Genomic DNA, 72,089 nt, shown 5'->3' with positions numbered 1-72,089 from the left:
GCCTTGCTCCAAGTTCAGGAACTTTTACTACTTCGCGTACTTCACGTTGGAAGAAAAGAACTTAGCATAGAAGTTCTCCTTGAACTACTCCCAGGTTATCTTGCTGACATCTCCACCCAGCATTCTCTCTGCAGTCTCCCACCACACGGTGCCTCTATCCTTCAGGAAGAAAACTGCGCACTGAACCTTCTGGTCATCAGGGCATTTCATGTACCTGAAGATATTCTCTATAGAGATCAACCACATTTGAGCCTTGGTGGGGTTGTCCATGGATCCGTCAAACGTTTTAGGATTGTACTTCCTAAAGCCTCTCAGATGTTTGGCCTCTACTGACAGTTGAACCGGTGCAAGCTAAACTTTCACAGGGACTGGAGGTTGGGTGGTCTGGGTCTGTTGGGCAGCATGAAAAGGTGTTGAAGCAGCCTGTAGCATGTCCTGGTATCGCTACTCCATCGCGGTGAGATCCGCTTGGGTGATAGGTGTGGTAGGGTTGGCTGCCTGCACAGCAGGTTGCTCCTTCAGCTGAGTACATCCAGCTCCTCTGCCTCCCCTACCACCCCCTCGACGTGCACCTTTACCCGGCGACATTTTTCCTAAATTTCACAAGTAGAAAATTTTCACCACAATAATCAAAACATTCATACTATCTATTTTTATTCAGGCAAGGTTATAATCATAACATTAGCAAAGTTTCAAACATATCTGGCGAGTGACGAAGGACTGTATAGCCATAGGGGTAAAACGAAACAAAACAAAGACTTACATTGTAAGTCAGTCTGCAGAACCTAAAACATAGGCTCTGATACCAACTGTAAGACCCAACTCCTTATACTAAGTCAAAGTCATTGCCAATTTAAAAGATAAATAAAATTTGTAAAATTCAAAATAAAAATAAAACAAAACCTCAAAAATTTCATTTAAAAGCATAAACAATTGTGATTGGAGATAAGTGTGAAAATAAAATCCTAACACGAGCTCTATTTAATTTTTTTAAAAAATAAAATAACAATTAAAGAATAAAATAAAGTGCAAACATTCAAACTCAAATTATGACAATAAGCGGAAACAACGGATCCCTATGGCTCGCCACGGTCACTTCTGGTCATTCGCCAACTTTCCTTTGCTCTTACCTCTGCCTCTGCCTGAAAACATAGAAATGGAAAGAGTGCGTACAAAATACTTAGTAAGGGACCCACTACTAGTCCCACAAGGTGTATGTTAACTTCCTATTAGAGTTCTGAAAAAAATTGTACCCAAGAACTGGCACGTTCGTGAACACGTGCAACATGTGATCCCGGAGGAACATAACTGGTCTTCGATGATCCTAAAGGAACGCCTAGAACAAACTGGTCTGTAGTGTACCCGAAGGAAACACTAAGACGATCGAGCTGCGAGTGATCCCGTCGGATCACTCGAATCATTTCAATCAATGCCAGACTGGCGGTCCCGTCGGACTACGCAATCCTAAAAAGATGGTGATCCCGAAGGACACCCATGCAGGTACGACTCTAATAAGACAAGTTAACATACACCCTAACCATAGCATGCACGTAACATTTCATCATCACGTCAACAAGTCATATCATGTCATCGTGTCATATCACAACATCATATCATATCATCATGTCATATCATCATGTCATATCATATCCTCATTAATTACCATGTCGTTATGCAATCTAGTTATCAATATGCATAACTCAAGAATAAATGCGATCTCTTATTTCCACTCGTAGGTCTAGTAGTAGAATCTCTTACTTGGAGATTTGCTCAAACGAATTCTAACAATAAAGCACGCTTTCCAAGCAGCGAAGTCCTAAATAGTTAGAAAATATCATTTTACATAACTTAACTATCAAACGACCAAGGACCCAAGAATTCAGTCAAAATAACTTACCCTAGGTCGAGGTTGCCACGAATAAGCCCTTAACTGGAGAAATCCCACGCTCCAAAAATCAATTGGTTCAAGATGTCCCTTAAGAGAAATAATTTAATTTAACCCCGAAATTAAATTATTTAAGATCCAAAAATTTTAAATCTTAGTTGGGTATAACAAAACCCAATCAAACTTAGCAAAACAGGTGAAAAGGACCAAAAACAGACTGGCGGCTCAAAGACAGGTGAAGCTGCTAGACGGCTCAACTAGAAAGCAAAAGGCAGCTCGGACAGGCGACTCGCGCATGTAGGATGGTTCGAGCAGGCGGCTCACGCGTGCAGGGTGGCTCGGCTACAGTGCAGGCACGAGCGTGCGGGTCGGGTCGGCTTCACGCGACTTTGGAGGCGCGGGCGTGCGGGTTGCTGGCAGCGGACGCGACTCTGGTTTCTGGGTTTGGGTATGAGGGACGGTTGAAGCGGCTGGGGCTTGACGGCGACCTACGTGGTCGACGGCTTTTCTTGCGGCGGTGAGCAACGGGCTGTGACGGAAAGCAGCCAATCGGCGACGGCTTCCAGACGGAGGAGATCGAACGGAGATGGCTCGGGTTGCAGAGGACGGTGCGCGACTTGCGATCCACTTCAAGCGGCACCGAACGAGCACGATGGTCGCGACGGAGTGGTGGCAGCGGCGGTTGCAAGGAGGCTAGGGTTTGGGTTCAAGAAAATTAGGGTTTTTCTTTTCTTTCTCAATGAAGAAGATGATGGTTTAATGGTGCATGGATCCCAATGACCTTTTTTTAAACACAAATAAATAACCAATATTATTTTTCTCTTTCCTTTTGCTTATTTTAAACCAACAAATCCAATCTTCTCTCTCTTCAATTAAAACCCACCAAATCTCTTTTTAAATTCAAAATCAACCAATCACATTAATCTTTTTCCCAAATAAAATGTCACCATTATCTTTAACCAAATAATTCAATTTTCTCTCTCCTCAACCCAATTATCTTTATCTTCAACAAATATCTCTACCAATTTTGTTATCCAAATAAAATAACTATATTATCCTCAAAACTTAATTAATTACACAACCAAAATATAATTAATCAAGTTTCCTCAAATACATCCAATTAACACAACTCCCAAGCACCACCACCATTAGATATTTTCTTAACGTCTAATAAAAATAAAATATTCATAAGTCAAATAATTCAAAAACATACGAAGTTTCAATAATTACACTTAAGATAATTGAAACTAAAACATCCCAAATTTTTGGGGTGTTACATAGATGATGATCTAAATCTATCACTGTTTATCAATACATTTGCTACTTTTTCACTAATAATCTAATATCATTTTACTTGTAGTTCTATGACACCACTAGACTCCTTAACAGAAGAAGAGTCTCAAACAATTTTGAAATATTTCAAAGATATTGAGAAGCAAGAAAGAAAAGTAATGGTAGAGCAAGAGAAAAAAAGAGAAAAAAATGGAAAAAAAAAACATAGAAACAAACGAAATGCTAAATGAAATAAGAGAAATCAGAAAAAAAACAAGAAAAAATAGAAGCATAACAAATATTATTAAGACAAGAAAGAAAAGAAATAAAAAGCATGTTAACAATGGTTATGAGAAGCTTGAATGTTTCACCACCATCAGCCAAACTTCAACAATAATACAATGAGAAAGAAAGTGCATATACAAAAGTCATAGAGAAAAATAGACCACCTACTTGTAGCCTTGACCTTCTTGATGAAGATGAAGAAGTTAATACAATGATGAAGTATTCAACAACACATTGCTCTACGATTAGTGCCTTATTCATTATATACTCCTTTGTTTTGTTTAATGTTGCTTAATTTCCAAATAAAAGACAATTGTGTTGTTTCTTTCTCTATACAGGAAACTGTCGTTTTGGAAACACGAAATAGTTGGGAAACAATAGCAACTATAGATTTAGAAACACCCAAAACACAAATATTGACGCAGGTTTAATTCTTTTCCAAACAATAAATATAATTTATATCGTATAGACAAAGATCGGAATCTATCTCTATGTAGATGTGATAGTAAGAGATAGTTTCCTTCATGATATCTTCTGAACATTCATACTTATTGCCCTTGCAGATAGATGAAGAAGAAGAAGAAAACATTGAAATTATAAATTTAGAAACACCAAAAACACAAGTGACACAGGTTTTAGGTCACGTGGTTTGAGTTATAAAATTACTGTATTATGGCATGAGGCGACTATGTGTAGAGTTTTAGAATTTGTGGGTAAAAATGGTCAAAAAGCGTTTATCAATAATCAATTCGCATTTATTAACCTGTCAGCAAGTACAACGTAAAAAGACGCTTCATTTTTCATCCCTTCATCTTCATTTTCCTTTACAATAGCACAATCGTTTAAAGCCATATGAAAAGCATGGAAATAGTTTGCGTATTGTAAATAATCAATTAAGATCATTTGACATACACAATCGTTTAGGGTTTCTAATGTTATCCTCTCGAACATTTACAGTCATATGATCAGGTAGGCTTAGCAACAAGATCGTTTACAGTGAAATCTAGATTATTGCATGAGGTTGATCGATCGTTTACCCGTATCGTGTAGTTAGTGAGAGAGATTTCAGTTATAAATTAAAGGAATTAAGGCCACGTGGCGTATATGTTTGGAGTTTAGGGTTTGTGGGTGAAAAAGGTAAATATGTATTTATTAACCCGTCAGCGAGTACAACGCAAAAAAAATCTCTTCCTTTTCCGTCTCTTCATTTTCCTTTAAAACCCCTTCTCACAAACCATTATATTTTAGGGTTTCCAAACTTTTCGTCAAAATTTTCCTCTTAAACTTTTAATCTCAAAATTTTCATCGTTCCCACAAAATGAAGTTCAAAATGTTGAGATTCAAGGTGCTGCTTTTTGGATAAAGAACAACAAGGTCCAAAAGAAAAAGGAAAAAACGTGCAAGTTATAAACCTCAATAAAAGACTATGCTATGTTCTTATTAACTTCCTTCAGGAGAGAATCTGCTTCTCTTTTATCTTTAGTTGTCTAGAAACCGTGATGGTGATTCCGAAGATATTTTCATTAAAAATCTGGCAAGCTCTTACATGTCAAGTTTAGCCGACTCCGGAGCTTTCGTACAAAGAAGATAACATTTACATGTAAAGCATGTATAATTTTACATGTTCCATAACATTAGCTTCATTTTCTTCACCCAAACTGTGATGGTGATTTCGAAATTGTCTTGAAAAGACTATGGTAAGCTCTTATATATTTCCTATATTCTGAAACTTCCAGATCCTGCTAGGAGAAATGGAAAGTTGGCTTCACAACAAATCTCGGTTTTGATTTGCAAAGGTCATTTCAAAACTTGTAGATAAGAGCTCCACAAACTCCGGTGTTTTTGAATAAATTGGTTGGACGATTTTAGCATGGTCAAGATTCATTGGAGAACTGGTAGACAAGAGGTCCAAAACTCCAGTGTTCTTTAATCAAATAGTTGTATGATTTTTGGATGGTGGAAATTATAAACACATTTTGATTGAACATTTACATTTTATGAATGTTCATTTTACATGTTCTGTAACATTTACATATAATGGAAAGTTGGTTCGAGGAAGGCAGATAACATTTACATGTAATAACATTTACAATTAATGTATAAGAACTTTTCAAAACTTCTTTGGTTTATACTTCATAAAATTTTACAATTAATCGTTTTGGATTCACTACGAGATCGTTTAAATTGTATATTATCATCACTGAGATGTTGTAGAATGATCGTTTAATATAATTGACGTTATCGATTAGATATTGTCGAACTATCGTTTGAAATAATTAACATTATCGCTTGAATGTTGAAAACGATCGTTTAAAATAATTAACTTTATCATTTATATCTTTGAAAAACATTCTGTAAACAGAAACTTTCGTTTATATAGCTTTACAAGATCGTTTATATATAACAGCCTCATCGTTTATAGATTGAAGATCGTTTGGGTTTATTTTCAAATATTTTGGTCACATAAACGATTGTTTATTAAGTACTACATGATCGTTTATCATTAAAAACATAATCTTTTATAGTTTATGTACAATAACAAGATCATTTAGAAGTACTCAATAACATTTCTAAGAACACGATCGTATAACACATACAACCATCACATAAAATGATCGTTTAGGATTTAAGATCTAATGTTTATCTTTATTTGGTTTGTGAAATTATTCGGTTTACGTAATTAATGATTGTTTAACATTTTGTGAAAAGGGTAAATATGTGTGTTTATGGGCGAAAAAGGATAATTATCCGTATTGTAGTATTACGTAATTGCACGATCATTTAATATGAATGAAAGTGATTTACGATGTGAAAAGTTTAGGGTTTGTGAAAAGGGCAAATATGCGTGTTGTACGATTACGTAACTGCACGATCATATAACATTGATTACAATCATGTAAAGCGTTTAACTGGATCGTTTACCTCTATCAGAACGATCATGTAGGTATTTCAACACGATTGTGTAGGTATTTCTACTAGAGATTAGTGCCATGTGGCTAGCATCTTTGAGTTAAGGCTTTGTGGCTGATAATGGTCAATAAGCGTGTTGAAGACAATCAATTTGCATTTATTATCACAAAATAACTCTTCCTTTTTCATCCTTTCATCTTCCTTTAAAATTCTTGTCACATACCATTACATTTAGGGTTTCTAAAACTTTTTATCTCAAACGTTTTTCTCTCAAATTTCTCTTCATTATGAGAAAATAAGTGTGTAAATGTATAAGAACTTTTCAGAACTTCTCTGGTTTATACTTCTTAAACTTTTACATTTAATTGTTTTGGATCACTACGAGATCGTTTAAATTGTATAATATCATTGCTAAGATGTTGTAAAACGATTGTTTAATATAATTGACGTTATTGATTAGATATTGTCGAAAGATTGTTTGAAATAATTAACATTATCACTTGAATGTTGGGAACGATTGTTTAAAATAATTAACTTTATCGCTTTTATGTTATTTAACGATTGTTTAGATCAAATTACCAGATCGTCCACCTAGATGAACAACGATCATTTACCATAATTTCAAAATCGTTTATTGCTTAGACTTAAGTAAACAAGCATTTATTATTATATTAAACAATGAGTGTAAACTGTCATTTGGGTGAAAAAGGTCAATATGGCTTTTGCAAAAAATAAATTTTCATTTATTAACCTTTCAGCTAATATAACGTAAAAAAAACTTTTCCTTTTCTGTTTGATCGTATATCTTATATTTTTCTCAAATACATGATTGTTTATGAAGTACTACAAGATCATTTATCATTAATAACAAGATCGTTTAGACGTACCCAATAACATTTCTAAGTACAGGATCGTATAAAACACACAACCATCAAGTAAAACGTATAACTATACCGTTTAGATTTACTAGACGATCGTGTAGGTTTATCAAAATTATCGTTTACATTTATTATTGCATGATTTAACCGATTTTTTACACTCATTGTGTAATTAATGAATGTGATTTCAGTTATAAAATTAAGGTATTATGTCCATGCGCCAAGCATGTGTGAGTTTAGGGTTTGTGGGTGAAAATGGTCAATATGCGTGTTGTAGGTAATAATGTTAGCATTTATTAACCTTTCAATGAGTATAAAGCAAGAAAACGCTTCCTTTTCCATTATAACCTTTTCACAAACAATTAGATTTATCAACTTTTCAATTCAATCTCTTCCTCTAGAACTTTTCCTCCTTCTATCAAAATAAGGTTGTAAATGCTGAGATTTAAGATGCTGTTATTTGGACAAAAGAACGATGAGATCAAGAAGAAAAAAAGAAACGACGTGCAAGGTGCTTCAGAAAAAGCATGTAAAAGACTACGGTATGGTCTTAAAAACTTCCTAGATTCCGAAGACTCTTTTGGCATGATCTGGAAGAATATGGGATTCACAAGGGAAGATGACATCGATGTTTGGTGCACGATTCTGGTGAAGTTGTCCAAGAGCTTGGTGAAGTGGACAACCCATGGAAGCTATGCAGGCATTACCAAACATCGACGAAGACCTTCTTTTTATCTTCAACCACTTATGAAGCAGGTGGTTGAGGATAAAGTAATTCGTTGCAAAACTGGTAGACAGGAATGGAATAAATACGTAAATGTTTATTGCAATTAATGTAAGCTTATGAAGCTTTGTGAAAATAATGTATAACATTATCGCTTACGTGTTGTAAAACGATCATTTAAAAGAATTAATATTATCGCTTATATGTTTTAAACAATGCTTTAAAGTAATAAACATTATCCATTGGATGTTATTAAATGAACGTTTACATCTAATTACCACATCGTGCACCTTAATAAACATCAATCGTTTACGAAAGGACAACACCATTTACTATTAGGGGTCTAATGTTAATCTTTTACATGTATTCAAACAATGTTTTGACTTCAATAAACAATCGTGTAGATTAATCAGTATGATCGTTTTGATATTATTGGAAGATCTTACTTAACGATTATTTTGTTTGTATTGTTTACATAGAACAATGGGATCATTAACATCTCTTAAAAGATCGATTTAATTTAATTACACGATTGTTTATATATATTAAATAATAAATGTAGATGATCATTTACATATATCGTTTAAACATACGCATTGACATGTTAACGAATGGAAGTCGACATTTTAAAAAACATGCGAATTTACAATATTGACCCTTTGGTAAAAACCAACAATATACGTACCACATTCTTCCTTTTTGATCACTTCATTTCGAACGCACTGATCACTTAGCTTCAAGTCTGAAACATTTTCTATTCCCTGACTCCTTTCCTCTCAAACGTCCATTTTTCTCTTCAACGTCAAAAGGTATGTTTCAGTATAACTCTAAATTTTTGTTGCCGAACTATGTTATCATTGTTGTACTATAATGCTACATTTCGTATTCTTCATATTTCAAAGGTTTCCACTTTTGTCTTGAAGGATAGTTCTGTTGTTAAATTTTTACTCTCAAATATTTTCGATTAGGTTAAACTTTTATTCTCGAGATTGTTAAATGTTTCAATTTATCATTACTGATCGATTAATTGTATTACGAATGTCTTTCTATTTGGATTAAACGATATGTTACGTCAAGTACACGATACTTTAACCTAGACTAGATGATCGTGTATATTGAACTGAACGATATAGTATATAAACTAAATGAAATTTAGTGCTTACATATTAATTTTAGCGTTTAGGGTTTAGTGCTTTATAAACTAATGAAAATATATCATGATCATTATTTTTAGGATGAATGTACTTTGCGAAAAATACTTTCTTGTCACTGTCTCATGCCAAGTGCACAAGATTAGCACTCTTATTAAGGAAAAACTGACTAAGGAACAACTGCAAATGTTCCATAAAACAATTTTTGGTCCATTACTAAATGTCAATATGGTCTTCAACGACTAGTTGATCCATCATTTCTTGCTAAGGTAGATACCTGAAAAAGTCAACGGAAATGGAATCTGTTTTTTTGTTTTGGGGAAAAATGTCCGTTTCACCTAAAACGAAATCAACATCATAATTGGTTTGTGGCCAACCAACGTAACATTGGATAAAAATTACGACAATAAGCGCCTATAAAGCCTCCTATTTGGATCACAAAACAAGAAGATAATAACGTGATTGGAAGTTGAGGAACTTTTCAAAAAAATTTACTTTACGAATGATGATGATACTGTGAAGGTTGTCTTGGCCATTTTTATTGAAACTGTTATGGTTGGGAAGGATAAAAAAACGTAGTTTGATATGAATGTTTTGGGAAGACTTGATGATGAAGAAGTTTTTAAGAACTTTGATTGGTCAACTTTCTTTTACACTTGTTTGCTCAACAGTTTGATGACAATTCTACAAGGAAAAAAAGAAGCATATGAGTTAAAAAAGGAAAGAAGTCCAAAAGCAGTGACATACTACAACATCAAAGGCTATGTACTCGCTTTTCAGGTGATTTTTATTTGTTTATACACTTTAATTAAATACAAACTAAACATTAAAGTTTAACATATTTGTTTAAATGTTTTAGGTGTGAGAGCTTATGAAACACTCTCAACTGCAAGTAAGCACCTAGCCATAAAAAACAGTAAGGGATCAATCCCTAAAATATTAAGATGGAATTGTACACAAGCTCCATCTTACAAAATGTTGCAGAAGAACATATTCGACAACAAAAATGTAAGTAAACTTGTCAGCGATTGTTTAAAACAATTGCATGATCATTTACGTTTGAATAGATGAATCTTGTATCATTTTATATACGACCGTTTAGCTTAATGCAATATTGTTTATATTGAAAACCATATCGAGTATCATATTATTTTATAAACGATCATTTAATAGCTTAGTTTGACATACAACATATTAACAATTCTTTGATTATAACATTGCAGACTGTTGTTCAACCTAAACTAAATCTATCAACCCAAGAGAAAGCTTTTATAAAGAGTCAAATTCAAGGGGATGATAACATGGAAATGGAGGACGATGAATCCATGCCAGATATTAACAACAGTGATACCAATACTTCTGCGGATACAATGAATAATCAATCATCGGATCACACTGACTTGAATAACTTGCGATCAACCTCATCTCCACTGCTTCAGTATAATGAAAATGTTGGGGGCTTAATTCTGCAGTGCAATTGTCACCACGAAGAAAATAAAGACAAACAGTGGTTGACCAGTCTGAAATGCATCAAATAACAAACAAGAAATGTTCCAAATCCAATGACAAACCACAACGAAGTCATTTGAAATTGTACAAAAAAAATAAAAAATGATATCAACGAATTTCGTAAGGATTTATGCACATTAAGTGTCACACCCCCTCTTGGACTACTGCTAGCTTAGAGCAAAAGATGGCGTGAAGCCAACGAACAACGCTTTTCTTTACCTGTATCTGTCGACTCTGATTACAACTTTAATGTGATGAACTTTCCAATCTAGTATATAAACTATTATACATGCAACAAAACACAGCGGATCCTAGGCTAGTCAAACACATACATGAAGTGTACCTTGAAATTAACTGATCACGAGTAAACCTAAAGATACCTTAATCAAAATATAACCAACAAAAATTTACACAACTGCAGCACCTAAAGCTTATACAAACTGTGGAGTATCTATAACATACAAGGGTGTATATACATGTAACGACCCAAACTTTCCGGACTAAGCTGAGGTCACTACATACTACTAAGACATGACAGTGAAACACACAAACTCATAAAAGACCTATTACGATTCATTAAAAACATTCAGAATATCACAAAAAAAAAAAAAAAAAAACAGTTTCGAGCCTGATTTTTGATCACTTTCTCAAAAATTCCAAAATATGGTTCACAAAGTCATCAAAATAAAATGGTAAAACCGATGTTCTAACCATGACTCCATCTGACAAATGAAAAAGAAAAAGTAACAAAATACATCAGCGGAAGCATAAAGAAAACCAGACGCGTCCATATGGCCATCACGCATCCTTCTTGCCCCTCGCCGGTCTGCCCCTCGCCATACCCTTACCTGAAAAGTTAAAGAGAAAAAGGGTGAGTATAAAAAATACCCAGTAAGGGACCCACTATTGGGCCCGTTAGGGTAATAACAGTAAGCTTCCTATTAAGGGGTACTCTACATAAACAGTCTAGTGGTTCCGTAGAACGCACACATCAATCAGTCTAGTGATCCCGTCGGATGCATATATCAGTCTAGTGATCCCGAAGGATGCACATATCAGTCTCGTGATCCTGAAGGATACACATATCAGTCTCGTGATCCCGAAGAGATGCACATATCAGTCTCATGATCCCGAAGGATGCACATATCAGTCTCGTGATCCTGAAGGATACCATGCCTATAAGGTACGCTACCCCATAGATAAAGCTAACTGTTACCCCTCAGTCCATACTAAACCGTCTACAACAGTCACATCATAATAACATTCAAGTTAACGTTTCAGTTTATAAGCTTAACCAGTCTGACAGTTTAGGTTTAATCAACAGTCTCCTCGGTTGCTGTATGTATATCCATTTCACACTTCATCGTGACATTCCCTAAATTCAGTCTAATAGTTAAATCATCACTTTGTAAATCTCCCTGACGGTACTTCATCTCAATTCAAACCCTAGCACATCAACAGGTAATCTATTTTATGCATAACGTCCATATTAGGCATAACAGTCGTATTCAGTTTACAACACCGCTACACCGCGTGTACACAATCTACCCAAGAGATTTCTAAACCCGTGGTACCTCCACGACATAATTCATAACTAGTATCCCGATAACAGACTTCAACTTTATATAACATTATGATTTTCATAATTCATTGGCATTACTATCCCAATTGACAGCACAACCCATCAACATAACCACAAACGAATCCACCTAAACACGAACATACGGGTTTAACAATAACATCACCAAAATCCACAGTACAAAACATTCCAAAGCAATAGCTACTGACTTACCCAAGCATAAGAGAGTTGGCTTCCACAGCACTTGCCGTAAAACACCTAAACTCGAGCGTTACCTCTCTAACACCTTTAGGGGATCCATAGTTAACCCAACCAATCAGTTCAACATTTTAATCCGACATTTAGATTCGCACTGACTATTGAAAACATTAGAAATTCCTCACATTGTCCTTACCAAGACTCACCGGGACTTGGCACGAATGGACACGACTTAAGTGGCTCGGTGGATCAAGAGATTGGCTTGGAAATTCAACTTCGCTTGGGAGGCGGCTCGACTCAGCTTGGCTTGGTTCAGATCGCGACTCGACTTGGTTCAGCTCGCGGCTCGGCTCGGTTCAGCTCGCGGCTCGGTTCAGCTCGCGGCTCGACTCAGCTCGCGGCTCGACTTGGTTCAGCTCGCGGTTCGGCTCGACTCACGGCTCAACCATGGCTCAGCTCAGCTCGATCGGCTCGACTTGCTTGACTCAGCTCGACTCGATCGTTTGTAGCCGACGCACACGCGACTTCTATTTTCTTCGCTTCTCTCGACGACGGCCGAAAGAGGGACGCACGGCAGAAATGGAGGGATGGCTCGCAGCGAACACGGTCAGAGGATGAGGAGTCGACAGTTTGTTCGATTAAGGGCAGAAACGACCGACGGTCACTCGGGTACACGAGATGAAGAGAGAGAGTGTTGGAGATGGCGACTTGCAAACGGTCGGATGACCGATTTAGAGGACCCGTCGATGGCTGGTCGTGTGCTTTTCGCCTGACGTCAACGATGGAGAGGGGATGCGGCTGCAGACGGTGACACTCGATTGAAGGCGGGGAAGGAGGCTGGCATGTGAGGTGCGGCTGGACGAAAAAGAAGGAGAAAAAGATTTGAGGAAGGCGGTCGGTGGACTGATGAAGAAGAAGAAGATTGAAGAAGAAGATTAAAAAATCGGGGGGGGGGGGGGGGAAAGGGGTGGCGCGCGCGGGCTTAGGGTTTCCTTTTTTTTTTATAAAAAAATATAATAATAATATAATTAATAATAATAATAATATAATTTATATTATATTATTTCATATCATATTATATTATAAAAAATTCAAACCCTTCAATTTCTTTTTCTTTTCTCTTCTAAACCAACCAAAAATTAACATAAAAAATTTTAAATTCTCGAAAATTAACATAAAATGTTAAAACTTACCTCAAAATTTGGAGCGTTACATTCTTCCCTCCTTAAGGAATTTTCGTCCTCGAAAGTTTTATTCCTCGAACAACTTTGGGTAACGAGCTTTCATGTCATCTTCTCTCTCCCACGTAGCCTCTTCAACCTTGTGATTCTGTCATAAGACTTTAACTAAAGGGATCTCTCTGTTTCTCAACATCTTCACCTCCCTAGCCAACACCTCAACTGGTTGTTCTGTATAGCTCAAGTTTTCATCAATCTCTAATGCCTCGTAATCCACTATGGGATGGATCTGGCACATACTTCCTCAACATAGAAACATGGAACACATCATGAACTGCCGAGAGTGATGGCGGCAACGCCAAGCAATATGCTACAGGGCCAATTCGCTCTAGAATCTCAAACGGCCCAACAAAACGAGGACTCAGCTTTCCTCTCCTTTCAAATCGTAAGACACCTTTCATAGGTGCTACTTTTAAGAACATTTTGTCCCCCACATCAAATTCAATATCCTTTCGTCTCACATCAACATAACTCTTCTGCCTACTCTGTGCGGTCTGCATACGTGATCTAATTTTCTGTATCGCTTCGTTAGTAGACTGAACTAACTTAGGATCCATCAATCTCTGCTCACCAACCTCATCCCAGCAAACAGGGGATCTACAACATTTTCCGTACAAGGCCTCAAATGGTGCCATGCGAATGGTAGCCTGGAAACTGTTATTATAAGCAAATTCCATCAAATGCAAGTGGAAATCCAAACTACCTAGGAATTCTAATGCACAAGCTCGCAACATATCCTCTAAAACTTGGTTCAGACGCTCAGTTTGACAATCAGTCTGTGGGTGGAAAGTCGTACTAAAGTCTAACCTCGTGCCCATAGCAGCCTGTAAACCCTTCCAGAACTTGGAAGTGAAACAGACATCTCTATCAGAAACAATCGACACTGGCACTCCATGTAGTCTCACTATCTCAGACATGTACAACTATTCCCACTTACTAGCAGTATAAGTGGATTTCCCCAGAATGAAGTGGGCTGATTTGGTAAGCCTTTCAACCACAACCCAAATCAATGTAAAACCCCTCAGAGTTCTAGGAAGTCCTGTAATGAAATCCATGGACTCGTTTTCCCACTTCCATTCTCGTACGCTCAAGGGTTGTAATAAACCTGCTGGTTTCTGCCTTGGTGCCTTAACCTGCTGGCACACCAAGCATTTACTGACAAATTCTACCATCTCTTTCTTCATATTACGCCACCAGTAAACTCGTTTTAGGTCCTGATACATCTTCGTACTACCTGGGTGCATGGAAAATGGGGAACTATGAGCCTCAGTCAATAATTCTATTTTAATCGCGCTGTCTGCTGGCACAAAAAGGCGCCTCTCAAACAAAAGCCCACCATCAGAGGATATGGAGAACTCGACAGCTTGCCCTGCTTCTGCTAGGAAATGCTTTTCAACCAAGTATAGATCGTTACTCTGAGCATCAATGATCTTCTGCCTCAAATTCGGTTGCACCGTTAACTGGGCTAACTGTGAAGTGACTGCCCCTACTGACACTTCAATCTCAGCCCTCTCAAAATTTCGATGCAACGGGGCCTGTCGGGTAATAAGTGCTGTTGAATGTGATACCTTTCTACTAAGAGGATCAGCTACCACATTCGCCTTGCCTGGATGATACAATATCTCACAATCGTAATCCTTCACTAATTCAAGCCATCTTCGGTGTCTCATATTCAATTCCTTCTGAGTGAAGAAGTATTTCAAGCTTTTATGATCCGTGAAGATCTGTATCTTTTCACCATACAAGTAATGCCTCCATATATTCAGTGCAAAAACTATTACTGCCAACTCTAAATCGTGTGTAGGGTAATTCTGCTCATGACCCTTCAACTGACGAGAAGCATAAGCGACTACCTTACCTTGCTGCATCAAAACATAACCCAAACCTTTCTTTGAAGCATCACTGTAAATCACAAAACTCCCGGAACCATCAGGTACGGTAAGAACTGGTGCAGTAACTAGCTTTTGTTTAATGTTCTTAAAACTGTCCTCACAGGTCTTGCTCCAAACGAAAGGAGCTCCCTTCCTGGTCAACTGAGTAAGAGGAGTAGCTATATGGAAAAGTTCACCACAAACCGTCGATAATAACCTTCTAAACCAAGAAAGTTACGAACCTCACTGACTGTGGAAGGTCGGGGCCAACTGGTGACTGCCTCTATCTTAGCTGGATCCACGGAAACACCAGCTTTAGAAACCACATGGCCTAGAAAGGATACCTTGCTTCAACCAAAACTCACATTTTGAGAATTTTGCATACAGTTTATTAGCTCGAAGGGTTTCTAGGACCATACGTAAATGCTCCTCATGCTCGGCCTCTGTCTTGGAATATATCCAAATATCATCAATAAACACGATCATAAAAGTGTCTAGAAACTCTATAAACACTCTGTTCATCAAATCGATAAACACTATCGGAGCATTCGTCAAACCAAAAGACATCACAATAAACTCATAGTGCCGATATCTGGAACGAAAGGCTGTCTTCGGTACATCGCTATCCTTAATCCTCAGTTGATGATATCCCGATCGAAGGTCGATCTTAGAGATCATTGTAGCTCCCTGTAACTCGTCAAATAGATCGTCGATCCTGGGCAAGGGATATTTGTTCTTAACGGTTACCTTATTCAACTCCCTGAAGTCAATACATAGGCCCATCGATCCATCATTCTTCTTAACAAATAAGACTGGTGCACCCCAAGGTGACACACTCGGCCGAATGAAGCCTTTATCAAGCAACTCCTGTAACTGTACTTTTAGCTCTTTCAATTCTGCTGGGGCCATTCTGTATGGGGCTCTGGATATAGGAACCGTACCAGGCTCCAGCTCTATGGCAAACTCGATCTCTCTGTGAGGAGGTAACCCTGGAAGTTCTTCAGGAAAGATATCGGGATAGTCCCTCACCACTGGTTCTGATGATAAGGACACATCAACCTCTCTACTATCCACCACACTCGCTATGATACTCCAAGTACCCTGACTAAGCAGTTTGTTGGCCCTCATAGCTGAGATTACCTTAGGTAACGACCTTGATCCTTCTCCCTTAAACTTAAAACTGGCCATCAAGGGAGGATTAAACGCTACCTCCTTACGGGAACAATCTATGCTAGCATGGTTAGCACCTAGCCAATCCATACCCATAATTACATTAAAGTCGAGCATATCAAGGACTAACAACGCTACTTCAATAACATGACCTGCTATCTCAATCTGGCATGCTTTCACCTTTTCTTTCGACAACATATTCTCCCCAGAAGGAGTAGATATTGATAAAACATAGTATAGGGGCTCTACCTCTAAGCGGGCATGCAACACAAATGTAGAAGAGATAAAGGAATGTGATGAACCGGAATCGAACAAAACTAAGGCATAATGCCCTAACACTGGAATCGTACCTGTCACCACCGTGCCTGCTCTCTCAACCTCAGTCTTATTTGTAGCAAAGATGTTACCCTGATGTGGCGCACCTGCTCCTTGATTCTGTGCAACCCCGATAAGTCTCATCGGGCATCTGTCAGCTGTAAGCCCCTCTTGCTACACTTGAAGCAAGTCCTGGTCCCAAGCAAACAACGGCCCAGATGGTGCTTTCCACAAGTGAAACATAAAGGCTTCCCTCTTGCAGCTTCCCCTGCCTCAAACGGTTTTTGCTGGAAGCGACGAAACTCACCACCTGATCTGAAGTTCCGCTGTGGCACTGAAATAGGCTGTTGCTCAGCCTTCCTTTTCTGTCCTGAGGTCGAACCTCTACCTGCAACCTTGGAAGAGTTAGCCCTCTCCTGCAACCACCAATGATTCCTTTAGTCTCATACGACAATTAACTTCGCAGTTTAACTTAGGTAAGGTAATGCATATAGAGTTATACATATAATTTCATGAAAGCGTACCTGACGAGTGGCAAAGGATCGTTTTAGCCATAAGGACACAAAAACACAGACTCACATCATAAGTCAGTCTACAGAACCTAAAACTTAGGCTCTGATACGAACAGTAACTACCCAAACTTTTCGGACTAAGCTGATGACACTACATACTGCTAAGACGCGACAGTGAAACACACAAACTCATAAAAGACCTATTACGATTCATTAAAAACATTCAGAATATCACAAAAAAACAGTTTCGGGCCCGATTTTAGATCACTTTCTCAAAAGTTCCAAAATATGGTTCACAAAGTCATCAAAATAAAATGGTAAAACCGATGTTCTAACCATGACCCCATCTGACAAATGAAAAATAAAAAGTAACAAAATACATCAGTGGAAGCATAAAGAAAACCAGATGGGTCCATATGGCGTTCACGCATCCTTCTTGCCCCTCACCGGTCTGCCCCTTGCCATACCCTTACCTGAAAAGTTAAAGAGAAAAAGGGTGAGTATAAAATATACCAAGTAAGGGACCCACTATTGAACCCGTTAGGGTAATAACAGTTAGCTTCCTATTAAGGAGTTTACACAATCTACCCAAGAGATTTTCAAACCCTTGGTACCTCCACGACATAATTCATAACCAGTATCTTGATAATAGACTTCAACTTTATATAACATTAAGATTTTCATAATCCATCGACATTACTATTCTAATTGACAGCACAGCCCATCAACATAAGCACAATACACAGAACATCAGGCCATCAGTACCTATCAACAAAACAACTCATTACATAAATAATAGTACATAGGCTACAACTAACAACCACGACACCTTTAATCAGTCAAGAGCATATAAGTGATAAATGCTAGGCAAACCTGCATCAATCAATTCAGTACAGTGTACCGACCCAACTTTCCGGACTAAGCTGAGGTCACTACCAAATACCAAAACTCGACCATTCGACATAAAATTTAAAACGGACCGGTTACGATTCATTAAAAGCATTAGAACCATTACAAAAAGACAGTTTCGGGCCCTAATTTTAAATCAATCACAAAAGTCTCAAATAAAAACTCAAGCCATCAGTTCAAAATCACAAACCAAAAATCCTAACAAAATACATAGCGGAAGCGATAAGAAAACCAGACGCGTCCATATGGCCTTCACGCGTCCTTCCTGCCTCTCGCCGGTCTGCCCCTCGTTGTGCCCTTACCTGAAAAGTTAAAGAAGAGAAAAGGGTGAGTATAAACATACCCAGTAAGGGACCCACTACTGGGCCCGCTAGGGGACAACAGTTAACTTCCTATTCGGGGGTACCCTACATAACAGTCTAGGGGTTCCGTAGAACGCACATATCAGTCTAGTGCTCCCGAAGGATGCACACATCAGTCTAGTGCTCCCGAAGGATGCACACATAAGTCTAGTGCTCCCGAAGGATGCACATATCAGTAAGGCATACTACCCCATAGATGAAGCTAACCGTTACCCTTCAGTCCATACTAAACCGTCTACAACAGTCACACCCCAACGGCATTCATATTACAATTCCGCCATAGGCTTGTCAGTCAGATAGTAAAGGTTTAAATAATTACACCCTCAGTTGCTATACGCATCACCAGTTCGCACACCATTAGGGAAAACCCTAGACCCAATCAACTAACCAACCAAAACCGGACTCACTGTCCTTCCCCGTCCAAACTCCATGATCAACACCCAGACCAATGATTACTACATACTGAACCGTAACTTCAAGGTCCATCAACCTAAAATCCCAATCTACAATTAGCAGTCACAGTACCTTTACATCAGACAAAATATAATAACAGTGCTTAACAGTCAACACACATACAGTTATTCAGTACAGTCACTAACGTGTAATCCCCTGTGGATTACTACGTTTTCAGCCTCGATCCGAGGTCCAGTAGTAGGAAAACCCTTACCTGATACTCGGTTATGCCCCTCGATCGAATCCACGCTCAACGGATCAACCTAAACGAAAACACAAAGGTTTTAGTTGATGACTCTAGTAGAAGTCGTTTTAAAAGGTCCGAAACGACACCCGTTGACTTACCCAAGGAAAGGAAAGCTATCTCCAAACAAGCCTGCCGCGGGATCCGAGAACTTAAGCGTCAACTCCTTACTACCTTCAAGGGAGAAAAGTAGGGCCATATCTTATTCCAACATTCAAACTCGAATCGGATGTGGTAACATTAGGGAATTCATCAAAACAATCCTTACCGAAGACTCACCGTGACCCGAAGTGGAGGGAGGAAGGCTTAGGTGGCTCAGCTCGGCTCGGCTCACTCTCGGCTCGGCTCGGCTTGGCCTCGGCTCACGGCTCGGCTCACTCTCGGCTCGACTCGGCTTGGCCTCGGCTCATGGCTCGGCTCAACTCGGCTCGGCTTGGCTTGGCCTCAACTCGACTCGGCTCGGTCTTCGGCTTGTCTCGGCTCGCGGCTCGGCTCGTGGCTTGACTCGGCTTGGTCTTCGGCTTGCCTCGGCTCGCGGCTCGGCTCGCGGCTCGCGGCTTGGCTCGGATCGCTACTCGGCTCGGCTGGATTTGCTTGTGGCTCGTGGCTCGGCTGGAAATGGGTCTCGGGTCGGGTCAGCTTGGAAACGGGTTCTCGGGTCGGCTTCACTTCACAGCTCGTGCATTCCTTCCCCCTTCCGGCGACGACGGCGCTCCCCTCTGTGTTCTGTCGGCGTCGGAAACACGAGATGAGAACGGAGAGGCTGCCGGCGGTGGCAGAAACGAAAAGAGAGAGAGAGAGAAACGTCGGCTGTAGGTGGACGGCAGGCGGCGCGACTTGCGGATGGTGGCTGCGGCGAATGACCGGCGAAGCTAAGAACGCCGACGGAGATGGAGATAGGGACAGAGGACGGAGACGGAGAGGATGGAAGAGAGGTGGTGGCGGACACGGTCGGAAGGAGAAGAGAATGAAGAGGAAGAGATGAGGCGGCGGAGAGAAATCGAAAACGAGGGGGGGTGTGTGTTCGCGCGCGCCTCCTTTAGGGCTTTTAATAATTATAAAATAATAATAATAATAATATAAAGTAATAATAATAATATATAAAAATATTAATATTAAATAATAAAATAAATTAACATTAGATAATGATAATGTTATTGTTTTAAAATAATTATATTACTATAATATTAAATAATAATAATAATTATAATATTAATATTATAATAAATAAAATAAATATTAATAATAGTAATATAATTAATATTATATTATTATTATATCAACTTACACCAACATTTTAGATTTCCGAAAAATTTACATAAAACGAGAAAATTTTACCTCGAATTTTCAGGGCGTTACATTCTTCCCTCCTTAGGGAACTTTCGTCCTCGAAAGTTTTATTCCTCGAACAGTACGGGATAACGGGACCTCATGTCATCTTCACGCTCCCATGTAGCCTCTTCTACCCGGTGATTCCGCCATAAGACTTTAACCAGAGGGATTTCTTTATTCCTCAACGTTTTCACCTCTCTAGCAAGCACCTCAACGGGTTTTTCAGCATAGCTCAAGTTTTCATCAATCTCCAGTGGCTCGTAATCCACTACATGGGATGGATCTGGCACGTACTTCCTCAACATAGAAACATGAAACACATCATGAACTGTCGAGAGTGATGGTGGCAACGCCAAGCGATAAGCTAGAGGGCCAATCCGCTCCAGAATCTCAAACGACCAAACAAAACGGGGACTCAGCTTTCCCCTCCTTTCAAATCGTAAAACACCTCTCATAGGTGCTACTTTTAAGAACACCTTGTCCCCTACCTCAAATTCAAGATCCTTCCGCCTCACATCTGCATAACTCTTCTGTCTACTCTGAGCGGTATGCATACGTGATCTAATCTTCTGTATCGCTTCGTTGGTAGACTAAACTAACTCAGGGCCCATCAATCTCTGCTCACCTACCTCACCCCAGCAAACCGGGGATCTACAACATTTGCCGTACAGGGGCCTCAAATGGTGCCATGCCAATAGTAGCCTGATAACTGTTATTATAAGCAAATTCCATCAAATGTAAGTGGGAGTCCCAGCTACCTGGAAATTCCAATGCACACGCTCGCAACATATCCTCTAAAACTTGGTTCAGACGCTCAGTCTGACCGTCAGTCTGTGGATGGAAAGCTGTACTAAAGTCTAACCTCGTGCCCATAGCAGTCTGCAAACCCTTCCAGAATTTGGAAGTGAAACGGGCATCTCTATCAGAAACAATCGACACTGGCACTCCATGTAATCTCACTATCTCAGACATGTACAACTGTGCCCACTTACTAGCAGTATAGGTGGATTTACCCGGAACGAAGTGCGCTGATTTGGTAAGTCTGTCCACCACAACACAAATCACTGTACAACCCCTCAGAGTTCTCGGCAGCCCTGTAATGAAATCCATGGACACGTTTTCCCATTTCCATTCCGGTATGCTCAAGGGTTGTAATAAACCCGCTGGTTTCTGCCTTGGTGCCTTAACCTGCTGACACACCAAACATCTACTAACAAATTCTGCTACTTCCCTCTTCATGTTACGCCACCAATAAAACCGCTTCAGGTCCTGATACATCTTCGTACTACCTGGGTGCATGGAAAATGGGGAACTGTGAGCCTCAGATAATAATTATGTCTTAACCGCACTATCCGACGGCACACAGAGGCGTCTCTCGAACAAAAGTCCACCATCAGAGGATAATGAGAACTCAACCGCTTGCCCTGCCTCTGCTAGGCCACGTTTCTCAACCAGATAAGGATCGTTACTCTGAGCACCAATGATCCTTTGCCTCAAAGTCGGCTGTAACGTCAACTGGGCTAACTGCATAGTGACTGCCCCCACTGACACTGCAATCTCAGCCCGCTCGAGATCCCAATGCAATGGGGCCTGTCGGGTAATAAGTGCTGCCGAATGTGATACCTTTCTACTAAGAGCATCAGCTACCACATTTGCCTTGCCTGGATGATACAGTATCTCACAATCGTAATCCTTCACTAACTCAAGCCACCTTCGCTATCTCATATTCAATTCTTTCTGAGTAAAGAAGTATTTCAAGCTCTTATGATCCGTGAATATATGTATCTTTTCACCATATAAATAATGCCTCCATATTTTCAAAGCAAAAACCACTGCTGCCAACTCTAAATCATGTGTACGGTAGTTCTGCTCATGACTCTTCAACTGACGAGACGCATAAGCGACCACCTTACCCTGCTGCATCAAAACACAACCCAAACCCTTCTTGGAAGCATCACTATAAATCACAAGACTGCCAGAACCATCAGGTACAGTAAGAACCGGTGCGGTAACTAGCTTCTGTTTAAGGTTCTGGAAACTGTCCTCACATGCCTTGCTCCAAACAAAAGGAGCTCCCTTCCTGGTCAACTGAGTGAGAGGAGTAGCTATACGAGAAAAGTTCTCCACAAACCGTCGATAATAACCTGCTAAACCCAGAAAGCTACGAACCTCACTGACAGTAGAAGGTCGGGTCCAACCGGTGACTGCCTCTATCTTAGCTGGATCCACAGAGACCCCAGCCTTAGAAACCACGTGGCCCAGAAAGGACACCTGCTTCAGCCAAAACTCGCATTTCGAGAACTTTGCATACAACTTATTATCCCGAAGTGTTTGCAAAACCATACGTAAATGCTCCTCATGTTCGGCCTCCGTCTTGGAGTATATCAAGATATCGTCGATAAACACGATCACAAAAGTATCTAGGAACTCCCTAAACACTCTGTTCATCAAGTCCATAAACACTGCCGGAGCAGCATTCATCAAACCAAAAGACATCACAATAAACTCATAGTGTCCATACCTGGAACGAAATGCTGTCTTCGGTACATCCTCATCCTTAATCCTCAGCTGATGGTATCCCGACCGAAGATCAATCTTAGAGAACACTGTGGCTCCCTGTAACTGGTCAAATAGATCGTCAATCCTGGGCAAGGGATATCTGTTCTTTACGGTTACCTTGTTCAACTCCCTATAGTCAATGCATAGACGCATCGATCCATCCTTCTTCTTAACAAATAAAACTGGCGCACCCCAAGGTGACACGCTCGGTCGAATGAATCCCTTATCAAGCAATTCCTGTAACTGTACCTTCAGTTCTTTCAGTTCTGCGGGGGCCATTCTGTAAGGGGCTCTGGATATAGGAACCGTGCCCGGCTCCAACTCTATGGCAAACTCAACCTCTCTGCGCGGAGGTAACCCCGAAAGTTCTTCAGGAAAGACATCCGGATAGTCCCTCACCACCGGTTCTGACGACAGGGATACATCGACCTCTCTAGTATCCACCACGCTCGCTAAGATACCCCAAGTACCCTGACTGAGCAGTTTACTGGCCCTGATGGCTGAGATTACCTGAGGCAACGACTTTGACCCTCCTCCCTTAAATTTAAAACTGGCCATCGAGGGAGGGTTAAACGTTACCTCCTTACGTGAACAATCTATGCTGGCGTGGTTAGCGGCCAACCAATCCATACCCAGGATTACATCAAAGTCAAGCATATCCAGGACTATCAGCGTTACTTCAATCACATGGCCTGCTATCTCAATCTGGCATGCTTTCACCTTTTCCTTCGACAACATACACTCCCCGGAAGGAGTAGATACTGATAGAATATGGTGTAAGGGCTCTACCTCTAAGCGGGCATGCAACACAAATGCGGAAGAGATAAAAGAATGTGACGAACCCGAATCAAACAAAACTAAGGCGTAATGCCCCAACACTGGAAGCGTACCTGTCACTACCGTGCCTGCCTTCTCAGCCTCAGTCTTGTTGGTAGCAAAGACCCTACCCTGATGTGGAGCACCTGCTCCCTGATTCTGCGCGTTTCCCGTAAGTCTCAACGGGCATCTATCAGCTGTATGACCCTCTTGCCTACACTTAAAGCAAGTCCTGGTCCCGAATAAGCAACGGCTCAGATGGTGCTTCCCACAAGTGGTACACAACGGCTTCCCCCTGGCAGCCTCCCCTGCCTCAAAAGGTTTCTGCTGGAAGCGGCGAAACTCACCACCTGATCTGAAATTCCGCTGTGGCACTGGAACAGGCTGCTGCTCAGCCTTCCTCTTCTGTCCCGATGTCGAACCTCTACCAGCGGCCTTAGACGAGTTAGCCCTCTCCTGTAAACTGAGGTCCACTGCCAGGCGCAGTGCATCGGCATGAGTAGCGGGTCGGAAAGCTCGGACCAAACCCTGAATGTCCACTCGGAGGCCTCTAACAAACTTATCAGCTCTGGCCGCCTCGGTCGCTATCATCTCGGGAGCGAAGCGGGATAACATGTCAAACTCCGCATCATACTGCTCCACAGTCATGTCACCCTGCTCTAAGTTCAGGAACTCCTGCCGCTTGGCGTCTCTCAAACTAGCAGAGAAGAATTTCGCATAGAAACTCTCCTTAAACTGCTGCCACGTGATCTGACTCACATCACCACCTAGCATTCTCTCTGTAGTCTCCCACCATGCAGTACCTCTGTCAGTCAACATAAAAACAGCACACTGAACTTTCTGATCCTCAGGGCATTTCATGTAACGGAATATGGTCTCCAAGGACGATAACGACATCTGAGCCCTGGTGGGGTCCTCCAAAGACCCATCGAACGTCGTGGGATTATACTTCCTGAAATCCCTCAGGTGCTTAGCCTCTGCTGACAACTGATCCGGCACAAACTGGGGCGCAACTGGTACTGGAGCCGGAGCTGGAACAGGAGCTGGTGCTGGGGCTGGCGCTGGAGCTGGCGCCGGAGTTGGCGAGGCAGGCTTCTGCTGCTCCCGCATCTGCATAATCAAATCTCTAAACCTCTGCTCCATGGCGGCCAGGTCCGCATGAGTAACTGGCGCAGCCGGGTCAGGGGCTTGGGCTACAGGCTGCACCTCAGGCTGAACGTGTCCTGCTCCCCTTCCTCGGCCTCCTCGGCCACCCCTACGTGCACCTCTCCTTGGCGGCATTCCCCTAACAACCACCAACGATCCCTTTAGTCATAAATGGTAATTGAATTTGCAGTTTAACTTAGGTAAGGTAATGCATGTAGAGTTATACATATACTTTCATGGGAGCGTACCTGACGAGCGGCAAGGATCGTTTCAGCCATAAGGACACAAAACACAGACTCACATTATAAGCCAGTCTACAGAACCTAAAACTTAGGCTCTGATACCAACTGTAACGACCCAACTTTCTGGACTAAGCTGAGGTCACTACCAAATACCAAAACTCGACCATTCGACATAAAATTTAAAACGGACCGGTTACGATTCATTAAAAGCATTAGAACCATTACAAAAAGACAGTTTCGGGCCCTAATTTTAAATCAATCACAAAAGTCTCAAATAAAAACTCAAGTCATCAGTTCAAAATCACAAACCAAAAATCCTAACAAAATACATAGCGGAAGCGATAAGAAAACCAGACGCGTCCATATGGCCTTCACGCGTCCTTCCTGCCTCTCGCCGGTCTGCCCCTCGGTGTGCCCTTACCTGAAAAGTTAAAGAAGAGAAAAGGGTGAGTATAAACATACCCAGTAAGGGACCCACTACTGGGCCCGTTAGGGGACAACAGTTAACTTCCTATTCGGGGGTACCCTACATAACAGTCTAGGGCTTCCGTAGAACGCACATATCAGTCTAGTGCTCCCGAAGGATGCACACATCAGTCTAGTGCTCCCGAAGGATGCACACATAAGTCTAGTGCTCCCGAAGGATGCACATATCAGTCTAGTGCTCCCGAAGGATGCACACATCAGTCTAGTGCTCCCGAAGGATGCACACATCAGTCTAGTGCTCCCGAAGGATGCACATATCAGTAAGGCATACTACCCCATAGATGAAGCTAACCGTTACCCCTCAGTCCATACTAAACCGTCTACAACAGTCACACCCCAACGACATTCATATTACAATTCCGCCATAGGCTTGTCAGTCAGATAGTAAAGGTTTAAATAACTACACCCTCAGTTGCTATACGCATCACCAGTTCGCACACCATTAGGGAAAACCCTAGACCCAATCAACTAACCAACCAAAACCGGACTCACTGTCCTTCCCCGTCCAAACTCCATGATCAACACCCAGACCAATGATTACTACATACTGAACCGTAACTTTAAGGTCCATCAACCTAAAATCCCAATCTACAATTAGCAGTCACAGTACCTTTACATCAGACAAAATATAATAACAGTGCTTAACAGTCAACACACATACAGTTATTCAGTACAGTCACTAACGTGTAATCCCCTGTGGATTACTACGTTTTCAGCCTCGATCCGAGGTCCAGTAGTAGGAAAACCCTTACCTGATACTCGGTTATGCCCCTCGATCGAATCCACGCTCAACGGATCAACCTAAACGAAAACACAAAGGTTTTAGTTGATGACTCTAGTAGAAGTCGTTTTAAAAGGTCCGAAACGACACCCGTTGACTTACCCAAGGAAAGGAAAGCTATCTCCAAACAAGCCTGCCGCGGGATCCGAGAACTTAAGCGTCAACTCCTTACTACCTTCAAGGGAGAAAAGTATTGCCATATCTTATTCCAACATTCAAACTCGAATCGGATGTGGTAACATTATGAAATTCATCAAAACAATCCTTACCGAAGACTCACCGTGACCCGAAGTGGAGGGAGGAAGGCTTAGGTGGCTCGGCTCGGCTCGGCTCACTCTCGGCTCAGCTCGGTTTGGCCTCGGCTCACGGCTCGGCTCACTCTCGGCTCGGCTCGGCTTGGCCTCGGCTCGGCTCGGCTCAACTCGGCTCGGCTCGGTCTTCGGCTTGTCTCGGCTCGCGGCTCGGCTCGCGGCTTGACTCGGCTTGGTCTTCGGCTTGCCTCGGCTCGCGGCTCGGCTCGCGGCTTGGCTCGGATCGCTACTCGGCTCGGCTGGATTTGCTTGTGGCTCGCGGCTCGGCTGGAAATGGGTCTCGGGTCGGGTCAGCTTGGAAATGGGTTCTCGGGTCGGCTTCACGTCACAGCTCGTGCATTCCTTCCCCCTTCCGGCGACGACGGCGCTCCCCTCTGTGTTCTGTCGGCGTCGGAAACACGAGATGAGAACGGAGAGGCTGCCGGCGGTGGCAGAAACGAAGAGAGAGAGAGAGAGAAACGTCGGCTGTAGGTGGACGGCAGGCGGCGCGACTTGCGGATGGTGGCTGCGGCGAACGACCGACGAAGCTAAGAACGCCGACGGAGATGGAGATAGGGACAGAGGACGGAGGCGGAGAGGATGGAAGAGAGGTGGTGGTGGACACGGTCGGAAGGAGAAGAGAATGAAGAGGAAGAGATGAGGCGGCGGAGAGAAATCGAAAACGAAGGGGGGGGTGTGTTCGCGCGCGCCTCCTTTAGGGTTTTTTAAAAAAAAAAATTATTATATATATATATATATATATATATATACATACTTTTAATAATTATAAAATAATAATAATAATAATATAAAGTAATAATAATAATATATAAAAATATTAATATTAAATAATAAAATAAATTAACATTAGATAATGATAATGTTATTGTTTTAAAATAATTATATTACTATAATATTAAATAATAATAATTATTATAATATTAATATTATAATAAATAAAATAAATATTAATAATAATAATATAATTAATATTATATTATTATTATATCAACTTACACCAACATTTTAGATTTCCGAAAAATTTACATAAAACGAGAAAATTTTACCTCGAATTTTCGGGGCGTTACATACAGTCTCTATCGTATAGTTCTCATGTGGGTTACTACGTTCCCAATTTCGATCTGATGTCCAGTAGTAAGAAATCCCTTACCTGAAATGTAGCTAAATTCTCGTTCAAGTCTGCGTCCAAATGAATCCACCTAAACACGAACATACGGGTTTAACAATGACATCACCAAAATCCACAGTACAAAACGTTCCAAAGCAATAGCTACCGACTTACCCAAGCATAGGAGAGTTGGCTCCCACTGCACTTACTGTAAAACTCCTGAACTCGAGCGTCACCTCTCTAACACCTTCAGGGGATCAACAGTTAACCCAACCAATCAGTTCAACATATTAATCCGACATTTAGACTCGCACTGACTATTGAAAACATTAGAAATTCCTCACATTGTCCTTACCAAGACTCACCGGGACTCGACACGAATGGACACGACTTAAGTGGCTCGGTGGATTAAGAGATTGGCTTGGAAAATCGACTTGGCTTGGGAGGCAGCTCGGCTCGGCTTGGCTTGGTTTAGCTCGCGGCTCGGCTTGGTTCAGCTCGCGGATCGGCTTGGCTCGCGACTCGACTTGGTTCAGCTCGCGGCTCGGCGTGGTTTAGCCCGCGGCTCGACTTGGTTCAGCTCGCGGCTCCGCCATGGCTCGACTCGACTCGATTTGATCGGCTTGCTTGACTCAGCTCAGCTAGATTATTTGTAGCCGACGCACGGTCGGATAACCCATTTGGAGGACCTGTCGGGGGCTGGCCGTGCGCAGGAGAAAAACAGGGACGTAGGGACGGTGGCTGCTACCCTTACGTTTTGCCCGACGTCAATGATGGAGAGGGGACACGACTGCAGACGGTGATGCTCGGTTGAAGGCGGGGAAGGAGGCTGGGATGCGAGGTGTGGCTGGAGGAAAGAGAAGGAGAAGAAGATTTGAGGAAGGTGGCCGGTGGACTGATGAAGAAGAAGAAGATTGAAGAAGAATAAGAAGATTGAAAAAGCTAGGGGGAGAGGGGGGCGGCGCGCGAGCTTAGGGTTTCCTTTTTTTAAAATAAATATAATAATAATAATAATAATAATAATAATAACAACAACAACAACAATAATAATATAATTAATAATAATAATAATAATAATAATAATAATATAATTTATAATATATTGTTATTATATTATTTTATATCATATTATATTATAAAAAATTCAAACCCTTCAATTTCTTTTTCTTTTCTCTTCTAAACCAACCAAAAATTAACATCGAAAATTTTAAATTTTCGAAAATTAACATAAAATGTTAAAACTTACCTCAAAATTTGGGGCGTTACAATACATCATAATACAACAGACTCTATGCCCAACACGAACACGTATTGGGAATCAATAACGGAGCTTCAGCAGACTAAGGCAGTCTATCAAGCACCGGGAACTCGATCTCTACCTGGGAAATGGGTAAAACATTTTGGAAAGGGTGAGCTATAAAGCTTAGTGAGTGACTCAGTTTAAAACTATAAATTTAAAGATAAGAGCACGTGAAAACTTTACACATATAAATCTGTTATATAAGTCGTAAATGTAAACGTGTAGCAATAAGAATAGCTTCCTCAAATACTCAGCATGTTCGTCATTGAAATCTAGCAAGGCATATCAAGTATATTGAAGCATTTTAACTAACATGAAAAATCTAGGTTGTGTAGGGTACACCTAGTACAACAACGTTTACAAGCTCTACGATGTAGTAGGACCCGCCCAGCACTCACGACAACATCGTTGTTACGGAGTACACTCAACGTCAACGACAGAACCTAACCAGTGTGAACACGGTAATCTCTAGCCTCAAGCTCAAGATCTCAGTTATGTAGTTAATGAAAATTTGATAAATCATCTAAAAATATTAAAACATGCCTGCTTATAAATCTTACACAAAGCTCGAACTTTACTCAGCTCTTTCGTGGAAAACTGTAGTTCTTAAAACAAAACTTCTTACTAATTCATGCTTTGCTTAAAACATTGTGGTTTAAATACTTTCCACACATTTAATATCCACGTGCTAGCATAAATTTCATTAAGAAATCTAGTCTCCAAATGTATACTTGAAAATAGTCATGAAATTCAAATACCTAAACATTTATCGCATTCAATCATAAATAACAGTTATGGAAAATATTTCAAAATTTGTTTTGTCACTCACCATCTTGGGCTAGATCGATGATCTATAAGCTCAGTTTAATTCTTCTCAGCCTGCCAACAACCCAACCGAGTATTAGAACTCTAAACATTGTGGTTTTCTAAAGATATACATAACATGTCGCACTAAAGATGACGCTCACGAAAAAAAAAACTTAAGAAATAAAATCCTATTTCAACAACTCTATGAAATTTCCAGATTTCTAACATAAATTTCAAATGACTATAACTTCCTCAATACTTAACCAAAATGAGTGTTCTTTATATCAAACTCTTCATTATGAGGTCCTCTAAAACTTACCTGAAGACATGTAAATCTGATTCCCTGTGAATAAACTCAGATAACCCTCGAAATAGAACAACTTCAAGAATCGCGCGCACACGACCTCTTTAACTTGTCCCTACAATTTAACTTATTTTAGTCATTTTTGGTTCACGATTTCTTCATGAAAGTTGTAGTAACTCCACCGATACACTCTGAAATACAAGAAACAATAGAGACCTCCTGATTTCGCGTGAAAACCAACTGCCCTCTTTTTTTCATCAAAAAGCACCCAATGAATATCCGAATTTGCTCCAACTTTCTTCATAAAATTTGTTTGAAAATGAGTTAACTTTCAGTAAATGTAAACCTCACCTCTTAATTCCTTTTGAAGAGTTCAAACCAAATTAAAAACCAGTGATGTGCAGTATGAACCAAGATTCAGCCATGAATACACTTTGCTTGATTTCTCCTTCTCTTTTTCAACCTCAAAATTCTAGTAAAATTCCTCTTCTTCTTCCTTCCAAACTCTCTCTTAAATGTTCTCTGTAAATTGAAGAAGGAAAAATGGAAGATGGATGAGAACTTTTTCTTCAAAAAGTTTGACGGTGAAGGGAAGAGAAGAAGAAAAGAAAAAAATAAATTTTCTTCTTTTTTTTTTTTTCCTTTTATCCTTTTTTTTTCTTTATTTTACTTAATAAAACCATTAAATATATATATATATATATATATATATATATATATATATCTAAAAATGAAAAATGCAAAGAAAGAAAAAAATTTAGAGGGAGGGTCGTTTCATTTTTGTATCGAGAACGAAGAGGTTCAAGAGATAAGAGAATTAAGGATACCAACCAGAAAGACTAATCCAATCCATAATGATGTACCGGAAAATACAACATTTTTGTTACCCGACCAACCTTCAAGAAAAGCAAATACAACGGGCACACTAATTAGTAAGATTGATGAAGTAACAATTAATGCAAAAACAGCCAATTGGAAAGCAATAGTCATGTTTCTAATCCTCCAATCTACCAACAAAATATACCATTTGATCCCTTTACCAGCCAACCAAAATTTTGATAAAATGTATCAGAGAGGGATTTTACCATAAAAGATATTTTTCTCAAATTCTTTGCGCCTATATATATACACACTTAATTTCCATTTTCTTTTCTTTTCTTTTTTATCCACATTTAAAGAAATTAAACCAAGAAAATATCGGGTTTACATTAAGTTCTATAGTCTGTAGGATGGATGACGCAATTAGAAAGCAATCATTGAAGCTGTCTGAAAACATCTCATACTCGACAACTACAACATCCTACATTTAACTTCACAATAAACTGTTGATTTCCATCCGTTACTTGGTATTCAATCGTACTAATTGGATCAACCTAATACATAAGACAAATAATGACAATTAATAAAATAATAAAAAGTAGATTTTAATCTCCGTATAGATCAGTATATATAGATAGCAATCTATCTATGCCTATTTGAGATAGGAAAAGATAAATTGCTATCTTTATCTATCAGATAGACAAAGATAACATTTTTATCTCTAAATGTTCGAGATAAAAAAAATCTTACAAATAATCTTCTTGACTTTTCATGTTCTAAATGCAGAACGTTATCAGCCCAAGAAGTCAAACGACTCTTCATTGTAAATGCAGATTCACTCGTTCATAAAATCACTTTTGCAATTCATCCCTAATTGAATTAAACATCGTAGCCATGAGTAGTTATCTAAGATCTTTAAACACTAAATTTGCACTGTTTGCATAATTTGATGTCATCATTTTATACCTTCGTTTACGTGAATATGCTTGAGACCACTTCTTAAAACCAACACTACTAATATAATCTCTGATATTTGGACAAACAAACTCCATGCATCTCATGTGGTACTCAAATTCATCAATGGTGTAGGCATAAGCACGGCTAAAGAAATATTTATCAAGTAGTGGATCCTTAAAATGGAGTTTCAAGTTATTTAAAAGATGTTTTATGCACACATAATACTCAACATCAAGAAACACTCTTAAAACTCCTTTATGGATGCTAAGATGCCTATCAGAAACAATAACTAAATTAGCTCGCTCTCAAATTCATCAGTATCTTCTCAAAAAACAATGTCTATGATACATTATTTTCAGAATCTACAATGGCAAAAGCAAGAGGGAAGATCTGATTGTTACCATCTTGTGATGAGGCTGTTAATAGAATGCCACCAAACTTACACTTCAAAAATGTCCCATCGACAGAAATAATAGGTCTACAATATTTTTGTAACGCCCCAAATTTTGAGGTAAGTTTTAACATTTTATGTTAATTTTCGGGAATTAAATTTTTTTTTTTGTTAATTTTTGTTTGGTTTAGAAGAGAAAAGAGAAAGAAATTGAAAGGTTTGAATTTTTTATAATACAATATGATATAAAATAATATAATAACAATATAATATAAATTATATTATTATTATTATTAATTATATTGTTATTATTAAAAAAGAGAAACTCTAGTCCCGTGCGCCCCCCACCTCCCCCCCCCCGATTTCTCCTCCTCCTTCTTCTTCTTCATTTTCTTCACCCGATAGCCGACCATGCCACGCTCCTCCGACCTCCATTTCTCTTCATTTCGACACATAGCCACCTTCGTCTCCGTCTCTGTGGTAGTCTCTCCATCTTCGTCATCGTCCGCCTCGCAACGCCAACGTACAGTCGTTCGCAGCCGCCCCATTTCCGATCCTACTCTCTGTCTCACGCAACCAGTCGACTATCGACCGTCTCTACCTTCAATCGCGCGTTCTTTTTCGATCCAATCGTCACCTTTGCCAACTTCCTTCTCCTCCGTACGCCATCCAATGCAGCCCAGAAGAACCGATTTGAACCGCTCACTTTCGCCGCCATACGTCCCTCTTTCGACCGTCGTCAAGTGAAGCAGAGAAAACTAGCCATTCGCGTGTGCGTCGGCTACAAACGAGCAAGCCAAGCTGCAAGCTGAACCAAGCTGAGCCGAGCCAAGCTGAGTTGAGCCGTGAGCCGCGAGCTAAGTCGAGCCGAGCCACGAGCCGCGACCTGAGCCAAGGACTGAGTCGAGTTACAAGTCGAGCTGTGAACCGAGCTAAGTCAAGCTGAGCCGAGCCACAAGTCGAGCAGTGAGCCGAGCCAAGCCGAGCTGAGCCGCGAGCCAAGAGCCGAGCTGAGTCGAGCAGTTTTTCCAAGCCAATCTCTCGGTTCCCCGAGCCGCGTAAGCCGTTCTATCCGTGCTGAGTCCTGATGAGTTTTGGTAAGGTCAATGTGAGAAATTTCTCATGTTTTCATTAGTCAATGTGGGTTTAAATGTCGGATTAAAATGTTAGGCTGATTGGTTGGGTTAACTGTTGATCCCCTGAAGGTGTTAGCGAGGTGACGCTCGAGTTCAGGAGTGTTACGGAAAGTGTAGTTGGAACCAACTCTCCTCTATTTGGGTAAGCCGGTAGAAGTTGCTTTGGAACGTTTTGTAATGTGGATTTTTGGTGATGTCATTGTTAAACCCTTATGTTTGTGTTTAGGTGGATTCGTTTGAACGTCGAATTGAACAAGGAATTTAGCTACATTTCAGGTAAGAGATTTCATACTACTGGACCTCGGACCGAGACTGGAAACGTAGTAACCCACATGGGAATTATACGATAGTAACTGTATTGAATTGATCGACGCATGTTTGACTAGTACATATCACTTATATGCTCTTGACTGATTAAAGGTAATGGGATCATTACTTGTATTCTATGTGCTTATATACGTTAATGAGTTGTTTCTGCAGATAGGCACCGATGCACAGATGTTCTATGTATTGTAGTCATGTTGTTGGCCTATGTTGTGAACTGGAATAGTATGTCGATGGACTATGAAATCTTAATGTTATATAAAGTTGAAGTTTGTTATGAGGATACTAGTTATGAATTATGTCGTGGAGGTACCAAGGGCTTGGAAATCTCTCGGGTAGATTGTGTATACGCGGTTGAGCGGTGCTGTAAACTGAATACGACTGTTATGCCTAATATGGATGTTATGCATAAAATAGATTACATGTAGATGTGCTAGGGTTTGAATTTAGACAAAGTACCAACAGGGGGATTTATAAAGTGATGATTTGACTATTAGATTGAATTTAGGGAATGTCACAATGAAGTGTGAATTGGATATACATATAGCGACCGAGGAAACTGTTGATTAAACCTAAACTGTCGGACTGGTTAAGCTTATAAACTGAAACGTTAACTTGAATGTTATTGTGATGTGACTCTTGTAGACAGTTTAGTATGGACTGAGGGGTAACAGTTAGCTTTATCTATGGGGTAGCGTACCTTATAGGCACGGTATCCTTCGGGATCACGAGACTGATATGTGCATCCTTCCGGATCACGAGACTGATATGCGCATCCTTCGGGATCACTAGACTGATATGTGCATTCGACAGGGATCACTAGACTGATTGATGGATGCATTCCACGGAACCACTAGACTGTTTATGTAGGGTACCCCTTAATAGGAAGCTAACTGTTATTACTCTAACGGGCCCAGTAGTGGGTCCCTTAATGGGTATATTTTATACTCACCCTTTTTCTCTTTAACTTTTCAGGTAAGGGTATGGCGAGGGGCAAACCAGCGAGGGGCAAGAAGGATGCTTGAAGGCCATATGGACGCGTCTGATTTTCTTTATGCTTCCGCTGATGTATTTTGTTACTTTTTATTTTTCATTTGTCAGATGGAGTCATGGTTAGAACATTGGTTTTACCATTTTATTTTGATGACTTTGTGAACTATATTTTGGAACTTTTGAGAAAGAGATCTAAAATCGAGCCCGAAACTGTTTTTGTGATATTTTGAATGTTTTTAATGAATCGTAATAGGTCTTTTATGAGTTTGTGTGTTTTACTATCGTGTCTTAGCAGTATGTAGTGACCTCAGCTTAATCCGGAAAGTTGGGTCGTTACAGTTGGTATCAGAGCCTAAGTTGTAGGTTCTGTAGACTGACTTATGATGTGAGTCTGTGTTTTTGTGTCCCTATGGTTAAAACGATCCTTTGCCACTCGTCAGGTACACTTTCATGAAATTATATGTATAACTCTATATGCATTACCTTACCTAAGTTAAACTGCGAAGTTAATTATCGTATGAGACTAAAGGAATCATTGGTGGTTGTTAGGAAAATGCCGCCAAGGAGAGGTGCGTGTAGGAGTGGTCGAGGAGGCCGAGGGAGAGGAGTAGGACGTGTCCAACTTGAAGTACAGTCTGTAGCTCAAGCTATCGACCCTGCTGCACCAGTTACTCATGTGGACCTCGCTACTATGGAGCAGAGGTTCAGGGATTTGATTATGCAGATGCGGGAGCAGCAGCAGCCTGCCCCGCCAGCTCCTGCTCTGGCTTTAGTTGTACCCCAGGTCGTGTCAGATCAGTTGGTGGTAGAGGCCAAACACTTTAAGTATATGGGTCTTTGGAGGACCCCATCAAGGCTCAGATGTGATTATCTTCTTTGGAGACCATATTTAAGTATATGAAGTGCCCTGAGGATCAGAAAGTTCAGTGCGCCATTTTCATGTTGACAGGCAGAGGTACTGCTTGGTGGGAGACAACCAAGAGGATGCTAGGGGGTAACGTGGGTCAGATCACTTGGGAACAGTTCAAGGAGAGTTTCTATGCAAAATTCTTTTCTGCCAGTTTGCGAGATGCCAAGCGGCAAGAGTTCCTGAACTTGGAGCAGGGCGATAGGACAGTGGAATAGTATGATGCATAGTTTGATATGTTATCCCGCTTCGCTCCCGAGATGATAGCGACCGAGGGGCCAGAGCTGATAAGTTTGTTAGAGGCCTCAGGCTAGACATCCAGGGTCTGGTTCGAGCCTTCCAACCCGCCACTCATGTCGATGCACTGCGCCTGGCAGTGGACCTCAGTTTACAGGAGAGGACTAACTCGTCCAAGGTTGCAGGTAAAGGTTCAACCTCAAAATAGAAAAGGAAGGCTGAAGAGCAGCCTATGTCAGTGCCATAGTGGAATTTCAGACCAGGTGGTGAGTTTCGCGGCTTCCAGCAGAGACCTTTTGAGGCAGGGGAAGCTGCCAAAGGAAAGCCTTTATGTACCACTTGTAGGAAGTACCATCTGGGCCGTTGTTTGTTTGGGACCGGGACTTACTTCAAGTGTAAGCAAGAGGGGCATAGAGCCGATAGATGCCCGATGAGGCTTACTGGGGGTGCACAGAATCAGGGAGCAGGTGCTCCATATCAGGGTAAAGTCTTTGTTATAAATAAGACTGAGGCTGAGAGAGCAGGCACGGTGGTGATAGGTACGCTTCCAGTGTTGAGGCATTATTCCTTAGTTTTGTTTGATTCTGGTTCGTCACATTCCTTTATCTCTTCTACATTTTTGTTGCATGCCCGCTTAAAGGTAGAGCCCATAGACCATGTTTTATCAGTTTCTACTCTTTTTGGGAGAATATGTTGTCGAAAGAAAAGGTGAAAGCATGCCAGATTGAGATAGCAGGTCATCTGATTGAAGTAACGTTGTTAGTCCTTCATATGCTCGACTTTGATATAATTATGGGTATGGATTGGCTAGCTACTAACCATGCTAGCATAGATTGTTCCCGTAAGGAGGTAGCTTTTCACCCTCCCTTGATGACCAGTTTTAAGTTTAAGGGAGGAGGACCAAGGTCGTTACCTAAGGTAATCTCAGCTATGAGGGCCAACAAACTACTTAGTCAGGGTTCTTTGAGTATCTTAGCGAGTGTGGTGGATACTAGAGAGGTTGATGTGTCCTTGTCATCAGAACCAGTGGTGAGGGACTATCCGAATGTCTTTCCCGAAGAACTTCCAGGGTTACCTTCTCAGAGAGAGATTGAGTTTGCCATCGAATTGGAGCCTGGTACGGTTCCTATATCCAGAGCCCCATACAGAATGGCCCTAGCAGAGTTGGAAGAGCTGAAGGTGCAGTTACAAGAGTTTCTTGATAAAGGCTTCAGTCGGCCGAGTGTGTCACCTTGGGCTGCACCAGTCTTATTTGTTAAGAAGAAGGATGGATCGATGCGCCTATGTATTAACTACAGGAAGTTGAATAAGGTCACCGTTAAGAACAAATATCCCTTGCCCAGGATCGACGATCTGTTTGACCAGTTACAAGGAGCTACAGTGTTCTCTGAGATCGACCTTCAGTTGGGATATCATCAACTGAGGATTAAGGATAACGATGTATCGAAGACAGCCTTTCGTTCCGGATATGGGCACTATGAGTTTATTGTGATGTCTTTTGGTTTGACGAATGCTCCGGCAGTGTTCATGGATTTGATGAACAGAGTGTTTAGAGAATTCCTAGACACTTTTGTGATCGTGTTTATTGATGATATTTTGATATATTCCAAGACAAAGGTCGAGCATGAGGAGCATTTACGTATGGTTCTAAAAACCCTTCGAGCTAATAAACTGTATGCAAAGTTCTCAAAATGAGTTCTGGTTGAAGCAGTTATCCTTTATAGGCCATGTGGTTTCTAAAGCTGGTGTTTCAATGGATCCAGCTAAGATAGAGGCAGTCACCAGTTGGCCCCGACCTTCCACAGTCAGTGAGGTTCGTAGCTTTCTGGGTTTAACAGGTTATTATCAACGGTTTATGGAGAACTTTTCCCGTATAGCTACTCCTCTTACTTAGTTGACCAGGAAGGGAGCTCCTTTCGTGTGGAGCAAGGCCTGTGAGGGCAGCTTTCAGAACCTTAAACAGAAGCTAGTTGTTGTACCTGATGGTTCAGGGAGTTTTGTGATTTACAGTGATGCTTCTAAGAAAGGTTTAGGTTGTGTTTTGATGCAGCAAGGTAAGGTAGTCGCTTACGCTTCTCGTCAGTTGAAGAGTCATGAGCAAAATTACCCTACACACGATTTAGAGTTGGCAACAATAGTTTTTGCAATGAAGATATAGAGGTATTACTTGTATGGTGACAAGATACTTGTAAACCCGATATTTTCTTGGTTTAATTTCTTTAAATGTGGAAAAAAAAGAAAAAGAAAATGAAAATTGAGTGTAAATATATATATATATATATATATATATATATATATATATATATATATATTTATATATTAAATGGTTTTATTAAATAAATTAAAGAAAAAGAAAGAAAAGAAAGGATAAAAAGAAAAAAAGGAGAAGAAAATTTCATTTTTTCTTTTCTTCTTCTTCTTCTCTTCCCTTCACCACCAAGAATTTTGAAGACATCCAACTTCCATTTTTTTCCTTCTTCAATTTGTAGAGAACTTCTAAGAGAGAGTTTGGAAGAAGAAGAGAAATTTTACTAGAATTTTGATGTTGAAGAAGAGGAGGAGAACTCAAGCAAAGTGTATCCATGGCTGAATTTTAGTTCATTCTGCACATCACTGGATTTTAATTCGGTTTGAACTCTTCAAAAGGATTTTAGATGTGAGATTTACATTTACTGAAATTTAACTCATTTGCAAACAAACTTTATGAAGAACGTTGGAGCAAATTCGGATATTCATTTGGTGCTTTTTGATGAAGAAAACAGGGCAGTTGGTTTTCACTCGAAATCAGGAGGTCTCTGGTTTTTCTTGTATTTCAGAGTGTATCGGTGGAGTTAGAATCTCTATTTGGTATGGTTGGAAAGCTTATTCAATTTACTACAAGTTTCATCAAGAAATCGTAAACCAAAAACGACTAAACATCAGTTAAATTGTAGTGACAAGTTAAAGAGGTCGTGTGCGCGTGATTCTGAAGTGGTTCTGTTTTGAGGGTTATATGTGTTTAAGCACGGGGAATCAGATTTATATGTCTTCAGGTAAGTTTTAGATAATCTCGAAATGAAGATTTTGATATAAAGAACACTCATTTTGGTTAAGTATTGCGAAAGTTATAGTCCTTTGAAGTTTATGTTAGAAATCTGGAATTTTTAGAGAATCGTTGAAATAGGATTTTATTTCTTAAGCTTTTTTTTCGTGAGCATCATCTTTGGTGCGACATGTTATGTATATCTTTAGGAAACCATAATGTTTAGAGTTTTAATACTCGGTTGGGTTGTTGGCAGGCCGAGAAGAATTAAACCGAGCTTATAGACCAAGGATCTAGCCCAAGACTGTGAGTGACAAAAACAACTTTGAAATATTTTCCATAACTGTTATTATGATTGAATGCGATAAATGTTTATTTACGAAGCCATGAAAGGTATTTGAATTTCATGACTATTTTCAAGTATACATTTGGAGACTAGATTTCTTAAAGAAATTTATGCTAGCACGTAGATATTAAATGTTTGGAAAGTATTTAAACCACAATAGTTTAAGCAAAGCATGAATTAGTATGAAGTTTTGTTTTAAGAACTACAATTTTCCACGAAAGAGCTGAGTAAAGTTCGAGCTTTGTGTAAAATTTATAAGCAGGCATGTTTTAATATTTTAAGATGATTTATGAAATTTTCATTAACTACATGACTGAGATCTTGAGCCTGAGGCTAGAGATTACCGTGTGCACATTGGTTAGATTCCGTTGTTGACGTTGAGTGTACTCCGTAACAACGATGCTGTCGTGAGTGTTGGGCGGGCCCCACTACGACAAAGACGATGGGAGTGCTGGGCGGGCCCCACTACATCGTAATGCTTGTAAACGTTGTTGTACTGGGTGTACCCTACACAACGTAGATTCGTCATGTTAGTTAAAATGCTTCGATATACTTGATATGCCTTGCTAGATTTCAATGATGAACATACTGAGTATTTAAGGAAGCTATTCTTACTACTACACGTTTACATTTACGACTTGTATAAACAAATTTATATGTGTAAAGTTTTCTCGTGCTCTTATCTTTAAATTCATAGTTTTAAACTGAGTCACACACTGTGCTTCATAGCTCACCCTTTCCAAAATGTTTTACCCATTTTCTAGGTAGAGATCGAGTTCCCGGTGCCTGATAGACTGCCTTAGTCTGCTGAAGGTTCATTATCGATTGCCAGTACGTGTTTTGAGTTGGGCATAGAGTCTGTTGTGTTGTGATGTGTATACACTCTTGTATGTTATAAATACTCCACAGTTTGTATAAGCTTTAGGTGCTGTAGTTGTGTAAATTTTGTTGGTTATATTTTGATTAAGGTGTCTTTAGGTTTACTCGTGAAATTGGTAAGTTTTGAGGTACACTGCATGTATGTGTTTGACTAGCTGTGTTTGACTAGCCTAGGATCCGCTGTGTTTTGTTGCATTTATAATAGTTTATATACTAGATTGGCAAGTTCATCACATGAAAGTTTTAAGCAGAGTCGACAGATACAGGTACAGAAAAGCGTCGTTCGTCGGCTTCGCGCCATCTTTCGGTCTAAGGTAGCAGGTAGTCCAGGAGGGGGTGTGACAACTTGGTATCAGAGCAGTTTGCTCCATGGGAATTAAGGTAGAGCGGTTAGCTCTAAGAAGAAACTGGAAAGTAAATAATTGAAAGTCAAGTTAGCTTAAAGGGAACTAGTGGAGTATGGTCTAGGTAAGGGTAGAAGTGAGTCCAATTATTATTAATATGTGAGTAGACATTTAGTATCATGCATTTGAGTTAAGTATTTATAGTATGTCTAATGTGTTGACATATTATAGGAGTCATGCCACCACGTACTGGTAGACGACGCCGGCAGAATCAGGACGGGATGCAAGGTCCTACCCAAGGTCCATCTGTAGGGGAATCTAGTACCCTAGGATTCGAGGTGGGGCAGGAAACGAGCAGTTTGCGAGAACTACACAGGAAATAGGAAGGCCAGATAGAGCAGAGCCTAGTGATCAAGAAAAGGCATACGGAATTGAACGGCTGAAGAAGTTAGGGGCTACAGTGTTTGAGGGTTCCACAGATCCAGCTGATGCAGAGAAATGGTTGAATATGCTTGAAAAGTGTTTTGATGTGATGAATTGTTATGAGGAGCGAAAGATTAGATTGGCCACATTTTTGTTGCAAAAAGAGGCTGAAGGATGGTGGAAATCTATATTAGCAAGGCGCAGTGATGCACGTGCTTTTGACTGGCAGACTTTTAGAGGCATATTCGAAAATAAGTATTATCCCAGCACATACTGCGAAGCCAAGAGGGATGAATTTCTGGGGTTGAAACAAGGATCACTTTCAGTGGCTGAGTATGAGAGGAAGTATACCGAGCTTTCACGGTATGCTGACGTTATTGTAGCTTCTGAGAGTGACAGGTGCCGAAGGTTTGAAAGAGGGTTGCATTTTGAAATACGTACCTCAGTTACAGCCATTGCTAAGTGGACGAATTTCTCTCAGTTAGTGGAGACTGCCCTTCGTGTGGAGCAGAGTATAACAGAAGAGAAATCGCAGTGGAGCTTAGTCGTGGGACTTCAACAGCTAGTGGATTTAGAGGCCGTGAGCAGCGGAGGTTCACGCCTGGGATAAATATTTCAAGCCATCAAGATTTTAAGAATCGCTCTGGAGGCCAAGCATCGAGTAACATGAGTTATGGTAGTGTTTTTCAGAGACAGAGCCAGAGAATACCTAGTCAACACATTAGATCAACAATAAGATCGCAACCAGGTCAGGAGTCCATTGCTAGTACCGTCAGGCGAACACCATGCACGAGTTGTGGCAGGAACCATCGGGGTCAGTGTTTGGTAGGTGCCAGTGTATGTTACCAGAGCGGACAGCCAGGACATTTCAAGAAAGATTGTCCGCAGTTGAACATGACAGTTCAGAGAGATCAGGGAGTTGGGTCCTAGACAATTGAGCAATCGAGAGTTTCAGTGGTTCCAACAGAGGGCACCAGTGGTATAAGGCAAAAGGGAGTTGTTAAAAGACCTAGGAAACAAGGAAAAGTCTATGCTATGACTCAACAAGAAACGGAGGACGCACCAGACGTTATTACTGGTATGATTCTTATTTGTAATGTACTTGCAGATGTTTTATTTGATCCAGGTGCTACGCATTCCTTTGTTTCTAGTATATTTCTGACTAAGTTGAATAGGATGCTAGAGCCTTTATCTGAGGGGTTAGCTATATACACTCCAGTTGGTGACGTTTTACTTGTTAATGAGGTGTTACGTAATTGTGAAGTTTTAGTAGAAGGTATCCGTTTGCTAGTGGACTTGCTACCACTAGAGTTGCAGAGGTTAGATGTAATTTTGGGAATGGATTTCTTATTTGCTCACTATGCATCTATGGATTGCCATAGGAAGGAAGTGGTTTTCAGAAAACCAGGCTTTGCTGAAGTGGTTTTTAGAGGTATGAGGAAGGCCGTTTCTAGAAGTTTAATCTCAGTTTTAAAAGCTGAGAAATTACTGAGGAAGGGTTGCACACCGTTTCTTGCACACATCGTAGTAGTGCAGAGAGAAAAGCTAAAGCCAGAAGATGTTCCTGTGGTGAAAGAGTTTCTTGATGTATTTCCAGATGATCTATCAGGTTTGCCACCTGATAGAGAGATTGAGTTCACCATTAAATTATTACCAGGAACAGCACCTATTTCACAGGCCTCGTATAGAATGGCTCCAAGCGAGCTAAAAGAATTGAAGATGCAGTTACAAGAACTAGTTGACAAGGGATACATCAGGCCTAGTGTTTCGCCGTGGGGAGCACCAGTGCTTTTTGTGAAAAAGAAAGATGGTACCCTCAGATTATGTATTGACTATAGACAGTTAAACAAGGTTACAATACGTAACAAGTATCCTTTACCACGCATTCATGACTTATTTGATCAATTAAGGGGAGCAGCGTTGTTCTCTAAGATTGACTTAAGGTCAGGATACCACCAGTTGAAGGTTAGAGAATCAGATATTGCTAAGACAACATTTAGAACGAGGTATGGGCATTATGAGTTTCGAGTTATGCCATTCGGTTTAACGAATGCGCCAGCGGTTTTCATGGATCTCATGAACAGGATCTTCCATCGGTATTTAGATCAGTTTGTGATTGTGTTCATTGATGATATATTAGTTTGCTCGATTGACAGAGAATCTCATGAGGAACATCTGAGGATTATTCTACAGACTCCACGTGAAAAACAGTTATACGCTAAGTTTAGCAAATGTGAGTTCTGGTTGGAACAAGTAGTATTTTTGGGGCATGTAGTTTCAGCAAAAGGAGTTAGTGTCGATCCACAAAAAGTAGAAGCGGTTTTCAATTGGGAAAGACCAACTAGTGCGACAGAAGTACGTAGTTTCCTGGGTTTGGCAGGATACTATAGGCGTTTTATTGAGGATTTCTCTCGATTGGCATTGCCTTTGACCGCTTTGACAAGGAAGAATGTTAAGTTTGAGTGGTCAGATAAATGCGAGCAAAGTTTTCAGGAATTGAAGAAAAGACTAGTTACAGCACCTATTTTGGCACTTCCTGTAACAGGGAAGGACTATGTGATTTATTGTGATGCTTCAAGGCTAGGATTAGGTTGTGTGCTTATGCAAGATGGGAATGTAATAGCTTATGCTTCAAGGCAGTTGAAGGAGCATGAGTGTAATTACCCTACCCATGATCTTGAGCTAGCAGCAGTTGTTTTAGAACTAAAAATCTGGAGACACTATTTGTTCGGGGAAAAGTGCCATATTTTCACAGATCATAAAAGTCTGAAGCATATTTTTGATCAGAAAGAGCTAAATCTGAGACAAAGGCGATGGCTAGAACTGATTAAAGATTATGATTGTACTATAGAGTATCATCCAGGTAAGGCCAAGGTAGTAGCAGATGCATTAAGTAGGAAGTCAAGACTTCCGAAGAGTGCCTTGTGTGGTATTCGAGTAGCTTTGTTGAAAGAGTTAAGAGGTTCCAAGGCAGTAGTAACTAAAGAGGATTCAGGAAGTCTCTTAGCTCAATTTCAGGTTCGGTCTTCTCTAGTAACTGAGATTGTAAGAAGACAGTCAGAAGACAGTAATTTACAGAAGAAGTTTGAGAAATCCAAGAAAGGCTTAGAGGTGGAGTTTGAGCTGAGAACAGATGGAGCCATTGTTAAACAAAGAAGATTATGTGTTTCGAATATCAGTGAGCTTAAGAATGCTATTCTAGAAGAAGCTCACAGTTCAGCTTACGCTATGCATCTTGGTAGCACCAAGATGTACAGAACTTTAAAGAAGACTTATTGGTGGTCTGGAATGAAGCAAGAGATAGCTGAATATGTTGATAGATGTTTGATTTGTCAACAGGTTAAACCAGTAAGACAGAGGCCAAGAGGATTTCTTAATCCTTTGCCAGTGCCAAAGTGGAAATGGGAGCATATTACTATGGATTTTCTATTTGGATTACCTCGTACATCCAGTGGACATGATGGGATATGGGTAATAGTAAACAGACTCACCAAGACGGCATGATTTATACTGTTTAAAATGACATCTACGTTAGACCAGCTAGCGAGATTATATGTTGATAAGATTGTGAGTCAGTATGGAGTACCAGTGTCCATAGTTTCAGATAGGGATCCGAGGTTTACTTCTAAATTTTGGCCTAGTTTACAGAAAGCAATGAGAATAGGGCTAAAGTTTAGTACATCATTTCATCCCCAAACAGATGGTCAATCCGAGAGGACCATCCAAACTTTAGAGGACATGTTGAGAGCATGTGTCCTACAACTTAAAGGAAGTTGGGATACCCACTTGCCACTTATGGAGTTTGCTTATAATAATAACTATCAGTCTAGTATCGATATGGCACCATATGAAGCCTTATATGGGAGACCATGCAGAACTCCTGTGTGTTGGAATGAAGTGGGAGAGCGGAAGTTAGTAGGTCCTGAGTTGGTTCAGATTACGACAAACAATATTAAGTTGATCAGAGAAAATCTGAGGATAGCCCAAGATCGACAGAAAAGTTATGCGGATAAGCGATGAAGAAACCTAGAATTGCAAGTTGGAAATCAAGTTTTCTTGAAATTATCTCCATGGCGAGGTGTTATTCGTTTCGGAAGAAAAGGTAAGTTAAGTCCTAGATATATTGGGTCATATCAGATAACGGAACGAGCGGGACCAGCAGCGTATAGACTTGAGTTGCCAATAGAACTTGCACGAATACATGATGTTTTCCATGTATCCATGTTAAGAAAATATATACCAAATCCATCACATGTGTTGCAAGAGCAACCCGTTGAATTAAAAGAAGATTTGAGTTATGTTGAAGAACCAGTTCAGATTCTCGACAGAAAGGAACAAGTTTTGAGAAACAAAACGATTCCACTTATAAAGATTTTGTGGAGACATCATGGAGCGGAGGAGGCAACTTGGGAACCATAATATCAGATGAAGAAGAGATATCCGATACTTTTCAGTTAAGGACATTCTAAATTTCGAGGACGAAATTTTCTAAAGCGAAGGTAAGTTGTAAACCCGATATTTTCTTGGTTTAATTTCTTTAAATGTGGAAAAAAAAAGAAAAAGAAAATGGAAATTAAGTGTAAATATATATATATATATATATATATATATATATATATATTTATATATTAAATAGTTTTATTAAATAAATTAAAGAAAAGAAAGAAAAGAAAGGATAAAAAGAAAAAAAGGAGAAGAAAATTTCATTTTTTCTTTTCTTCTTCTTCTTCTCTTCCCTTCACCGCGAAGAATTTTGAAGACATCCAACTTCCATTTTTTTTCCTTCTTCAGTTTGTAGAGAAATTCTAAGAGAGAGTTTGGAAGAAGAAGAGAAATTTTACTAGAATTTTGAGGTTGAAGAAGAGGAGGAGAACTCAAGCAAAGTGTATCCATGGCTGAATTTTAGTTCATTCTGCACATCACTGGTTTTTAATTCGGTTTGAACTCTTCAAAAGGAATTAAGAGGTGAGCTTTACATTTACTGAAAGTTAACTCATTTTCAAACAAACTTTATGAAGAACGTTGGAGCAAATTCGACTATTCATTTGGTGCTTTTTGATGAAGAAAACAGGGCAGTTGGTTTTCACTCGAAATCAGGAGGTCTCTGGTTTTTCTTGTATTTCAGAGTGTATCAGTGGAGTTAGAATCTCTATTTGGTATGGTTGGAAAGCTTATTCAATTTACTACAACTTTCATGAAGAAATTGTAAACCAAAAACGAGTAAACATCAGTTAAATTGTAGGGACAAGTTAAAGAGGTCGTGTGCGTGCGATTCTGGAAGTGGTTCTCTTTTGAGGGTTATATGTGTTTATGCACGGGGAATCAGATTTATATGTCTTCAGGTAAGTTTTAGAGGATCTCAAAATGAAGATTTTGATATAATGAACACTCATTTTAGTTAATTATTGAGAAAGTTATAGGCCTTTGAAGTTTATGTTAGAAATCTGGAAATTTTAGAGAATTGTTGAAATAGGATTTTATTTCTTAAGCTTTGTTTTCGTGAGCGTCATCTTTGGTGCGACATGTTATGTATATCTTTAGGAAACCATAATGTTTAGGGTTTTAATACTCGGTTGGGTTGTTGGCAGGCCGAGAAGAATTAAACCGAGCTTATAGACCAAGGATCTAGCCCAAGACTGTGAGTGACAAAACCAACTTTGAAATATTTTCCATAACTGTTATTATGATTGAATGCGATAAATGTTTATTTACGAAGCCATGAAAGATATTTGAATTTCATGACTATTTTCAAGTATACATTTGGAGACTAGATTTCTTAAAGAAATTTATGCTAGCACGTAGATATTAAATGTTTGGAAAGTATTTAAACCACAATATTTTAAGCAAAGCATGAATTAGTATGAAGTTTTGTTTTAAGAACTACAATTTTCCACGAAAGAGATGAGTAAAGTTTGAGCTTTGTGTAAAATTTATAAGCAGGCATGTTTTAATATTTTAAGATGATTTATGAAATTTTCATTAACTACATGACTGAGATCTTGAGCCTGAGGCTAGAGATTACCGTGTGCACACTGATTAGATTCCGTTGTTGACGTTGAGTGTACTCCGTAACAACGATGCTGTCGTGAGTGTTGAGCGGGCCCCACTACGACAAAGACGATGGGAGTGCTGGGCGGGCCCCACTACATCGTAATGCTTGTAAACGTTGTTGTACTGGGTGTACCCTACACAACGTAGATTCGTCATGTTAGTTAAAATGCTTCGATATACTTGATATGCCTTGCTAGATTTCAATGATGAACATACTGAGTAGTTAAGGAAGCTATTCTTACTACTACACATTTTCATTTACGACTTGTATAAACAGATTTATATGTGTAAAGTTTTCACGTGCTCTTATCTTTAAATTCATAGTTTTAAACTGAGTCACTCACTGAGCTTCATAGCTCACCCTTTCCAAAATGTTTTACCCATTTTCCAGGTAGAGATCGAGTTCCCGGTGCCTGATAGACTGCCTTAGTCTGCTGAAGCTTCATTATCGATTGCCAGTACGTGTTTTGAGTTGGGCATAGAGTCTGTTGTGTTGTGATGTATATACACCCTTGTATGTTATAGATACTCCACAGTTTGTATAAGCTTTAGGAGCTGTAGTTGTGTAAATTTTGTTGGTTATATTTTGATTGAGGTGTCTTTAGGTTTACTCGTGAAATCGGTAAATTGTGAGGTACACTTCATGTATGTGTTTGACTAGCCTAGGATCCGCTGTGTTTTGTTGCATGTATAATAGTTTATATACTAGATCGGCAAGTTCATCACATGAAAGTTTTAAGCAGAGTCGACAGATACAGGTACAGAAAAGCGTTGTTCGTCAGCTTCACGCCATCTTTCGGTCTAAGGTAGCAGGTAGTCCGGGAGGGGGTGTGACAATACTAATCTTCACGGATCATAAAAGCTTGAAATACTTCTTCACTCAGAAGGAATTGAATATGAGACAGCGAAGATGACTTGAATTAGTGAAGGATTACGATTGTGAGATATTGTATCATCCAGGAAAGGCGAATGTGGTAGTTGATGCCCTTAGTAGAAAGGTATCACATTTAGCTGCTATGGGCACAAGGTTAGACTTTAGTATGGCTTTCCACCTACAGACTGATGGTCAGACTGAGCATCTGAACCAAGTTTTAGAGGATATGTTACGAGCTTACGCATTAGAATTCCCAGGTAGTTGGGATTCTCACTTGCATTTGATGGAATTTGCTTATAATAACAGTTTTCAAGCTACCATTGGCATGGCACCATTTGAGGCCTTGTACGACAAATGTTGTAGATCCCATGTTCGCTGGGATGAGGTTGGTGAACAGAGATTGATGGGTCCTGAGTTAGTTCAGTCTACTAACGAAGCGATAAAGAAAATTAGATCATGTATGCAGACCGCACAGAGTACGCAGAAGAGTTATGCTAATGCGAGACGAAAGGATCTTGAGTTTGATGTGGGGGACAAAGTGTTCTTGAAAGTAGCACCTATGAAAGATGTCTTACGATTTTAGAGGAGAGGAAAGTTAAGTCCTCGTTTTATTAGGCCGTTTGAGATTCTAGAGCAAATTGGCCCTGTAGCATATCGCGTGGCGTTGCCACCATCACTCTCGACAGTTCATGATGTGTTCCATGTTTCTATGTTGAGGAAGTATGTGCCAGATCTATCCCATGTAGTGGATTACGAGCCATTAGAGATTGATGAAAACTTGAGCTATACAGAACAACCAGTTGAGGTGTTGGCTGGGAAGGTGAAGATGTTGAGAAACAAAGAGATCCCTTTAGTTAAAGTCTTATGGCGAAATCACAGGTTGAAGAGGCTACGTGGGAGAGAGAAGATGACATGAAAGCTCGTTACCCAGAGTTGTTCGAGGAATAAAACTTTCGAGGACGAAAGTTCCTTAAGGAGGGAAGAATATAATGCCCCAAATTTTGAGGTAAGTTTTAACATTTTATGTTAATTTTCGGGAACTAAAATTTTTTGTGTTAATTTTTGTTTGGTTTAGAAGAGAAAAGAAAAAGAAATTGAAGGGTTTGAATTTTTTTATAATATAATATGATATAAAATAAAATAATAATAATAATATAATATAAATTATATTATTATTATTATTAATTATATTATATATATATATATATATATATATATATATATATATATATATTTTAAAAAAAGAGAAACACTAGACCCGCGCGCGTCGCCCCGCACCCCCGTCACCCCGCCCCCCCCGATTTCTTCTTCTTCTTCACCCAATAGCCGACCACGCCACGCTCCTCCATTTTCATTTCGACACACAGCCGCCTCCATCTTTGTCTCTATGGTAGTCTCTCCGTCTCCGTCGTTGTCCGCCTCGCAACACCAAAGTACAGCCGTTCGCGGCCGCCCCATTTCCGATCCTCCTCTTTGTCTCATGCAACCAGTCAACTGCCGACCATCTCTACCTTCAATCGCGCGTTCTTCTTCGGTCCAATCATCGCCTTCGCCAACTTCCTTCTCCTCCGTACGCCACTAGACGCAGCCCAGAAGAACCGATTTGAACCTGTAATGCCCCGAATTTTCGAGGTAAATTTTATCATTTTGTGTGATTTTTTCAGAAATTTAAAAATTTTGGTGTAAATTCTCGGTTTCCTTCAATGAGGGTAGAAAAGAAATTTAGGGTTATGAATTTCTTTAAATTAATATTTGGTAAATTGATATCTTGATAATATGATATTAATTATATTATTATTATTATTATTTATTATTATTATTATAATTTAATATTAATATTATTATTATTATTTAATATTAATATTATTATTATTATTTAAAATTAATATTATTAATATTATTTAATAATATTATTATTATTTAATATTAATTTTATTATTATTATTTAATATTTTTATTATTTATATTATTATTATTATTATTTTATTTATTTTTATTTAATATATATATAATAATAATTTTTTATTATTATTCAAACCCTAAAGAACGCGCGCGCGCTCCCCCCCCCCCTTCATCCACTTCGTCTCTTTCTTCTTCCTTCATCGTCCGCCGCCGCCTCGCACCCATTTTCTCTGTCGTTCACGCACGCCTCTACCTCTGTCCGCATCTCCTCGTTTTCTTTCCGTCGAGCCGCGCCTCACGTTGAAACCTCACCTGCAGTCGGTGCCGTCGGTTGATCGTTGTCGTTGAGCCCTCGCGACAGCCAAACTTTTTTTTTTAGCTCCGCCGTTCGACGCCGGATCTGCCTCTAACTCCAATCGCCGCCTCTGGCGCTTCCTTCTCCTCATCCCGTGTACTCGATGCAGCCCAGAACAACCGAGGTGAGCAACTCCGTTCCGTCGCCGTTCGTCCCTCATTCAGTCGTTGTCGGGTGGAGCAAAGAGCCGTACCCGAGCCGTGACTCCAAGCTGACCCGAGCCGCCGATCTAAACCAAGTCGAGTCGCGTGTTGAGCCGCAAGCCGCGAGCTACGCCAAGTCAAGCCAAGCTGAGGACCGAGCCCAGCCGCGAGCCACGATCTAAATCGAGCCGCGAGTCGAGCTGTGAGCCGAGCTGCGAGCCGAGTCAAGCCGAAGATCGAGCCGAGCCGCGAGCCCAGTCAAGCCAAGTTGAGCCGTGAGCTGCAAGCCGCGAGCTGAGGGTGAGCCGAGCCGAGCCGAGGCCGAGTCGAGCCGAGCCGAGGGTGAGCCAAGCCGAGCCGAGCCACCTAAGCCATATTTTTCTCCCTCCACTTCGGGTCACGGTGAGTCTTCGATAAGGATCATTTTGGTAATTTACCCAATGTTGCCATGATCGTTTCGAGTTTGAATATTGGAGTAAGACTGGGTCCTATCTTTCGTTCCTTGAAGGTAATAGGGGTTTGACGCTCAAGTTCTTGGGTCCCACAACAAGTTCATTTGGGAATAGCTCCTTTTTACTCGGGTAACTCGACGTTGTTGTTTCGAATGATTTAAAAATGTGACTTTTGCTGGTGTCATCGTTTAAACCCTTATGTTTTCGTTTAGGTGGATCTGTTGAGCGTGGACTCGATCGAGGGGCATAACCAAGTATCAGGTAAGGGATTTCCTACTACTGGACCTCGGATCGAGGTTGGAAACGTAGTAATCCACAGGGGATTACACGTTAGTAACTGTACTGAATAAATGGATGTATGTTTGACTTTTAAGTATTGTTGTTATGCTCTTGTCTGATGTAAAGGTAACGTGACCGCTAGTTGTAGCTTGTGTGCCATCGGGTGTAAGGAGTTGTTTACGGATAGGCGCCGATGCCCGGATGTTCCGTGTATTGTAGTTATGTTAATGGGCTACGTTGTGGACCGGAATTGTATGTCGATTGACTTTAAAGTCTTGAGGTTAGGTATGTGGTAGTCTTTTGTCTGGATATTGATCATGGAGTTTTGCCGTGGAAGGATTGTGAGTCTGATTCTGATTTGACTAGTTGACTGGATCTAAGGAATATCACAATGGTGTGTGAATTGGAAACGCATATAGCAACTGAGGATGTAGTTGTTTAAACCTATACGATCTGACTGGTGAAGCCTAGGGAGAATTGTAATATGAATGTTGTTGGGGTATGACTGTTGTAGACGGTTTAGTATGGACTGAGGGGTAACGGTTAGCTTCATCTATGAGGTAGTGTACCTTACGGATAGATGTATCCTTCGGGATCACTAGACTGATACGTGCATCCTTCGGGATCACTAGACTGATATGTGCATCCTTCGGGAGCACTAGACTGATATGTGCATCCCTCGGGATCACTAGACTGATAGGTGTATCTTTCGGGATCACTAGACTGATACGTGCATCCTTCGGGATCACGAGACTGATGTGTGCGTTCTACGGAACCACTAGACTGTTATGTAGGGTACCCGTGAATAGGAAGTTAACTGTTGTCCCTTAACGGGCCCAGTAGTGGGTCCCTTACTGGGTATATTTTATACTCACCCTTTCCCTTCTTTAACTTTTCAGGTAAGGGTACAGCGAGGGGTAGACCGACGAGGGGCAAGAAGGATGCGTGAAGGCCATATGGACGCGTCTGGTTTTCTTTATGCTTCCGCTGATGTATTTTGTTAGAATATTTGGTTTTGTGATTTTGAGTTTGATGACTTGAGTATTGTATTTGAAACTCTCGTGACTGTGATTTAAAATAGGGCCCGAAACTGCTTTTGTAATATTTCTAACGTTTTTAATGAATCGTAACCGGTCCGTTATGTTTTTTTATGTTCTGTGGTCGAGTCGTAGTATTGAGTAGTGACCTCAGCTTAGTCCGGAAAGTTGGGTCGTTACAGAACTGCTCACTTTCACCGTCGTACGTCCCTCTTTCGATCGTCGTCGAGTGAAGCAGAGAATACTAGCCGTTCGCGTGTGCGCCAGCTACAAACGAGCAAGTTGAGCCGTACCCGAGCCGCGAATCCAAGCCGAGCCTAAGCTAAACCAAGCCAATTCATGAGCCGCGAGCTGAGCCGAGCCGAGCCAAGCCAAGCCGTGAGCCTAGACAATTTGAGCTGAGCCGCGAGCCGAGCTGTTTTTCAACGCCAATCTCCTGGTTCACTGAGCCGCGTAAGCCCTTCTATCCGTGGCGAGTCCTGATGAGTTTTGGTAAGTTCAATGTGAGAAATTTCTCACGTTTTCATTAGTCAATGTGGGTTTAAATGTTGGATTAAAATGTTGGACTCATTGGTTGGGTTAACTGTTGATCCCCTGAAGGTGTTAGCGAGGTGACGCTCGAGTTCAGGGGTGTTACGGCAAGTGTAGTTGGAACAACTCTCCTCTATTTGAGTAAGCCGGTAGAAGTTGCTTTTGAACGTTTTGTAATGTGGATTTTAGGTGATGTCATTGTTAAACCCTTATGTTTGTGTTTAGGTGGATTCGTTTGGACGTCAAATTGAACAAGGAATTTAGCTACAATTAAGGTAAGGGATTTCTTACTACTAGACCTCGGATCGAGACTGGAAATGTAATAACCAATATGGGAATTATACGATAGTAACTGTATTAAATTGATTGATGCATGTTTGACTAGTACATATTACTTATATGCTCTTGACTGATTAAAGGTAATGTGATCATTAGTTGTATCCTATGTGCTTATATACGTTAATGAGTTGTTTCTGCGAATAGGCACCGATGCCCAGATGTTCTGTGTATTGTAGTTATGTTGTTGGGCTATGTTGTGAACTGGAATAGTATGTCGATGGACTATGAAATCTTAATGTTATATGAAGTTGAAGTCTGTTATTTGGATACTGGTTATGAATTATGTCGTGGAGGTACCAAGGATTTGGAAATCTGTTGGGTAGATTGTGTGTATACGCGGTTCAGCGATGCTGTAAACTGAATACGACTGTTATGCCTAATATGGACGTTATGCATAAAATAGATTACCTATAGATGTGCTAGGGTTTGAATTGAGACGAAGTACCGTCAAGGGGATTTACAAAATGATGATTTGACTATTAGACTGAATTTAGGGAATGTAACGATGAAGTGTGAATTGGATATACATATAACGACCGAGGAGACTGTTGATTAAACCTAAACTATCAGACTGGTTAAGCTTATAAACTGCAACGTTAACTTGAATGTTATTGTGATGTGACTGTTGTAGACGGTTTAGTATGGACTGAGGGGTAACAGTTAGCTTCATCTATGGGGTAGCATATCTTATGGGCACGGTATCCTTCCGGATCACGAGACTGATATGTGCATCCTTCGAGATCACGAGACTGATATGTGCATCCGACGGGATCACTAGCTTGATTGATGTGTGCGTTCCACGGAACCACTAGACTGTTTATGTAGGGTACCCCTTAATAGGAAGCTAACTGTTATTGTCCTAACGGGCCCAGTAGTGGGTCCCTTACTGGATATATTTTACACTCACCCTTTTTCTCTTTAACTTTTCAGGTAAGTGTATGGCGAAGGGCAGACCGGCGAGGGGCAAGAAGGATGCGTGAAGGCCATATGGACACGTATGATTTTCTTTATCCTTCCGCTGATGTATTTTGTTACTTTTTATTTTTCATTTGTCAGATGGAGTCATGGTTAGAACATTGGTCTTACCATTTTATTTTGATGACTTTGTGAACCATATTTTCAACTTTTGAGAAAGTGATCTAAAATCGAGCCTGAAACTGTTTTTGTGATATTCTGAATGTTTTAAATGAAAAGTAATAGGTCTTTTATGAGTTTGTGTGTTTTACTGTCGTGTCTTAGCAGTATTAGTGACCTCAACTTAGTTCGGAAAGTTGGGTCGTTACAATTTCCACCCCTCAATTGATGCTCCAAAAGCCATAAAGCGAAACTTGAAATGACCACTATCACCCATTGCTAAACAAGTGCATGTATCTATAATAATTACAAAGACATTTATATCAGGAGAAACAAAAAAGGACAAAAAAAGAATGTGAAAGATGTTAATATTGGTATATCTAGATAGATTGTGATATTAGTCTATCCGTAACTATCTGCAAATAAATTTAAATTTGATACACAAAATTGATCATACCTGGGTTAGATTCAACCAATTTATCAAAGAATCTTGGAATCAATGCATACGATTCAATTGCATCACCATGTAATATCTTTACCTTATGTTCTTTCCCCCTCCAAGATTTTTGGTAACTTATATTAACTCCAAGATTTATAGAGCCTTATGTACAATCTCTTTAGGAATAGAACGATCAGTAGACATGAATCTAAAATCATCTATCAAACAACTGCCAGTTAATGTTGAAGAAGCTTGCAAGTGATAACTTTAGGCAGTACTCAATGAACGATTATAGTCAAAAGTGTATTTTTGTAGCATCCACAGATCGCTCTTCTTATAATGAGATGCCCGAACATACCACTTACAGCTTGCAGAATTCTAAATTCAGGAGACTTCAAATTTGATACTCTAGTCCTAAATTGAAAGTTGGTCTTCACTGTTATTATACAAAACACTTTGAAAGCACTTATTTACTTTCAAATAAACATTTTTCCTTCAAATCAGAATAATAAGAGATGTCTCTTATAACTTCATCATTTGAAATAGAAGAAGAACCTATATTTAGTGACATATCAACATTCTTCCATACACTACCAAGTGAAGAAGACATTCCCAAAGAATTAACACTTACATGGGCAACTAATGAATGTCCATTAGTTACATCTTCAACAAAAGCTAAATACCAAGCAACATCATTGTCTTTCTTTATTGGCATGACAGTTTGATCATTGCTTTTACTAAAATCAATTAAAACAGATAGTTCTACTGATTCATCCAATTCAATTTGTTCACATGTCAAAGAAACCAAAGAATTAAAGCTGACTCGCATATCTACCAAAATTTCGGACATTGAGTAATTCTCATAAACATTGTAGCCGTTCCATTGACCTCCATAAAAAATAACAATAGGAATAGACATTCTAATATGGAAATAAAGAAAATATAATTAAGTATTTAATGGTGAAAGAAAGAATGAGATAGATATCTATCACAGAATAAGAGAATAAAATGTACTAAACGATATTGCAAAAAAGATAATAAATACTAATCGATCATTTAACTACAATAGACGATCGTATAAAATAAATCAAACCATCGTATAAAATAAACTAAATGATCATTCAAAGAAGCTGATCGTTTAAACTATCGTATTGACTTAGATACATGATCGTTTAAAGGCATTGATAATATATATATATATATATATATATATATATATATATATATATCAAAACTTTTGGTGTTCATAAATGAACGATCGTGTTCATAAAGATGAACGATTGTGTTCATATAGCAAAACAATCGTCTGTATGTTGATAAACGATGATGTTAATAGAGGTAAACAATCAAGTAATTCAATCAAAATTATCGTGAAAAACTTTAAACTATCGATCTTCATAATGAAATACACAATTCTTACAGTGGTTCTTAAAAGTTCTAAATAGAAAAAAAAACTTTAAATTCTTACAAATAACAAAAAACAAAAACGACATTCATACTGAAATATAAATTCTTATTTCGACGTAAACAATCATTAAAATCTTCAAAAATCTTCATAACGAAATACAAAATGGCTTACATTAATACCTACATATTCTAAATATTCTATCTTGACGTCGTAATATATAATTCTGAACGAAATGTTATAATCAACTAGATAGTTCAAACAAAAAATAATATTTCTACATACCGAAACCAAAATCACTGAGACAATATCAATAGAGAAGACATTCTGATTTATAGAAGACGAGTTGAATAACTCGAAAACGAAGATCGACAAGAAGATTTTGATTGTCCAAGATGACAAGAAAAGAAACAATGTTAACGAAGATGATGAATATGAGAGCGAATGTGTCGAAAATTATGAAAAAGGCAAAAAATGATCAAGATGAAAGATACATAAAAGACGAGATGAATAACTCGAAAACGAAGATCGTGAAAAGATTGGGAAGAAGAAGAACTATCGAATTTAAAAGATCGTTAGAAAAGAGTAAGGGCAAATAAGGAAATCTAAAAAAATAATTTGCCTTAATGGGCTTGTTATACGGGATGCAAATAGTTTATTGTTTTGTTATATCCATGAAAATTTCCCATTTAATTAAGTATTAATTTAATTAATTAAAGGTTAATTTTCATAAATATAACAAACTGACAAAATTTTATGGTTCGTGCAACAAAATGAAAAAGTCGATAAAGCTGACCATTTTTTTGAAATATGTCAGGTTTGCCCTTCCTTTTTATTATCTTTCTTATCTTCCTCTCTACAATTTTTTTCTTTCCATCGTCTTTTTCCCTTCTTCTTCTGCAATTTTTTGAAAAATATTTTCGTTTACCCTTTATTTCCATTTTCTTTCTTCTTTAATTTTTCTTTTCCTTTTCTCTTCATCTGCAATTTTGCTTTTATTTTTTTTTCAAATTGTTATTTGATTCAAGATCGTATACCAAATATAAAAGATCTATTTTTTTCATTTTTTTCAAACAGTTATTTGATTGTTTAAGACTGTATGCCAAATATAAAAGATTGTAAAAAAATTCCTTGGATATTGGATAGCAAAATCTACACACTAATGTACCAAACATAGTTAAATCTAAATGATCGTGTACAACGAATCTTAAAAAAATAATTTCGATTTGGGTAGTCAAATTTAAACGATCAAATCTAAACGATTGTGTACAAAAATATCTTGAAAAAAAATCATTGAGATTTGGCTATCCAAAATTAAACGATCAAATCTAAACGATCGTGTACCAAATTTTTTTGAAAAGAATCACTTAGATTTGACAACCAAATTTAAACGATTTTGTACCAAATAATATTGAAAAAGATTGTTTAGATTTGACTATGCAAATTTAAACGATTAAATATAAACGATCTTGTACCAAAGAATAGCCAAATCTAAACAATTATGTAACAAAGAATCTTGAAAAAAAAAATCATTTAGATTTAGCTACCCAAATTTAGACGATTAAATATAAACAATCGTGTACCAAATAATAGCCAAATATAAACGATCGTATAACAAAGAATCTTGAAAAAAGATTTGGATAGCCAAATCTAAATGATCATGTTGGGAAGAATAGCCAAATCTAAACGATCGTTTACCAAATATATTACGCGTGCTGTGTGCCAAATAATCACAGGGCATTTTTTGTATTTTCCATTAAGGGTCTGTGGGCTTTTTCCATTTTTGAAATTATTCTATACAGTGTAAATATTTTGTCACTTTGTTATATTTTTTAATAGATCCCTTGCTTACTTAATTAATTAATCTAATATTATTACTAATTTAATTTATTAAATTAATAGGGAACATGGGTGGTTTTCCCATGTTCCCATTTTGTCTCCATCTTTCGAAGAAGAGGGAGTTTTATATACAACAAAGAGATTGAGAATTTTACCAATCTGCCTCTGCCTCTGCGTATTCTCTTAAATAAAAATCTCCCTAAAATTTTCCTTCTGATTTTGGTTTCCACAAGCCAAAATCCCATTATCAGAGCATAGGAAAGTTTCCAAGTGGTGGTGTCCAAAATTTGGTGATTGGCAGATTCAGAGTCGTTAAAGAGAGTAAGTGTTCTTCCCTTCTCTATATGTAATTTGAAATCATGCTTACCATAGAAATTAGTTTCTGTACTTTGCCAATGTACTGGTATTTTTAGATTCCAATTAATTTGAGTCATGCGTTCCGTTAAATATTCTACTACGTAGGGTTTTCATCCATTTAATTGGTATTAGAGACATCTCAATTTTTAATTGAAAATTTTAAAAATTTGAATTACTTTGGTAGGAGCTTCATTGTGAATGTGTGTTTCGCAATTGGATGTTTTCTGTAAAATTTGGCGATAGGTTTACAGTTTTTTTAATATGACCAATTGTAAAGGTCCCTGGTTTTTTTTCGCATTTTTTACTGCAAATCTTGTGATTTAGAGTCAAAATGTGGATTCAAATTCACCAAAAATGGACAATCGGAAGGCCTCCAATTGTGTGCTTTTTGGCATTGCACATAAATCAAGATGTAAAAAAAACTCAGTGCGTCTAGAGGAGGAAGTAGGGCTGACGGCTCGGTATGGTGCAGACGCGGTTCGACAGCTCGACTTCGGACGGTTGGCATGGTCAGCTCCAGTTCAAGGTGGTCGGTTTGGTTTTAGCCCAAGTTTAGCAATTTGGTGCGGTTCGGCTCCGATTCTTCATCTGTTGCTTGGTTTGACATCGGTTCAGCTTTGTTTTAGGTAGATTCTTCCATTTTTTGGGCAGTGTCAAGGTTTTTTTACCCAATTTGAAGCTTTTTGAATGTTTCGAGACCAGCTTTGGAGCTTTGAAAGCATTTTAAGGATATTTTTAAAGCTTCATTATTGTAATTTTTTTCTTTATTTTATCCTAGGGGCCAATTTTACCTGTTCAATTGTTATTTAAATGCTTTATCAATGCCATTTAGATAAATCCTACTTTAGGTTAAGTATGTTTTCATGCGTTCTTATATATTATAAGTGTTATAATGTATGGTATTAATGCATGATTATGAATTTCCTAAGTTATTTAAAGTATATTGATATTTTAAATATATGAAATTGAATAAGCATGATACATGACATTACTTAGTCAAATATAATTTGTTATATTTAAATTAATGTCTCGTGTATGCTAGATTGGTTTTGATGATTTTTTTAAAATATAAGTGTAATATTAATTAAGATGAAAATAAATTTGCATTGAGCATATTACATTCATAGTTTAATATAATTATTATATTAATGTAATGTTTTGCATGTAACATGGTTTTATTTAATCATAATTTGTTTTTAATTAATTAAACCATAGTATGCATATTATAGAGCTACTTAATTAATTCTATAATAGTTATAAAATTTGATAATTAGAAACCGTCAACCTATAATAAAGAGTTGCATGCAAACATAGGTCTTAGGGTTAATTTGATTTAATTTTAAATTGTTTAAAATTAAAAAGACCCAAGATCACATTAATTCTAATAGGGTTAAAATGAAGTCTTCTTTTAGTTTAATGAAAGGGGTCTTTTAAAAAATATAACAAAGCGGAAAAATATTTACACTGTATATAACAATTCTGAAAATGAAAAAAAAAACTCATAGGCCCATAATGGAAAATATAAAAAATGCCCCGTCAACCATGCCGTTAATAACGCGCGTAATATATTTGGTACATGATTGTTTAGATTTGGCTATTGTTTTGGTACACGATCATTTAGATTTGGTCAGATTTGGTCGTTTAAGTTTGGATAGGCAAATTTAAACGATTTATTTTTTCAATTCTATTGATTAATTTGGCTACACAATCATTTAATTGGGTTACACGATCGTTTAGATTTGTTCGTTTAGATTTGGGTAGCCAAATCTAAACGATTTATTTTTTCAAAAGTTGGTACACGAACGTTTAGATTTGGCTAAATGATTTTTTTCAAGATTCTTTTGCTACATGTTCGTTTAGATTTATCTATACGATCAATTATTTATTTTACACGATCGTTTCGATTTGGCTACTCCAATCTAAATGATTTTTTTCAAGATTCTTCCTACACGATCCTTTAGATTTGGCTATTTTTTGTACACAATGTTTAGATTTATCTAAACCTAAACGACATAAAAAAAGAGGAAAAGAAGAAAGATGATGGAAAGAAATCACAACGGAAAAAAGAAGAGAAAAAGAAGAAAGACAATAGAAGGAAATTGCAACGAAGAAGAAAGACGGGAGGACAAACCTGGAATATTTAAAAAATGATTAACTTCATGGGCTTTCTTACACAGGCCGTAAATATTTTAGTGGTTTGTTATATTTATGAAACTTTCCCTTAATGAAACTAAGTAGGACAAATAGAATTTAAGGTTATAAGGGAACTCCACCAGTAAAGTTTTTTCTAAGGCTGGGAATACTTAAGTTGATGGTTTACGGAACACCTCCTATCTGGAAACTAACAAGGAACCGACATTGAATTAGCCTTATTACTATTAGCATAAGATGTCACTAGGTAAATTAAATGGTTTAATACACCTAGAAACTTTAAAGTAAAGTTTTATTATAAAAGTTATAATAAGAATAGACTTAGTTAAATTCATTTAGCCAAAATTTAGTTAAGTACAACAAACCTTAAATTAATATAACATTTTAGTAGGAGAAAATTGGTATATATGATATATAAATTTTTAGCTCTCACATCCTTAAACGTTCACTCGTGACATCCCTACTCGGCTTCGTGTTGCCCTCGGTGTGACCTCCCTTTGGAAAGTGTTTGTATTGGTCAATAACAAAGTTACTAGGGTAAATGTTCAAAGTAAGAGGGAGAAGAACGCATGTCAATGTATCCTACAGTCTCCTTCATTAGGTTGCACTGTGAAATTTCTATGATCCACTTGCGTGTCATTCTGGACGACCATCCTTTCAAAGGGTTTGATTATAGAAGTTAGAACAACAGAAGTCCAGAAATGGATAGGGTTTCTAGCGTACCTTTAAGGACTGGGATCTGAAAATGGTAGGATCACGCTTATAGGATGAATTAAGTTAGTTGATGAATCCTTGGCCAAATGACGGTAGCTAAAAGCTATAGGAATAAAAGTTATTATGTTTTTAGTAATTAGCTAAGAATGTCTCAATTCAAGAGAGAAGTAGTTGATCACCCTTTAATGATTGTTGCTCTAAACTTCTGAAGTATCATTTCAAAAACTAAATCATTTGTTTGATTAGGGTTCTTTAATTGTTTGTTTTTGCAAAATTGATTGGATTATTTTGCGTAATGGTTAAGACAAAGATAACTAATACGGTCAATTGTTTGTTATTTTAGAATGTTTTTCTTAATTATTGCACAACTTCAAAATGAAAAATTAACCGGTGAAAATTATACGATGTGAAAGTCAAACCTGAATAAGGTTGCAAAAATATTTTTCTTCAAATTGAAAAACTACCATTTAAATAGACTAATTACATGCAAAATTGCATGTTAGTTTCTTAAATCTCAACTCCTAACCATGAGTGGAACTTAGTGTTTACATCTCATGTAGATACCTATTCCACTAAGTGTTAGTGGGATTATCCAACAAAATGTTGGATTTTTCCACTAACTAATATGATCATTTGACCATTCAACTTAAAGTTACTTTGACTTTTTCAAGTCAAAAGTCAACATTTTGACTTTTTACTATTTCATCCTTCTTGATTAATTTTAGATCTCCCGAGCATGAAACCATGCTCATTTTTTCAAAATTCAAATCATATTTGAATATAAAATTGGTCAGAGTTTGACTTTTCAAAGGTAAAAGTCAACATTTTGACCTTTGACAATTTTGACCATTTCCATCAATTTCGAGCTTCCGAATATGAATTTGTATTCATTTTTAAAATTTTAAATCTGATTTAAATATAAAGCTCCATCTCAAACTTATAATCGATGACTATATCACATATATTCATCGATTTCTCTTTCTTTACCTAATTCGAACAATTCGAATTATTCCAACATATTGTTCTAACTTTATTCTATATGAGATAGTAGGGAAACCTAATGGACCTATAGATCATGGACTCCAACGATCCGAGATTAATTGGCTACACCCTTTTAGCCCAAGCCAATTAACATTCCTTAACTAATGGGTCATTCCACTAAAGTCTCGTAGTTGCACTCCTCTCACTGTAGATATATGTCTGTCCATCTGATATAACCATGATCAATAAATTAATCCTCCACAAGTTATTCGTAACATTGGCTAGGTCAAATTGTCGTTTTACCTCAAAAATTACATCTTGCACCTTAAGTCCCACTAATCTACTATTAAATAATTGGTTTAAGGTCTAACTTATAAACCAAATCCCACTCGAGCCAATGAGAGGGTGGGATCCCTTGTTCAAGACTTAGATTCAATCCTTAAGAGAATAACTTATCTACTTACAGTAAAATGCGTAGGAGCGAATTCCGTCTTACACCCAGGTCCCTAGCCATCCACCTAGTCTTACCTTTGAAATGGGAGGCTTATTCGACCAGCGTCATTGAGCTACCCTCACCTATGTAGATCTAAGGATAATACCATTTGAACAAAAGATTATAATTAACTCAGGATTAAGATTAAGTTACCTAGATCATCATAATCAATATAGTTAGTTTATATAGTCAACGAGTGATATAACTTAAAACTAACTATTTCATGGTTACAGTCTTATGTAAACTCTTTACGTAGGATGCCCCCACTTCCATGTCTCTACATGAATGATTCAAGATCACATCGTTTGTACTAACTACAAAGCGAGTCGCATCCATAGTGTTCTCGAAATAAGGTTGGGCGCCCAACCTTATTCATACACTGTAGACCGGTTGTGTTATATACTTGAACTTGATTCACATTTATGCCTCTACATAAAGTTCAAGTCTACACTAGATAGCCTTGATACTTTAGTTTATTGGATTCATGATTATAGTATTTTATTTTCACTAATAAGTCCTCAATAACCATTTTATTGAATAGAATATAATTTTAACTACAAACTACGAGTTTTAGAACATAAATTTCAACAAACTCCCACTTGGACTAAAACTCCTAGTGTGATAAACAATGTTCAATTTAACCATGAAAGAATTACTCATATGAATACAATGAGCATATGAATACAATTAACTAGGGTATACACCCAAACATTCTCCCACTTGTCCTAGTGCACAAACTTCATAAACCTAAACTCTTTAGGTGGCCTTCAAACAATTTAGCCGTGAAGAACTTTGTAAACCAAATAGCCATGATTTTCTCAACTAGTATCGAGGTTATTATAACATCACTACGATGCACCATTACCTAGATAAGGTAGTACAATTTTACTTTACGCTTCTTCACACTACTGGTCCTCCATTTAGAGTGAATATTGATTCAGATGTAGACTTTCTAACATATTTGAAAATTAGAATCAGTGTATCCGATAAGGTTCATATCCTTAGCTTTTATACAAGCACTTAGTCTTTTGATTTCTTAAACTATTTTAGAATTTACTTAATGGAAATCCATCCCGTTTTGGAATTCTGCATTTTATATTTAGACAACATTTTGTCCATATAAGATGCTTGAGTCATGGCTAATGATTTGTTCTTGCAGTTTCGAACAATTTGGATCATAAGAACACATTGCGCAATATCCAAATCTTTTATTTGAAACTGCTTAGCTAGCCAATTCTTGACGTTAATTAGACAATCTATATCATTCATTGTCTGGTCATAAGTCAATGAATCCTTTAAACCATCATTGTAAACCCAATATTTTCTTTGGATTTTTTTTAAAAAAAAATATGAAAAGAATAAAAGAAATTGGAAATTAAGTATATAATACTTTTGATATATGTATTTAATGGTTTTTATAAAAGGAAAAAAAAAGAGAGAAAGGAAAGGATATAAAGGAAGGAAAAAATAAGAGAAATTCAAAATTTCTTTTTCTTCTTCTTCTTTCCCTCCGGTGCCAACTTCTCTCATTCCATTCTTCACCATTTTTTTCACCTTCACCAAATTTCAGAGGGTTTCAAAGGGTAGAAGGCTGAGAAAGGAAGAAGAAGAAATCCAAAAGATGTATGTTGAAGAAGACAAGGAGTTTGCAAGACCAACTTCTCTATAGCTCAATAAGAACCTTTCTAGTATTTTGTTGATTTTGAGCTACACAAAAATACTTAAGAGGTGAGGTTTAAATTTACTGAAAGCTAATTCATTGTAACGACCCAACTTTCCGGACTAAGCTGAGGTCACTACCAAACACCAAAACTCGACCATTCAACACAAAATTTAAAACGGACCAGTTACGATTCATTAAAACATTAGAAACCTTACAAAAGACAGTTTCGGGCCCTATTTTAAATAAATCAAAAAGTCACAAAATAAAAATATCAAATCACCAGTTCAAAATCACAAGTCAAAATATTCTGACAAAATACATAGCGGAAGCGATAAGAAAACCAGACGCGTCTATATGGCCTTCACGCATCCTTCCTGCCTCTCGTCGGTCTGCCCCTCGCTGTACCCCTACCTCAAAAGTTAAAGAAGAGAAAGGGTGAGTATAAACATACCCAGTAAGGGACCCACTACTGGGCCCGTTAGGGGACAACAGTTAACTTCCTATTCGGGGGTACCCTACATAACAGTCTAGTGGTTCCGTAGAACGCACATATCAGTCTAGTGCTCCCGAAGGATGCACATATCAGTCTAGTGCTCCCGAAGGATGCACGTATCAGTCTAGTGCTCCCGAAGGATGCACATATCAGTCTAGTGCTCCCGAAGGATGCACATATCAGTCTAGTGCTCCCGAAGGACGCACATATCCGTAAGGCACACTACCCCATAGATGAAGCTAACCGTTACCCCTCAGTCCAAACTAAACTGTCTACATCCGTCACATCCCAACGGCATTCATATCACAGTCCCGCCATAGGCTTTGTCAGTCAGATAGTATAGGTTTAAACATCTACACCCTCAGTTGCTATATGCATTACCAACTCGCACACCATTAGGGAAAAACCCTAGATCCAATCGACTAACCAACCAAAAACCGGACTCACTGTCCTTCCCCGTCCAAACTCCATGAACCACATCCAGACCAGTGTTTTACTACATACTGAACCGTAACTTTAAGGTCCATCAACATAAAATCTCAATCCACAAATAGCAGTCACAGTATATTTACATCAGACAAAATATAATATCAGTACTTAACAGTCAACACGCATACAGTTATTCAGTACAGTCACTAACGTGTAATCCCCTGTGGATTACTACGTTTTCAGTCTGGATTCGGGGTCCAGTAGTAGGAAAACCCTTACCTGATACTCGGTTATGCCCCTCGATCAAATCCACGCTCAACAGATCAACCTGAACGAAAACACAAGGATTTTAGTTGATGACTCTAGCAGAAGTCGCTTTAAAAGGTCCGAAACGACACCCGTTGGCTTACCCAAGGAAGAGAAGCTATCTCCAACCAAGCCTACCGCGAGACCCGAGAACCCAAGTGTCAACTCTGAACTACCTTCAAGGGAGAAAAGTAGGGCCATAACTTATTCCAATATTCAAACTCTAATCGGATGTAGCAACATTAGGGAATTCATCGAAAACAATCCTTACCGAAGACTCACCGTGACCCGGAGCAGAGGAAGGAAGGCTTAGGTGGCTTGGTGAAACAAGGAGCTCGGCTCGGCTTGAAGGCGCTCGGCTCGGCTCGGCTCGGCTCGGCTTGGTCTCGGTTCGGCTCGGCTTGTGGCTCGGCTCGGTTCGGCTCGCGGCTCGGCTCACTCGGCTCGCGGCTCGGCTCACTCGGATTTGTGTGGCTCGGACCGGAAACGGGTTCGGGTCAGCTTGGAACCGGGTCGGGTTGGACGAAAAACGGCAGCACGGTTCTGAGGCTTCTTCCTTCCGGCGAACGACGGCGCTTCCCTCTGTGCTCTGTCGGCGTCGGAAACACGAGCTGATGACGGAGAGGAAGCCGGCGGTGGTAGAAACGAAGAGAGAGAGGTGGAGAAGCGTCGGCTGATGGAAGCGAAACGGAAATGGATGGAGGCCGCGGCGAACGTCCGGCGAGGCTACGCACACTGACGGAGATGGAGATAGGGCAGAGGACGGAGACGGAGATGATGGTGATGGTGGTGAGGCAGAGACGAGGAAGGAAGGGATGGAGGAAGAAGAGGAGATGGATGGGGCTCGGGGCGGTGGCGCGGCGTGAGGAAGGAGGAAACGGAAGAGAAGAAGAAAATTTGGATGGGGGGGGGCGGCGCGAAATTAGGGTTTTAAAAAAATAATAATAATTTTTATTATATATATATATATATATATTAATAAAAATAATAATAATAATAAAGTAATAATAATAATATATTAATAATATTAATATTAAACAAATAATAAATTAATATTATGAAATAATAATGTTTATTGTTTTAAAATAATAATATTTCTATAATATTAATTAATAATAATAATTATAATATTAATATTATAACAAATAAAATAAATATTAATAATAATAATATAATTAATATTATATTATTATTATATCAACTTGCACTTTACATAAAACGAGAAAAATTTTACCTTAAATTTTCGGAGCGTTACATTCTTCCCTCCTTAGGGAACTTTCGTCCTCGAAAGTTTTATTCCTCGAACAGTTCGGGATAACGGGATCTCATGTCGTCTTCACGCTCCCATGTAGCCTCTTCTACCCGGTGATTCCGCCATAAGACTTTAACTAGGGGAATTTCTTTATTTCTCAACGTCTTCACCTCTCTAGCAAGCACCTCAACAGGTTGTTCAACATAGCTCAAGTTTTCATCAATCTCTAGTGGCTCGTAATCCACTACATGGGATGGATCTGGCACGTACTTCCTCAACATAGAAACGTGAAACACATCATGGACTGTCGAGAGTGATGGAGGCAACGCCAAGCGGTAAGCTACAGGGCCAATCCGCTCTAGAATCTCAAACGGCCCAACAAAACGGGGACTCAACTTTCCCCTCCTTTCAAAACGCAAGACACCTTTCATAGGTGCTACCTTTAAGAACACCTTATCCCCTATCTCAAACTCAAGGTCCTTCCGCCTCACATCTGCATAACTCTTCTGTCTACTCTGAGCGGTATGCATGCGTGATCTAATCTTCTGAATCGCTTCGTTAGTAGACTGAACTAACTCAGGACCCATCAATCTCTGCTCACCTACCTCACCCCAGCAAACCGGGGATCTACAACATTTGCCGTACAGGGCCTCAAACGGTGCCATGCCAATAGTAGCCTGATAACTGTTATTATAAGCAAATTCCATCAAATGTAAGTGGGAGTCCCAGCTACCTGGAAATTCCAATGCACACGCCCGCAACATATCCTCTAAAACTTGGTTCAGACGCTCAGTCTGACCGTCAGTCTGTGGATGGAAAGCTGTACTAAAATCCAACCTCGTGCCCATAGCAGTCTGCAAACCCCTCCAAAATTTGGAAGTGAAACGGGCATCTCTATCAGAAACAATCGACACTGGCACTCCATGTAATCTCACTATCTCAGACATGTACAACTGTGCCCACTTACTAGCAGTATAGGTGGATTTACCCGGAACGAAGTGCGCTGATTTAGTAAGTCTGTCCACCACAACCCAGATCACTGTAAAACCCCTCAGAGTTCTCGGTAGCCCTGTAATGAAATCCATGGACACGTTTTCCCATTTCCATTCCGGTATGCTCAAGGGTTGTAATAAACCCGCTGGTTTCTGCCTTGGTGCCTTAACCTGCTGACACACCAAGCATTTACTAACAAATTCTGCTACTTCTCTCTTCATGTTACGCCACCAATAAACCCGCTTTAGGTCCTGGTACATCTTCGTACTGCCTGGGTGCATAGAAAATGGGGAACTGTGAGCCTCAGCTAATAATTCTGTCTTAACCGCACTATCTGACGGAACACAGAGGCGTCTTTCAAACAACAGTCCACCGTCAGAGGATAACGAGAATTCAGCCGTTTGCCCTGCCTCTGCTAGGCCACATTTCTCAACCAGATAAGGATCGTTACTCTGAGCATCGATGATCCTTTGCCTCAAAGTCGGCTGTACCGTCAACTGGGCTAACTGCATAGTAACTGCCCCCACTGACACTGCAACCTCAGCCCGCTCGAGATCCCGATGCAATGGGGCCTGTCGGGTAATAAGTGCTGCTGAATGTGACACCTTCCTACTAAGAGCATCAGCTACCACATTTGCCTTGCCTGGATGATACAGTATCTCACAATCGTAATCCTTCACTAACTCAAGCCACCTTCGCTGTCTCATATTCAATTCTTTCTGAGTAAAGAAGTATTTCAAGCTCTTATGATCCGTGAATATCTGTATCTTTTCACCATATAAATAATGCCTCCATATCTTCAAAGCAAAAACCACTGCTGCCAACTCTAGATCATGTGTAGGGTAGTTCTGCTCATGACTCTTCAACTGACGGGACGCATAAGCGACCACCTTACCCTGCTGCATCAAAACGCAACCCAAACCTTTCTTGGAAGCATCACTATAAATCACAAAACTGCCAGAACCATCGGGTACAGTAAGAACCGGTGCGGTAACTAGCTTCTGTTTAAGGGTCTGGAAACTGTCCTCACATGCCTTGCTCCAAACAAAAGGAGCTCCCTTTCTGGTCAACTGAGTAAGAGGAGTAGCTATACGAGAAAAGTTCTCCACAAATCGTCGATAATAGCCCGCTAAACCCAGAAAACTGCGAACCTCACTGACTGTGGAAGGTCGGGTCCAACCGGTGACTGCCTCTATCTTAGCTGGATCCACAGAGACTCCAGCCTTAGAAACCACGTGGCCTAGAAAGGACACCTGCTTCAGCCAAAACTCGCACTTCGAGAACTTTGCGTACAACTTGTTATCCCGAAGTGTTTGCAAAACCATACGTAAATGCTCCTCGTGTTCGGCCTCCGTCTTGGAGTATATCAAGATATCGTCGATAAACACGATCACAAAAGTATCTAGGAACTCCCTAAACACTCTGTTCATCAAGTCCATAAATACTGCCGGTGCATTCGTCAAACCAAAAGACATCACAATAAACTCGTAGTGTCCGTACCTGGAACGAAATGTTGTCTTCGGTACATCCTCATCCTTAATCCTCAGCTGATGGTATCCCGACCGAAGATCAATCTTAGAGAACACTGTGGCTCCCTGTAACTGGTCAAATAGATCGTCAATCCTGGGCAAGGGATATCTGTTCTTTACGGTTACCTTATTCAACTCCCTATAGTCAATGCATAGACGCATCGATCCATCCTTCTTCTTAACAAATAAAACTGGCGCACCCCAAGGTGACACGCTCGGTCGAATGAATCCCTTATCAAGCAATTCCTGTAACTGTACCTTCAGTTCTTTCAGTTCTGCGGGGGCCATCCTGTAAGGGGCTCTGGATATAGGAACCGTGCCCGGCTCCAATTCTATGGCAAACTCAACCTCCCTGTGAGGAGGTAACCCTGGAAGTTCCTCAGGAAAAACGTCCGGATAGTCCCTCACCACCGGTTCTGACGACAGGGATACATCCGCCTCTCTAGTATCCACCACACTCGCTAAGATACCCCAAGTACCCTGACTGAGCAGTTTACTGGCCCTGATGGCTGAGATTACCTGAGGCAACGACTTTGACCCTCCTCCCTTAAATTTAAAACTGGCCATCGAGGGAGGGTTAAACGTTACCTCCTTACGTGAACAATCTATGCTGGCGTGGTTAGCGGCCAACCAATCCATACCCAGGATTACATCAAAGTCCAGCATATCCAGAACTATCAGCGTTACTTCAATCACATGGCCTGCTATCTCAATCTGGCATGCTTTCACCTTTTCCCTCGACAACATACATTCCCCGGAAGGAGTAGATACTGATAGAACATGGTGTAAGGGTTCTACCTCTAAGCGGGCATGCGACACAAATGCGGACGAGATAAAAGAATGCGACGAACCCGAATCAAACAAAACTAAGGCGTAATGCCCCAACACTGGGAGCGTACCTGTCACTACTGTGCCTGCCTTCTCAGCCTCAGTCTTGTTGGTTGCAAAGACTCTACCCTGGTGTGGAGCACCTGCTCCCTGATTCTGCGCGATCCCCGTGAGTCTCAACGGGCATCTATCAGCTGTATGACCCTCTTGCCTGCACTTAAAGCAGGTCCTGGTCCCGAATAAGCAACGGCCCAGATGGTGCTTCCCACAAGTGGTACACAACGGCTTTCCTCTGGCAGCCTCCCCTGCCTCAAAAGGTTTCTGCTGGAAGCTGCGAATCTCACCACCTGATCTGAAATTTCGCTGTGGTACTGGAACAGGCTGCTGCTCAGCCTTCCTCTTCTGTCCCGACGTCGAACCTCTACCAGCGGTCTTAGACGAGTTAGCCCTCTCCTGTAAACTGAGATCCACTGCCAGGCGCAGTGCATCGGCATGAGTAGCGGGTCTGAAAGCTCGGACCAAACCCTGAATGTTCAGTCAGAGGCCTCTAACAAACTTATCAGCTCTGGCCGCCTCGGTCGCTATCATCTCGGGAGCGAAGCGGGATAACATGTCAAACTCCGCATCATACTGCTCCACTGTCATGTCACCCTGCTCTAAGTTCAGAAACTCCTGCCGCTTGGCATCTCTCAAACTGGCAGAGAAGAATTTCGCATAGAAACTCTCCTTGAACTGCTGCCACGTGATCTGACTCACATCACCACCTAGCATCCTCTCTGTAGTCTCCCACCATGCAGTACCTCTGTCAGTCAACATAAAAACAGCACACTGAACCTTCTGATCCTCAGGGCATTTCATGTAACGGAATATGGTTTCCAAGGACGATAACCACATCTGAGCCCTGGTGGGGTCCTCCAAAGACCCATCGAACGTCGTGGGATTATACTTCCTGAAATCCCTCAGATGCTTAGCCTCTGCTGACAACTGATCCGGCACAAACTGGGGCGCAACTGGTACCGGAGCCGGAGCTGGAGCAGGAACTGGTGCTGGAGCTGGCGCTGGAGCTGGCGCCGGAGTTGGCGAGGCAGGCTTCTGCTGCTCCCGCATCTGCATAATCAAATCTCTAAACCTCTGCTCCATGGCGGCTAGGTCCGCATGAGTAACTAGCGCAGCCGGGTCAGGGGCTTGGGCTACAGGCTGCACCTCAGGTTGAACGCGTCCTGCTCCCCTTCCTCGGCCTCCTCGGCCACACCTATGTGCACCTCTCCTTGGTGGCATTTCCCTAACAACCACCAAACGATTCCTTTAGTCATAAATGGTAATTGAATTTGCAGTTTAACTTAGGTAAGGTAATGCATGTAGAGTTATACATATACTTTCATGAGAGCGTACCTGACGAGCGGCAAGGATCGTTTCAGCCATAAGGACACAAGACACAGACTCACATTATAAGTCAGTCTACAGAACCTAAAACTTAGGCTCTGATACCAACTGTAACGACCCAACTTTCCGGACTAAGCTGAGGTCACTACCAAACACCAAAACTCGACCATTCAACACAAAATTTAAAACGGACCAGTTACGATTCATTAAAACATTAGAAACCTTACAAAAGACAGTTTCGGGCCCTATTTTAAATAAATCAAAAAGTCACAAAATAAAAATATCAAGTCACCAGTTCAAAATCACAAGTCAAAATATTCTGACAAAATACATAGCGGAAGCGATAAGAAAACCAGACGCGT

The 72,089-nt window shown here is 39.6% G+C and overlaps 1 protein-coding gene and 1 long non-coding RNA gene across 2 annotated transcripts; both read left to right on the top strand.

The window, feature by feature from the left end:
• Window positions 1-41,356: 41,356 nt before the first annotated feature.
• On the top strand, window positions 41,357-49,391 carry LOC127151272 (uncharacterized). The gene is made up of 2 exons (XM_051090744.1): window positions 41,357-42,513; window positions 47,878-49,391. Exon 1 carries the CDS (start codon window positions 41,521-41,523, stop codon window positions 42,043-42,045), a length of 525 nt encoding a protein of 174 aa, XP_050946701.1. The 5' UTR covers window positions 41,357-41,520; the 3' UTR covers window positions 42,046-42,513; window positions 47,878-49,391.
• Window positions 49,392-52,276: 2,885 nt separating this feature from the next.
• On the top strand, window positions 52,277-54,460 carry LOC127151276 (uncharacterized). Its single transcript, XR_007824133.1, has 4 exons — window positions 52,277-53,020; window positions 53,129-53,200; window positions 53,285-53,334; window positions 54,329-54,460. It is a non-coding gene; the product is annotated as an uncharacterized LOC127151276 (long non-coding RNA).
• Window positions 54,461-72,089: the final 17,629 nt, after the last annotated feature.

The sequence above is a fragment of the Cucumis melo genome, chromosome 10 (genome assembly GCF_025177605.1).
Source record: "Cucumis melo cultivar AY chromosome 10, USDA_Cmelo_AY_1.0, whole genome shotgun sequence".
Lineage (NCBI taxonomy): Eukaryota > Viridiplantae > Streptophyta > Magnoliopsida > Cucurbitales > Cucurbitaceae > Cucumis > Cucumis melo.
This window is presented reverse-complemented; position numbering and strand designations above follow the sequence as displayed.

What these genes read in the sequence shown, in the direction of transcription:
- LOC127151272 (XM_051090744.1), top strand. Translation starts at nt 41,521, where the DNA reads ATGCTTGAAAAGTGTTTTGATGTGATGAATTGTTATGAGGAGCGAAAG.